We start from the raw sequence: 59792 nt of genomic DNA, 5'->3' as shown, positions 1-59792 counted from the left end.
AAGTGGTTTATCGCAGATAAAACCAAAACTAAAAGTAATTACACAAAATGCTCTGACAAATATCTTGCAAATGTTTTAATATAATTGTTTATGAAAAAAAAATCATAATAAGTATTACCATGTCAAGTAGAAAACGTAAAAGTGTGAAAATTAGAGCTAACTTGGTGATTTTTTTTTATCGAGTAAATTTTAATATTTTATGTTTTTGATTAAACAGAATCGTTGAACATATCATCTAGTTTGATAAATATTTTAATTTTTAGATTTGGTCTTGCATATTACACGTATCATCTAATAGAAGATTGGTTATTTTGCTTTATGCGCCCCCTTAAATAGTTTACATTCTTTGTTATGTCTTATCGTTACTAAGCTAACAAATTATTTCTATTGTCACTGGGATAAAGTTTGACGACTCAAGATATTGCTAAAAATGTCTTTATTATGTTTGTTTAAGCGAGAATATAACATTTTGTGTACCTAGTATACTAATTTTAATGAAATGCAGCAATATCAGAAGTTTTATTATTTATGAACATTCTCATATAAATAACATAAAATACAGCATAAACGCTAATGGCAATAAGTTGCATTGCTGTTTAAAGACAATTTAGCAAAGAATTTCAGAACGAAAACTTTTTAAATTCCATAGCATGGGAAGCGGAACAAACCGCGGAACCATCAATTCTAGTAAGTTGTTTAAGGTCGGCTACGTCATGCCGTGTTAGTGCTGGCAATGTCCCAAAACATGGTGTCTTCTAGTACAACGTCAGCATGTAATGAATGGGCCTTACAATACACCATTATCGTGGCCTTCACCTTTGAATTATGATTATAGGAATCTAGCATCTGTGCTGGATATCATTTGTGGTGTCATTCGGGTGTAGAATATGGCAGAGCATGTGCTATCGTGGCTTGTAGAGCTTTAATAAAATTGTCGATTAGATAATCGTTGTTACAACTTCGATTGTCTTGATTTGATCGCTAAACTACCCACATGTTATAGTTAATGGAATCGTTCATGGAATTAGAATAATTATGGTTTTGATTGATACTTTTTTTTCTAAATTACCTCTCACCGGATTTCTTCTTTGTTAATTTAACATATGGGGGATATGAACAATAATTTAAAATTTATTATCTGTGATCACTGAATAGTTTACCTACTTTTTTTCAATCATCGCAAATAATTGACCTCTTCTATACGTTACCGTAGTAATAAAATAAACACAAACTATAATAATCACGTAACATTCACACAGTAACACACTTTCCTATCTCTACTGTGTTCCACTCATTAACTTAGCCTGAATACCCGTGTAAATACAACAGCAGCCGCATAATATTCATATGCATGTATTATGTACGTCTATAGCATTCATATGAATTTCACCTTTTAACCTGTATGAAAAAACAACAAGATTTCATGCATGCACTTTAATATAAAACTCTGCGCACTCAGTCCATTTTAATTTTAACTTTTCGTTAAATTTTTACGATTTCAAAATTCAGAATTAACTCCGAGGTCTGCGACGATTTGCATGTGTTGAATAAAGTAAATATTTTTCTTCCTGCGTCAATGTTTGGTTTTGGGAAATAATTACACAATTTTATGTGATTCAATACTGATGTTTTATTATTGATAATGTGAGAACTGAGATGTATAGAAGTATTGCTTAATAAAATGGTTGTAATATTGATTTATTACAGACTAGCGGTCCGCCCCGGCTTCGCCCGTGGTACATATTTCGTAATAAAAGGTAGCCTATGTTCTTTCTCAGGGTCTAAAAATTGTCTGTGCCAATTTTCATCAAAATCGGTTAAGAGGTTTATGCGTGAAAACAATACATACATACATACATAATTACAAACTTTTCCTCTTTATAATATTAGTATAGATATCCCCATTCCCCACCTAATTTACCTTTTTCATATTAATTGCAAACCTTTATTTTATTATTTTAATTATGGACATAATAGAAAATTATTAACTGTGTATATGTTACTTTACTTTCTTCTTTTTTATACGTAAAAGGAAAATCACTCACAGCCTTTTACGTAGGCACAGTATAAGCGGAAGATCGCCTACGACGTAGCATGAATAGCTAAAATTTATATTTTTTCGAGTAATTTATTATTGAAGATACAACTTTTTCAATAATAAAAAGTAATAAATGACGTTTAAACTGTGAATTTGATACCGAGGAAACATTGGAAAATGCAAAGTATAGTATTAATTTCCATGTAATATATGAAATGTATGAAAGTTTTCCGACACCTCACCTAGAGACAGCTATAAATATTCTAAAATATCCGAAAGCGGTGCACTCGCGGTATTCGCCAGGATCTTACATCATCATTCTGTAAACAAAACACATTTACATAATTTTCGAGCCATTGGCACGCCGGAAACATAAAATAAGATCGCATTAGGGAACTAACTAGCAAGTCTCCGTACACTTGATCAGTTGACTCTGTAGTGTTTGCAAGAACGTATTTGAACGTATTTAACGAACGTATTTCAACCATAATGTGTCAAATAAAATGCATTTTTATAAAGATTAGTAAAATAACAGAAAATCTTAACGTTATAATTCTTTAATATACGTATACACTGTGAAGTGTGACCGCTATAATATTTAGGACTAACAGAAAAGACCAAAACCGTCCTACCTATAGGGTGAAGGTCGATCTTAATTCAGATGTCGTACTACTACATAATAATATGTAGTAGTAGCTATCATAAACTTGTGCTTACATATTAGTTCTATTTAAGCCGTTTCTTAAGAAATTTTTCTTATCATTTCCTTATGAAAATTTGCATAAAATTGCATGCCAACAAAACGCCGGTAACAAATAGGTAGCGATTTGGCCCAACTTATAGCTGTAAGCTATTGTGATTCAAACAACTTCTTGTTGGTAACATTCCAAGGTTTTTTAAATACAATAATTTTCAAGTTAATACTAAAATTAACGATATTAATAATTTTTCTATAAAATGTAGACCGTATAAGACAAGATGTGAACATTTTATTTATGTTTCAGCGTTAAAAGACACCTTCGAGAGTCGTAGCTTTTTAATGCTAAATATTATGTATTGGTGTAAAGTTTTTTATAGCAGTACAAGCTGTTATCAGCGACGTCGTTGCTATCAAGTTTAAATTTTTACATCCAACCCATATAACGAAGCTAATATACTTCACTTCACTTTTCATACAAAGTAGGCGACCTTGCTGAAATAATCAAAATAAATATTAGGTATATTAATAACTATATCAAGTAGTTAAACATGCAGCTCATATTATTAAACAAAAACAGGCCATAACCACACAATAACTAATGTATTAATAGGAACCAGAAATAGGCACAATATATTTAATTCAAAAAGACAAAGATACTTGCCATGATAAAAAGAGTAAAACGACAAGGCCCTGATGAATTATCAATCTCGTAAAATGTTTTCCATGTCCTATAACAAGGAAGCGAGAACTTAGAAAAATACGCAAAATATGAAAAAAACGGGTCTCTTCAACAATTTTTCTGCTCCATTAAAACATCTTAACATTTTAAACAGCCAACATTTGTCAAGAGTTCTGGCGTCGCATTTTAAATGCAGAAATATTTTCTACTCAGCTATACTTGTTTCGCTAAGTGCATTTCGTAACTAAAATATAATAATGGATATAGCCAGGAAATTATAAATTTACAACTCTTTATTACAATTTGCTTGAGAGATATTATGTATTCTATTATACGTTAAAATATTGAACACTTTCGTCTTGTAAGGAAAGTGTGTTTAGGTTTTAGGTGTTTAGAACTTTTAAACTACATATATTATATGACGGGAACTAAATATACAAAACGAGATTAAGGTCAAGAAATTGGGAACAAGTACCAAGTACATGTAACAAAAGTATATGGAGACAGAATTACATTTATTATCTTTACCTACATATCGATAAGTCTAATCCCCATCCAAACATAACTTACCTGGGTAAAGTGTCCGTGTATCCTCACGGATACACTTGACTTCACAGTCACTGAGTATTGTTTAGTATTCGAAATATCGGGTTAATTTATTTAATTGTACATTTGAACAAATTCCACAGCACACACAATATCCGCAACGTAAGGGAATATTAGATGATGTTTAAGAACAAAGGATTATAATCAAAATTCCAAAAAAATATACATTATTAAAATATTAAAATATGTGGTAGGTGTAATATCATCTTTCTATTTCACTGTATAATGAATGCACACATTAAATCCAATAAGAAAATTCGGTTGCCTTTTCTTTGGGCTATAATAAACAAATCGTATACAGAATCCAGTAGACATGTAGATAATGACGAAATTTAAAAATGTTGGCAAGCAAACTCGAATTTCCTCTTCCACACATAAATGTTTATATGCAAAATTGTTTTTGGAAAGGTCGTTAGCACAATTTTATTTACCCCTTTTTACTCTAATGACCTGTTAAATGAGTCTCAACGCCCTTATATACCTTTAATAGCACATGACCACGTGTCAGAAATAACTGCCCTCATTTTAAATATAAGGACTTTTACAGTGTATGTACACCATTTAATCTAGTAAGAAAGATGATCCAAGGACCTTTGTCATGTTCTTGTGTTTTATTCTTATTTAATTATTTGTATGTTATTTTTATCGCAAAAACAGTATACGTGACTAAAATTATGTTGTTTTCATTAACCAAAGGAATAAAATGTAATTACTATTTAAGTATAGAGTATTTAATACTCTAACTTAAAAACTACGACGGCATACATTTTTAGCTACCTATATTTGCGGCAATTTTATTTAGAAAAAAAACGTAATAATATTTTCGGTTTTATTTAAAGAAAATTGCATCATTAAAAGGTATCCAAAAAAATTCAGAACAGCTGGATATATTATATTAAAATGTTCAATACTAGTTGAGCATAATGTATGAAGCAAAATATGTAATGTAATACCAAAACAGACGTAAACTTCCTTAAAATTAACGAGCAAGTGGAAAGTTTCGGATCCGCCAGTCAATGTTTTATGATTCTCATACGATCTCATTTAAACTTTATTATAGTATCTAGTATCTACTTCACATGCTTCTTATAAATTACATTTTATTTCAATCAGAAAATTGACTCTTAATATCATAACCTAATTTGTTCTGGCAAAAGGTAAACTCTTCGTAGTCTATGGTTTTCCATTGGGGCCGGTAATGCGGTAGTCTTTTAACAATTTGTAAACATTCGAGCCATTAACTTGGAAGCAGTTTGTGACACATTTAAGATCGGTCGGTTTCTGGAAAGAAACTCCCGGAGGTAAACATTCTCCATATTTAACGACAGTTTTATGAGCGGTCGGAGCCAAGCCGAGTCAATGTCGGTGTCAGATGTCTGAGGGAACGTCGATCAGTTTGATCTCGGCAAACTAGATTGAGGAAAATTAATAAATATTTTATATATTATCAGTGACATCAATCATATAGTTTGGTTTTGAATATACCGTTGGTAAATATATATTTTGTTATTCTAGTTCCCAAACAAAGAAATAAGACGTGAAATAACCCTCGAATATAACACAATCACACACTTTGACCTATAATAGCAAACTTTCGTCAACCAACATCGTGTATATTTTCCCCAGCAAGGGACATAAATCCATAAAACATTTTTATTATTGTACGCCAAAAAAAGCCAACCGTCATTTCCTTCTGCTTACGTTACTGTGGGATTATTAAGTTTGCAATTCAGAAGCTGGCTGGCAAACGCTTTGATATCTGAAGCTCGTTATCTGGACAAACATCCGTTTTCAAGTCCTATAATTTTTTACATGCAGCCACAGAATAAAATAATATACTATAAGGCAGGTTAATGGATTCACGATTTAAGAGATATCATTTATAAAATTGTACAGTCAATAAAATGTATTAGCAATTGGTTGATTCATTTTAAAACTGTATAAACTATAAACTGAAAATTAATAAAAGATCATGTGATTTACGTAATTGATACTATTTAATGTAATTTGTGATTAATACATACTTTTCACGCCGTTTCACGCACATTTAGAGATGCACTCGAGTTTGGAATTTTTCATTTTATAATTTTTGTTATTTATAAGCAAATAATTATTATACATGAAAAACGTTCAAGTTGTTTAAAGCAGCATATTGTTTAAATACTATGTTGCCAAAATGTAAAATTTAAAAATAGAAGCAGAAAAATCCGTACAAAATCCGTAGGTATTTTATTCCAAAGAATTTTAACACAAATTTAATGGACAACTCTAGTTTATTAACCCGTTGGTTCCAATGAAATTGGTACGCAAACGATTCTTCAGTAAAGAACATCAAGCATACTTTACATTTAATTAAGAAGTTAAGCTTATCTATAGTTACTCTGTTAAGATGATCGGATTAAAAGAATAAATAAATGCTCAAAAATAAAAGCACCTCTTTTTTCATTTACGCAATTTGAATATCTAATAGGTATTTTTTATATGTAAACGTTTTTTTTCCACGCTAACCATTCTACATTTTTAAAGAAATGTCATTTTTGATTCGTAGCACATTTATTCATTTTACGTAAGATAAAATATGTGTAGGTAGTCAATAAGATAATAGTTTCAACCTACTTAAGTAAGGAAAAATTATATCAATAATTCCTTAACTTCGCTGTACGTGGTTCGAAAGAATATCGATGCTGGTAATCCTGCTGAACTGTGTGACTCTCGGCATGTATCAGCCCTGCGTGGATGATCAGTGTGTTACAAATAGGTGTAAAATATTACAGGTAAATAATAATAAATAACTATTTTGAAAGCAAAAAGTTTTTATTGTGTTCCAATACTGAGCAGTGAGCACTGGCCGAATATATAATTTTTTCGTCGACTCGACGATTAAAAATATTTTGAAAATGGAATGCGTGTTTTGGCGCAGTGCATCAATGGCGCCATTCTTTTTCTTTTAAATTTGCTTAATTTCAGTGACGTAAGATTCAATTAATTATTATTTTATTTTGTGTGTCTTTATTAGGTGTTCGATGACATTATATTTGCATTTTTCACATTGGAAATGACGATAAAAATGGTTGCAATGGGTGTTTATGGACACGGCACATACCTCGCTGACTCATGGAACAGACTAGACTTTTTCATTGTTTTTGCTGGGTAAGTAATAATGACATAATTTAAACCTGTTTTATCAGCTTAATATATTAATAAAGAACAAAATTTTAATAAAATTCATGCAAACAAGGATGATTCAATTCATTAATAATTATTTGTAAAATTAATATTAACACCGTTTATAGTTGTCATTACCAGTAATCCGTATGGTTAATTACTTTTGTATACGTGACATTGCGTGTATATTAATTTTATGTTATGATTAATATGTATTTATTCCTTTGTAATCCAGAGCGCTCGAGTATGCATTGAACGTGGAAAACATAAATTTATCAGCGATAAGGACAATCCGAGTACTTCGTCCACTAAGAGCCATCAACAGGATACCAAGTTAGTATATTATATTATACTAGCGGTCCGCCCCGGCTTCGCCCGTGGTACATATGAAAAATAGATGTTGGCCGATTCTCAGACTTACCCGATATGCACAGAAAATTTCATGAGAATCGGTCCACCCGTTTCGGAGGAGTATGCAGACTAACATTGTGACACGAGAATTTTATATATAAGATTATACGCTATTTCCAATTAAAACATAATATAATGTAAAAAGAACCTTTTGATAATATTCAAGTGAATTATGATAAGCCATAATTTCGTTATAGCTATTAAAAAGAAGGTTGTAGTTACGACTACATTTTTTATTACTATGATGTTCGAACTATATAGGTTAACTTTAATCCTTAAAAGGAAACTGCCAAACTTTTTTCTATCACAAACTTTTTGGAAGAAACCTTCCCCCTTTCTCAAAAGAACCATAAAACTAACAAACAATTATTTTATATAATAAATGTTGGTTCTATCATATTAGGTATAAAATAAACTACAACACCCACATTTATGTAGAAACAAGGTATTTAAAGGTGGGTACAGCGCGCAACAAGTGAATATCAAACACTTCAGAGCACAGGCGTAGCGGGTACTTATTGAGAATATATTAGATCATGCAAACTCGTTGGCGAAGTCAATTTTCATTTTACCCTACTCCATAGTCGTTTGCAGCCATTATACGAAATTTTACCTTTAAGAGATCCATTTTTAGAGCTTCTCATCATACACGGCCTTTATTTTATAAATTAAATAAATTATCTAGCTAAAAATTTTAGCTAGATAATTTATTTATTTTTTAGCTAGATTATTTCATATATTCACATTTTAGCCTAAAATGTGAATATATGAAATACGTACAATTTAAGTCTTCAACGGAATTTTCGTATGTTATTTCAGCGTTCAGCGATCGGATGTTTTGGGATGGTAAACATTACTAAACCAGCTAATTAGAAACACTACATGAATATTTTATGTATGATTTGTCAATGTTGAATAATTTAAATTAAGCCTACGCAATGAAAACGGTTACCACATTAATCTGTCCGCGGTAATTGGTCCACGGGGTATTGGAGTGCAAAATTTAAAACAGTGCTTAATTCCGCTCGCCCGCGTTAGTTATAAATCCTTTTATTCACAACAACAAAGGTGTACGGAGGTGAATTTTCATAAATCACGGCTGCTCGGTCACCGCTTGCAAATAGCTAGTTGCGGGTTCAAACAAAGACGCGTGGTAAAGTTTAAATCTCATCTGGGAGTTGCAAACAAGTAGGACAATAGTCCATTGAATAAAAAGTTCTAGAGTGCGTGAGTTAGTAACGTAAGATGTTTCTTCGGAAACATGTCAAGAGTCCCTAGGTAATAAACATACTAAAACCCCGGGCCACTAGGAGGAGCCCCGGAGTGGGGGGAGGGGGGAAATGGGTCCATTTTTTCATTTTTCGCTTAAATCTCAAAAACGGTACATGTTAGAGAAAAACTTTCAAGCAAAAGTTGAAAGGCCATAACATTATCTACAAGTTGTACCTGAATCATTTTTTCCTATATCCTACCGTTTCTGAGTTATACGCAGTAAAACATGATTTTGGCTCAAACAATTTCCACATCAATCGATCAAAAAATATTTCTTTCTTCCAAAAAACTAAAATGTGCAACTTGTGACCGGTACTGATAGATTGCTCTTAATTAGGTCTATAATTGGTAAAATAAACACATTCCTCCATGGAAGCCTTTAGGAGGAATCGATTGTCAAAATACTATATTAGGGTAGTTTGAGTTACTGAACTTTATCTTTTTATTTTTTTCTTCCAAAAAGCTCAAAAGTGCAACTTGTGACCGGTACAGATAGATTGCTCATAATTGGGTCTATCATTGATAAAAATACCAGATTCCACCACGGAGGCGTTTACGGGGAATTGAATTTTATTAGGGTAGTTACGATACTTGAACTTTTTATTTTTTTTCTCCAAAAAAACTCAAAAGTGCAACTTTTGACCGATACTGATAGATTGCTCTTAATTAGGTCTATAATTGGTAAAATAAACACATTCCTCCATGGAAGCCTTTAGGAGGAATCGATTGTCAAAATACTATATTAGGGTAGTTTGAGTTACTGAACTTTATCTTTTTATTTTTTTCTTCCAAAAAACTCAAAAGTGCAACTTGTGACCGGTACTGATAGATTGCTCTTAATTAGGTCTATAATTGGTAAAATAAACACATTCCTCCATGGAAGCCTTTAGGAGGAATCGATTGTCAAAATATTATATTAGAGTAGTTTGAGTTACTGAACTTGATCTTTTTATTTTTTTCTTCCAAAAAACTCAAAAGTGCAACTTGTGACCGGTACAGATAGATTGCACATAATAAGGTCTATCATTGATAAAAATATTAGATTCCACCACGGAGGCGTTTATGGGGAATTGAATTTTATTAGGGTAGATACGATACTTGAACTTTTTATTTTTTTTCTTCCAAAAAAACTCAAAAGTGCAACTTGTGACCGGTACCGATAGATTGCTCATAATTAGGTCTATTATTGATAAAAAAACCAGATTCCATCATGGAGGCGTTTAGGAGGTATTGAATTTTATTAGGGTAGTTACGATACATGAACTTTTTAACTAACTACCCTAATAAAATTCAATTCCCCGTAAACGCCTCTATGGTGGAATCTGGTATTTTTATCAATGATAGACCTAATTATGAGCAATCTATTTGTACCGGTCACAAGTTGCACTTTTGAGCTTTTTGGAAGAAAAAAAATAAAAAGTTCATGTATCGTAACTACCCTGATAAAATTCAATCCCCCGTAAACGCCTCCGTGGTGGAATCTGGTATTTTTAGCAATGATAGACCTAATTATGAGCAATCTATCTGTACCGGTCACAAGTTGCACTTTTGAGTTTTTTGGAAGAAAAAAATAAAAAGATCAAGTTCAGTAACTCACACTGCCCTAATATAATATTTTGACAATCGATTCCTCCTAAAGGCTTCCATGGAGGAATGTGTTTATTTTACCAATTATAGATCTAATTAAGAGCAATCTATTAGTACCGGTCACAAGTTGCACATTTAAGTTTTTTGGAAGAAAGAAATATTTTTTGATCGATTGATGTGGATATTGTTTGAGCCAAAATCATGTTTTACTGCGTATAACTCAGAAACGGTAGGATATAGGAAAAAATGATTCAGGTACAACTTGTAGATAATTTTATGGCCTTTCAACTTTTCCTTGAAAGTTTTTCTCTAACATGTACCGTTTTTGAGATTTAAGCGAAAAATGAAAAAATGGACCCATTTCCCCCCTCCCCCCACTCCGGGGCTCCTCCTAGTGGCCCGGGGTTTTAGTATGTTTATTACCTAGGGACTCTTGACATGTTTGCGAAGAAACATCTTACGTTACTAACTCACGCACTCTAGACCCCCCTTGGAGGGACTCATTCAATGGACTACAATGCAACGCCGCAAATTAAATCGAGGTTCCCCGCGCGTGGTTAGACGTAACATAGGCACTAATTTGTCCAGCCACAATTTATTGCTTTCGCTGAGGTTTTATGTGTACGGAAATTAAATGGAGATTTACGACGAGATTGAAAACCTAATACTCGGAATCGATTAAATGCTATACTGTTAATAGTGATATTAAGTTCGTCGTGCGAGCTTTGTTACGTGCCTATTGATAGGTTATTAAATTTAATGAATTGCACCCGTATAAGCGGTCTAACGAAAGTAATTAATTTCGATTGTTATTCATTGATTCATTCGTGAGAATAAAAGAATAAGCGAAGTGAGTTCGAACAATAAATCTTAAGTAATTGCTTTTTGATCACTTTAATCGAAAAGGGTTATTTCTATTGTAATTGTTTTTGTTATATTTAAAAGGCATTTCATTTGAGTTTCTCTTTACAGGTATGCGAATTCTAGTGATGCTATTGCTGGATACATTGCCAATGTTAGGAAATGTTCTTCTGCTTTGTTTCTTCGTATTCTTCATATTTGGAATAGTCGGTGTGCAATTGTGGGAAGGTATTCTGAGGCAGCGATGCGAACTCGTCCTCCCGACGAACGTGCTCCGACCCAAGTATGTCAGTTTTATTTATTGCACGACCCCATTACTAATATATTGCCTTATACTTGATGCATTGATATCATAAAACATATTTTTTGTCAGAAGAAATAAAATTTGTTAAAAATTTCCATCTGAAAAACCTCAACATTGCGAGACCGTCGTCAATGGATCCAGTATTTTATACCGCTATATTTTTAGCTCAAAAGAGACTTTGCAGAACGTCCAACAATTGAATAACGGAAACAGAATATAAATTTCAACAGCTCTTTGAATATTTATCTAAGAGTAAAAATGAGTTTTTTATTTCATACCATTTGCTCGAGATCGCTAGTCTTAGCGGCACGTCCCATCGCTAAAGTTGACTGCATGCAATATTTAACGCTTATGTCGAGCACATCCAGGGCTGCTCCACTTCATTCAACATTTTACATTACTTATATAGTACATTATTAACACAAATGCGCATGCGGTCAATGCTTACATTTAACACTTAAATATTGCATTCCGTCAATACTCACATGAAATACAGTTTTTGATACTCGCATGGTGATTCATGAGGTGCGAAACTTGAATCCAATTAGATACATAGCGTTAACTCCTGCATATGACGATTAAAACTCTACATGAAGTTGATGAGACAGAGTTTTTTGTGGTAGAAATATTACGTAGTTATTACATGCCCTATTGTTTGAATTTATATTTTGAGTGAAATTGAACGAGTTAAAAATGCAGTTCTATGCATTGAAAAGTACATATCAGCTGCAACAGACGAGCATTCCAAACTTTATATTGGTTGTATTTTTGACTCGTACATCATACTAATATTGACGTAGAACAGATCGTAGGAACATGACACCCGTCACCACCTCATCAATTTGTGTTCCAGAGACCTGTCCGAATGGTACAGAGTGCGCGTCAGAATCAACTCGTAAGAATTTGCGATAAAATAAGTGTTTCTCTTAAAACATTGGAATTGTTGTTACGTGTACCTTTACACATCTGCCGTCCAGATGTGCTTTTGTTTCTGCTTCCCTTACGAGCTGGCAGTTTTATTATGACATTAGCTCTCACAACACTTAACCCATTTTTCATTTTAATTACTCGTTCAGGTTAACACATAAAACTGCCAGTTTGTTCAAATTCAACTACACGACAGATAGTCCTACAACACTTATTTATCTACTCTTGATATCTATTACTACAGTATATACACAATTTTTCAAAGTTATGAATTTATTTAAATGCACAAAATGTAAATAATTATACTCACACCATTCTAAAAAATATAATCACACTACAGATATCACATCAATTTATATAATAACATCATCAACAAATAACATCAATGACTTGGTTAATGGCCGTGTATTAATTTGCAATTTACACCACATAATATTATGAACATGATGTTTAAAAACAAGAAAAAATATACTAAGTACTAATGTTCGCACCATTTGAAGATAAATTCGCTTATGTACTTAATTGCTCTCGGTGTTTAGTGGTCTTTTCTTGAATTACAAGAAAGGGCAACTTAGTAAGATCGCTATTACGCTCGAACTGCTATTAACGTGAATCGAGTGGCCCACCGGCATAAATCATTTCAGATTCAATGTTTACCTGACTTTCTGAATACCCTTAATCGGCAATTATATTGAAATCCGTAACTAATTATTCTTACCCTTTATCCTTCCCCTTCGCTTTCATTGTCCGCATGCCCTTTCAATGTGCCATTCAACGTTTCAGTAATCGCATGATTATTAATAATGCTTGAATTAGTTCATTTGAATCGCTCCGTGCTTACGGCTTTTATAATACAATCACGTTACGCTATTTAGTTACGCACACGTCAATTTAGTTTATGTATATCAATGTTTGTGTTATAGTATCTATGTATTTATACATTATCATGTATAGTATAAGCTATATAATATTAATATTTTATCCTGATTCCGTATCATTACTTAGTTGCTATCTAAAAATAATCAACAAATCAAATAAAAATTAAATTGAAAAAAAACTTTGTATCACAAGAGTCCTTATAAAATTGTAAATAATAAATGACTAAAGACTAATCTATGGCAGTATTTTTAACATGTTATATTTGAATGCAGCATATCGTTTTACTACGAGTTCTCGAAAGAACTAGACTACATCTGTACGACGCCCGAAGACAGCGGGATGCATCTGTGCGGAAACTTTCCTCCGTACCGATACGGGCCTCTTGTATGCAACGAGACCGCTAAACCGTTTTCATACAACACTCCAACGAACACGTCTTGTGTAAACTGGAATCAATATTACACAAACTGTACCCAGCGAGGCTCCAATCCATTCCAAGGAACGATCTCTTTCGATAATATCGGTCTCGCATGGGTCGCTATATTTCTAGTAAGTTTCTTGTTTGCTCGTGGAACTTGTAAAAAGTAAAATTTATACGTGATCCCTTTTTATCGACTTCTAGGTAATATCTCTCGAAGGATGGACGGATATAATGTATTACGTACAGGACGCGCACAGTTTTTGGGACTGGATTTATTTCGTGCTGCTCATAGTCGTAAGTGTTTATTACTTTTCATTCTAGTAATGAATTTGGTGAAGAAAATACAAGTCTCATTTTCTTTCGGCATGTTTTTTAGATTGGATCATTTTTCATGATCAACCTTTGCTTGGTCGTAATCGCAACTCAATTCAGTGAAACCAAAAAACGTGAAATGGAACGAATGCGTGCGGAACGTGCCCGCTTTACTTCATCTTCAACTTTGGCATCGTCTACGAATAACAGCGAACCTGCTACGTGCTACGCGGAAATCGTAAAATACGTAGCGCATCTGTGGAGGAGATTTAAAAGGAGAATGGCGAAAAAAATCAGGTTAGCTAAGAAACATTTTAGTGAAACTACTATAATTTGAAGTTTATTTATCATTTATATGAAGTGTTTTATTTTTACATCTTGGAAATAGTTTATAATTTACTTTTATAAAATATCGTAATTTTATAAAAGTAAATTATAGCTATTTTCTCTTACAATAAATAAAATACCTAAAAAAGATTTAAATTTTCAAAACATAATAGTTAGGAACCTAAATTAATTGTATTAAATTACCGAAGTGATAAATTGAAAATAAATAAAACTAAAGACAAAGTTTAAGCCGTTAAATTATTACAGGGTTTACCGATATCAAAGAGCTCAACTCCAATGGCGAACAAGTCGGGAAACTTTGCAATTGCCAGCAAATCGACCGAAACAACATCATCCCCGCTGCCCGAAACTACATCCTCAGGTAATATACCTTTATTGATTTTCGCATTTTTCAGTTCTGTTATAAAGTAGTTATTTTAATTCGATATAGCTGCTATACAATCCTTACAAAACTTGTAATTTACCATTATAGTTGTGTTTGTCCTCCCTTTTCCGATAATCATAATACATTTTATTAGGAATCATCATGCTATTGTAAACATAAATATCCTATTTTTGTGCTTTTATTGTTTAAGGATTTAGTTAGGTATCTTTTGATTTTTTTTGAAGGGAAACTTCTTTATTGGGGTTAGAAAAAATTTAGTGTAACATTTTTTCGTTACGCGTTACATTTTTCCGTTAGGCGCCATCTTAATCCCTACCACGCGTGATTGACGTATTTCTGTAAAGTTGCATATATGTAGTTAATTATTCTTTGAAAAATAAGGTCATAAGGAAGTTTGACTTCTTACGTGTGTACACTAGTACTCGGACACGTTTTTTTATTTGATAAAAACCCACAACTGCCACAACTACCTTTCTTTGCAAACATATAAATATACAAACAATATTCTAAGGTTACCTCGATCCTTTCTACATAATAATACTTGAGTAAATTTAAAGGGTAACGGCAAGAGCTCAGAAGATATAGAGGAGCCGCTCAGCCGACCGAGCCTGTTGCGTGTGCCCTCGCTCTCGGCTGCGGACCTCGAGGTAATGTCATTTATATGCGATACATGAGATTGGATTTAACCTGTTGTTAGCTAGATTTTATTTCTGAGTGATTTTTGAAAAAAAAAACTTTTTTATTTTGATATTTTCAATTTTTTGTCATTGAGTATGAAATAAATATATTTTTTAATTTCATATTTTTTTGAAGTGAAACTTCTGTAGGCGCGTGAAGGGTAAAATTTCAAGGTTGCGTCATGACAATACCGTCACGTCATGGAGAAAGGCGACGATTTTGGTATCATTGTATCTTGCCAAAGAATTTTCACTTCAGTCACGTGTGCTCGGCACACACGCTCTTGTTTGTAATTTCACTTTATAATAATGGTGTAAAAGAATGTTAGTTGATAAAAAATACATTAATAGATATAGAGAATAGATATAAATACATATAGAGACTGCAAATATATATTTTTTGTTTATGGGATTCACTGCTAAAACACTGCACTTGTAATCGAATTTGTGGGCAAAGTTCGTCAAAATTAAAAATACGAGTATTCAGTAATATCCCAGACTTTAATACAACTAAATGTTCTATTCACATAGAACGCATCGAACCTGTCTCTTCTCTCTCCGCCGTCGCTCGCGCGTCGCCGCTCGTCAGTAATGTTCAGTGACACAGTGCTCTTACATGCACCAAACGCTCCACACTTAGCACATCCTAACAACGTCTGCTCTTCTGAGAAAATGACGCAAACCGGTATGTATCACATCACCTAAAAACCCCCAATTTATTATAATCATCACATTTCAATCACTTTACTTTCTGTCTATTTTGGCAACTGAACTAATGCTTTCCCCAGTTAATAATCAGTTCAATTTTATAGATTCATTGTCTCAACGTGACTGGCTTAAGAGCCAAAGTGGTGAGTCTAGTGATCGTAGATCTAGACGGGCATGCTGTCTAAATTTTCTGTTTCCCTCCTCTTGATACTTATCTGTACTCTAAATTGTAGATCTATTAATGTTTACTATTAGCATATTATATACTCCTTTGTTCCTTATGATCAAAATTCATTAACCACTTATATTTTTACAATGAATATTGTTGATATTATGAAATGAATAATAGGAATATCTGATATATTGTTTGTAAATTCAAATCATACAATAATTATACCTAACATTCACAAAACAATATTTTAATTCAGATTATAATATGTAATGGTTTAATGAATTAAAGCGTTACATTGTCGTAACTCGTAAAAATTATAACAAGTCTCATAATAATAACTAATCAGTAGTAGGCATGAAAGAAGAAATATTGAAAGACTTATAAGATAACACACTAACTATATTAGGAAAAATGTATGATCAATGTTGAAATATAACAATACAATATAGATGTAGAATTAGGCCAACTAGTTTTGAATAGCTGTACAAATTTTTAATACTCGCAGGTACTAGTTTAGATGTAAATTGAAAAAAGAGGTCAAAGCTTAGGAAAACAATAGATGTTAGAAACACTTTAATATTAGATTTAGAGTAAGCACTAAATAAATGAGATATGCTTGGGACTAAAGGAATCATTAATGATGAATGGAAAGCATTAAAGATAAAGAAAAAGTAAAATGTATGAATAGCGCTGTAATCAGGGAGATGGAAAAATGTAACAGACAACTTCATGTAAATGAAATGAAATAGCTCAGCAGCGGGCAGCAGGGCAGTAGTTGAATACACCTATGATTAATTTACATATTGTATAGACCATTGTTCTAGGTCCTTAGCTGGAATTTGCTAGTGGCTATTACTTTGCACATAAAAAAATATCCTCTAGGTGCGCTCATGATAATAAATAAACACATAGGCAATTATTGCATAAAACCAGAAATTAGGTCCACCAATCCAATGATGCCTATTAATGTATAAACGCCCTCTGGGCTAGAACTTCCATTCGCCCGTGACAATTCAATTCGCGTAGAATTCGACCTCCCGGCGGAGACCGCAGAGGAGCGAGCTGCGGCCGGTGGAGCGATGTCGTGCCAGGAACTGCTGGCGCTCTCCGGGGCTTTATCCGCGGCTTTGCCTACTGGACAAGTGGCTTTGGACACATTCTTTGAAGAACTCACTAAGGGAATCAGTAAGAGGGCCGGCGATGAGAAAACTGATACTAAGGTAGGTAACAATATGATGGTAAGATTACAGAACTGCTAGCGCTCTCCGGGGCTTTATCCGCTGCTTTGCCTACTGGACAAGTGGCTTTGGACTCATTCTTTGAAGAACTCACTAAGGGCATCAGTAAGAGGGCCGGCGATGAGAAGACTGATACGAAGGTAGGTAACAATACGATGGTAAGATTACAGAACTGCTAGTGTTCTCTGGGGCACTATCCGCGGCTTTGCCAACGGGACAAGTGGCACTAGACTCCTTCTTCGAAGAACTAACCAAGGGCATCAGCAAACGGGCCGGCGACGAGATGACTGATACGAAGGTAGATAACTGGTATGGTAAAAATATGTAACTTATGTGTCAAGAACTGCTTGTTCTCTCCGGGGAACTATCCGTCGCACTGCCTACGGGGCAAGCATTGGCATAAGTTACTGGGATTGTAATGGTAAGATTTCGAAGCAAATTACTTATTTAATTTGCGTAAGCGAGATGGTAAGATTACAATGAAATTCTTTCGATGCGAAAATATTTGATATTTCATTGATTGGTTAAAGTGGCAAACTTAAATATTTGATTATACTTATCAATTGAGGTCAGATTGGAAAATAAGTACTCATTGATATTATTTGAAATTAAGAAAAAATAAATACAATTTTTGCAAACATAACCATGACGAAAAGTAGTTCTACGAGTTTCCATAATATATTGCAAAACATTAAACTTTGTTCTAAATGTAATACAGCTTTATTTTACTCGAAATAAATAGTGGAAAAAACCTTGCGAATTTTCTGTGTGCTTATCGTTGCTAGAATCGCAAGCATCTTGTTTATCAATCCATCAATCTAAAGGTTTTTTATTACTAGTATAAACTGTTGCGCTAGGCATCCAATCCCGTTTGATTTCAGGTCGTAGAGATAGAAGACTTTTCATGTTGCGCTGATTTGATAGCGGCAGAGGCCGCTGCGAAGGAGACAAAAAAGAACAGATTTACAAATGCCTGTTCGCTGTTATGGAATCGAATAAATAGACTCATGTCGTTACTGAGAAAACATATAAAAAATATCGTTAATCACAAATACTTTCAGCAAGGTATTTGTATTATTTAAATATTCAATTTTTAGCTTTCTGATAATCTTCTTATCTTATTTATTGATGGCTTATTTTAGGTATATTGTTGGCGATTTTAATAAACACTTTGTCAATGGGCATCGAATATCACAACCAACCAGAAGAGCTCACTGTAATCGTGGAAATTAGTAATATCGTATTCTCAGCGATATTTGCGGTTGAAATGATACTTAAAATCATTTCCGAAGGCCCATTTAAATATATTTCCAATGGATTTAATGTATTTGATGGTGTCATAGTTATTTTGAGGTACTACTTGAGCATTTTAATTGCAACTAAGTTCCTAATATGTTATTGCATTATGTGATTTATTCAACTCTTTTTTAATTTGTGCAGCGCATTTGAGCTTGCTCAAAGTTATGGTCACGAACATGATTTAGCAGGAAGTTCTGGGTTATCAGTATTACGTACATTTCGCCTACTGAGAATACTGAAACTTGTTCGATTTATGCCTAACTTAAGAAGACAACTCTTCGTAATGCTACGGACAATGGACAACGTTGCAGTGTTTTTTTCGTTACTCGTTCTTTTTATATTTATATTCAGGTAAATATACACACCATTTTATTTAAACATCGAATCTTTATTCAGATAAATTAAATTTGTGGGGTATTTAAAAATAAAAATTAAAAATATTTTTATTAAAATGCATGCAATAAATACAATTTATAAATCAATCAAGATTTATTGGAAAATAATCAAAGTTATTAAATTTATCATTAAAAAATAAAACTGCTATCTATCTTTCCAATTCTTCTGGGAATCTGTCTTTTATAATTTTTACTTTGGTTCAATAACTTCAATAAAATAAAGAGCAAAATCGAATATCTTTAAATTTATAACTTCCAATCACCATCGCTTCGTGTCCTTAAAATTGTATTTCATACCCTGTAGTTTCTATTGCTTCAGTAGAAAACAATATCTAGGCCATTTCAATGAACCGATTGCTTATGCAATCTTTTCATTTTTTCATAGCGAAAGAAGATTTATACGGGTCTTAACATTATCTGAATATTTTCTACTTACTTGTAACACCTGCATTCTTTAACCCGTGCACTATTTAACTGTGAGTGATTTCGCCTATTTCTTTGAACTATCCTGTGTTAGTTACTTCTATAACATTATAATCACAACACACCACCACTGTCTACACTGTTCACATTTTTCTCTCCTATTAATCTTAAATATTATCTTATCTACAGTAGTGACTCACGCTTATGTGCTTTTTCTCTATTTATTTTATTTCCACTTGTTCTTTTCACTTATCATTTTAGATTTAATGATTTCATTTTCCTTCTTTATATCAAAGGACTGTAGTAACTTTTCTTATCTAATCGTATATTGCGTGGTAACGTTCAGCATCCTCGGTATGAACCTCTTCGGGTGCAAATTCTGCAAGAAAGATGAAGATGGCGATCTTGATTGTGACAGAAAAAACTTTGATACTCTCTTGTGGGCCTTTGTCACAGTTTTTCAGGTATTAAACATTTTGAATTAAAGAACCTAATAAACAATTCAAAAACAGACTGAACTTGCAACATACTAAACGCTTACCTTCGGGTCCGTCAGCAGTAAACACTCACGACAGAATGACCATCCGTTAACAGAGAATTGTCATTGTGACGGCTAATCTACTAACCACGCGAGTACACAAACCTCTCACTATGCTGCAAGAATAATATTCTATTACCTGTCTAAATTTATTGAAATTGAGTTCGATTGCAACCTTGCATCATGGTGTTTTATTAAACAGGCGTTCAGTCGCGTAACCGCTAGCCTAGTGTTGCATAGAGAACAAATAGAACCATCCGTAACAAATTGCTCAGATGTCATTTAGTATCACGATCATTAACAGAATATCGTTCAATAATCTCATACACGTTGTTGACGTGCACATAAATTTAGGTAGCTTGTTCAGTAGGCTAGATTGAGGTCGATCGAACCGATACGCGGACTACCTTCGTCAGTTTCTCTATTCCCACTAACAACTGTAACCACTCAGTTTAAACAGTATCTCTATCACTTTGCATGCTGCTTCTATTATTTTCAAACTATTTTTAAATTTTGAATAAATTGATGCAGTTTAAATTAGCGTCACTAAGCATGGTTTATTTATTTTGATGCAATTACTCTCCTACTTTCACTAAAATTCCTGCATTCTTCTTTCTCAAAATCCTCTTATTCTCCAAATTTCTTCTAAACTGTTAAATTACAAGCCGTAATGTGTTAAATGAAGGAAAGTTTAAAATTTTCTTTATCTGCATAACGCTCGGTTGACTTACATGAATGCATTACATGAATGATAAATTTATGCAGTTAAAAATTTTAAGAATGGACATCTTACATGCACTTTATTTTTCTCCTAATTTTCTCATACAACTTTTTATAGCATCTATTTTTATGATTTTCATATAAAGAGGCAGTATTTAAAGATGAATGTTAATATTATTAATCTTTTATTGGGGAACATGCACTGAATAACAATAAAAATCGTTCATAAAATTAAATACATTAACAAGAACAAGACCGTTGGTAGTGGCGTTTAACGACGATAACACTGCTTGTCGATGCTAATGATGTGATATCATTCCATTCATTAGTAATAGCATCATTTACCCATACAATATCATGCATTTTAATTCCACACCATGGTATGAAGACATTGTGAAACAGTTTTATCGTCGTGAACGCAACGAAATGCTAAGGATGGTTCGGTCGCGGCGTATGCGCCTAGCATTTTGTTTTTCTTTCATTTTCTCATCGGGCTCACCACGCAGTATTCTGGGCATGTACCTATTCGGTGGTAAGTTTTGCAAGTTCGTCGAAGACAATGGCACCGAGAGAGACTGTACTTGCCCTGAGATCATATCGCATCATCCCAAGTGTGAATGTGACAGAAAACATTTTAATAACATCTTATGGGCTACGGTCACTGTCTTTCAGGTAAGCTTTGAAAGACGAGTAGACAAATACACTGTTAATTTATTTGCGACCCCTTTCGAATGAAGTAGAGGTATATGCGTGTTTCTCGTATTAATATTAAACCAACTGTAGTGCAAAAACATTGATATCTGCTCAGAAATAATACGTAATATTTATGATAAACATGGCACGAGAAGCTCGGATTTGTTATTGATGTATTTAGTTTGTAGTTAGGTTTCAGTTTAATGTAACATTAAATTTAAAAGCTTAGTAGTTAGTGCATCTTGCTTTGTTAGTGAATTAGTAGGTAATGCTGGACCCCTTTTGCTTGTGTACTCCAAACCGCCGTCTGTGTTAATTTTATAACAGTGTAATTTTTAATGTACACTAACACTGCAAAACTTGATAACACAAACACGCTCTGTACTAACAACTTTTATTTTATTTTAATTGATGTATTAAGTTCATAAACGTTTTAATACTTTACAACTTATACCAACATTACGGCACGACTTAAACACGATGTGACAGCACACCTTGCTTATTATTTATTGGAAATATTTTCAATATTTTCAGATAAATGTTGTGGTAGAGTTATTGGCAAAATGAATAAGTTGTAAAATGATCCATCAACATTTTCAGGTATTGACACAAGAAGATTGGAACGTGGTTCTATTTAATGGAATGGAAAAAACGAGTCATTGGGCTGCGTTATATTTTGTTGCGCTAATGACATTTGGCAATTATGTTTTATTTAATTTACTTGTTGCTATTTTAGTAGAAGGGTTTAGTTCCGAGGTATGTGTTATATGGAAATGCGTTAAATGTTTAAGTTTAATGAGCTTCGCTTTACAAAATATCGCATTTTTAGCGAAACGAAAGAAGAGAGCGGGAACAACGTGAATTGGCAAAGTCAAAATTATCAAGTGAATGTTTTTCTGACAACAACGAATTGCAATACGATGAGTCTAATTCAGGATCACATTCAAGTGACAGCTTTTCTCAGGTGAAACGATCAAGAAATTTATAATCTACATATTTTATTTGTCTTTTTCTGTCTTTACCCTATTGGTCTATCGAAACTTTTGTTTATTTTATCCGCTCTTTTCTATGATTATTCCCGCTTTCTATTATTCTCTTAATTTGTTTTCTTTTGTTTTCCTCTTCTTTATCAGTTTCACAATATGAAATTATTTACGTTTGCTTATTTATCTAATAATAGAATGAAATAAAAAACTATTGGAAATCGGCGGATGACGTAAGAAAAGCTAAAGATGATCCAAGCGGCAATAAAGACAAAGTGATAAAATCTAGACGAAAACCGAAATCCGTCACCCACAATCCTACGCTTTGTAAGGATTGTGCACAATCTAACAAATGCAATCTTCAAAAGGTCAGTAAACACCAATTCGTATGGCGATGTTTATCAATTTTAATTTTAGATGTCTAATTTCAAGTTTTATTTATGTTGCCTTGAATTGACGTCACTACTCATCTTGTTTGTTGTGTGTATCTAGTAATCGATGCAGTTTGTAAAACTCAAGAAACTTTCATATTTTAGGAATCAAAAATGTTAGCAAACACCGCCAACGATCACAGCAACAGTACAGTAGTACCAATGATAACTCATACAGCAGCCACGCCGCAAGATTCGCCTTCCACCACATTAGAGCCCGGGGCGTCTTTTCGAGATTTCCACGTAGCTTTAAGTTTAGAGAGATCATCCATGTTATCTAGTTTGGACTCGATTGACCGCACATCTGTATGTATAACATTTTTGTCACAGCATAATATGGTTTTCTTTACTTTATGCTTTAATTCATTCTTTAATATTTATTACCTTTACGTGACATTATCTTTGGAATTCCAAATTGGCCAGTAAATTAACATTGAAAATTATTTATTCCTTTTTTCAGTGTGCGAGCATACCAGGTTTATTGAAACCTCCAAATAGTTACACATTAACTCTCCATTCAGCTGCCGCAGCTTTAGGTTCGGAGAAAGCTAGATTGCCGATGTCTTTAGCTCCTCCACCATTAACTCTAGCTCTTCCACCAACGAGACCAACTTCACCTGGAACTCCAACTACACCTAGATCTGTACCATCACCGATGTTACCGGAGAAGAATCTACAAATAACAATCGCTAAAGACGAAAATTGTCTCAATGTTAGTGATAAATCCAGCTTGCTGGGCTCGCAAAAGTAAGTTTATTCTGATATGAGAATTAAAATAATATATTAATGACCTTATTTTCTGCTTTTTTAGTGAATTAATTACACGCCATAATATTCTTTTAGCAAAACTGTATAATATTATCTGCTGCTTTAAATCTTTCACCTGTACATTTAAAAATGAGAAGAGGTTAGATTTTCTCTATTATAAACAAAGCTCTATATTGTTATAATTGTGTCATTTCTTGTATCTTCAATTAATGAAGTTTTAATGCTCAAATTCGAATAACCTTTAACTTATTTATCAGGAGTTTAACTGTAATGACTCCAACTATCAATGGTGAAGACAAATGCAGAGTACAACGCGGCTACAGCTGGAGACTCTCTCGGCCGAGCTTGAGAAAAAAGAAACCGAGAACTGGCTCTGATTCTGACGCTGTGATCTTGAATAATGGAAGGGATCATATTGCATGTAACGGTAAGTAATATTGTGAACGTTATTTCAGGTGATAACATTTTCATTGGTTAAGCTTTAGAACAATCTTCCATCATCTGTGTTTCCGATAAACTATGACTTAGGAACTTTTAAGAAAAAAGCATATTTTTTCTGAAAGGCAAAATAAATGTGCCTCTTAATACACGGAGAGCTCGCCCATCTTCATGACTCTGTTTTTATCCCATCCCATTCTCTTCTTATATGTTATGGACGATTTATTTGCGAAAAATAACTCTTTCATTTCTTTTTTATACACTCCCTAAAAAACAATCCAACCTACCTAACCAACCTAAATTCCATTTCAATTAAATCGCTCAGGATCAAACCTCCGCAAGAACGACATACTGCTCTCATCGTCAAACGTGATAAAGAACGACACACAGGCAGAGTTGCCCAACAACCGGTCCCGCAACCAGCTGCCCGCGAGAGTGCTCACCGCGCCCGCTAGACGAGTGTCTGCTCACGCTACGCCTATCCTGCCCGATGTGAGTTATTTATTGAAGTGAGAACTTCTATAGCGGCGTTGGGTATAAAATCTTAAACTCGCGTCAGGACACGTAACCTGATCGAAAAAGCGTAAGACGGATGGATATCAAACATGCTCAACGTTTATTTTTTTTTTCTTTATGATTGCGCCTTCGCGTTTAACCAGCATCGTACATGTCCTTTATTTTTACGGTTGCCTGGAAGAGATTGCTTTAAGCAATAAGGCCGCCAATTGTGCACTTACCATATTCATGTTCTCCATGTTAAATTATATATGTTTTTTATTACTGGTATTGTACAATAAAGTGTAAAAATAAAAATAAATAAAAAAACGTTAATAATCAAGTTTTCACTTCTGCCGGCACTCCCGGAGTGCAACCCGTCTTTTTTTATTTATTTATTTGTACAAGGTACCTTACAGCTAATCATACACTAGGTAATATAACATTGACAATTTAATTTTAATTACAATTCAATTCGTATAATAAATTATTTTATTATCTAATTTCGAATATTTAACGATTTTATCTTGTGAATTTGACACAATGCGGTCTTTCGAGAGTAGAACACCAAAATAAATGCTAGTTACACAAACGTATCTTTTGTACCCGAGTTTACTAATCCTTGAAAATTTTAACTATATCTGCACAGAGCAAGCAGCCTCGCGAGCTAATTGCTGCGCAAAAGAACTTGGTTAACGTAGGAAATACTTGGCTCGGAAAATGACAGCGCATGCGTTTTCTTCGTCGTTTTTCGTGTCCACACTAAACTGAGCTGCTTCGCGCAGTAATTGCAGCGTGAGGTGGCTCTCTCTCCCCACCTTATCACTTCACTATCTAAATATGAATTAATTATTTAGGACTTGTCCGCACAGCAGTATTTAACGCGCGGGATTTTTTTGCAATTCTGTAACAAATGAATAGATTGATTTTTGCATGAGCCATTTAAGACCGGAAATATTTACGTATTATTCAATTTTCAGGTGTCCTGGAAAGCTCCAGAAGCAGGTTTTTCATCAGATTCAACAGTTCGATTAGACACCGTTAAATCACCTCCTCATAGACTCTCCTTGACCAACGATTACCTAACAGGTAACTTTCATCAAATTGGTATTGACTCACCCATGCAAACTGAAATTAAAAAGATAAATTTTTAAATTCAACGGAAAATACAGTTTTTCCAAGTATTCCAAGTATTACCAATAAATATCCATTTTGATATAGGTTCTATAAACTGAAAACTTTTATATGTAAACCTGTATAAATCTAAGTCACATAAATTAATTATATTTAGTGACATCAGTATCAGAGGTAAAAGCGAGTAACCTAACATCGAGCGGGCAGATCGCACAACTCCCGCGCGCTCGCGAGTCTCTGCCCAGGAACAACCAACCGCTGCCGTTGATCAAACAGATCAATGAGGAGGTTTGTCTGTTTGTTTGTTTGTGTGTTTTGTGGAATGTGTATTTTAATGCATTTATGTATATACTAAGTAATATAATGTTCTTGAAAGTATAAAAAAAACAATTTCACTTATTAATCATTCAAGATTTGTGAATATCCTCCTCCTAGATAGAAATTGTCGGGTAATTAACATAATGTTCAAATAATTATTTTGCTAGAGATATTATGTAATTCTGATAAACATAGCTAAGCTAAGACATACTATTCGCTTAGTATAAGCACGTATAAGTCAGTACAGTACAATTACAGACTAATTACCAACTTGCTACAAGATTATTTGAAATAACTAACTTTGCTCCTTCCATTTTACGAAAATGTTATTAATTTATCCTATGAATACTTAGTTCTCGTCATAAATCTCTACTAAGTTACAAAAGAAATAAGCAATATAAATGGCATCAAGATAATACAGTAGGCATCAGAATAAAAATGGAGAATAAAATGAAAACCCACTTACGAACAATGTCCAACACTGGTCAGTTCTCATAATTACCGCCTCGACAAATGACCGCTCTACGCTACACTAATGTTCGACTAGTTCTCGTTCTTGATTAATGAACTACAAAGTATAAAATGGAAAAAAATAAACTATTGAAAGAAGTTCTTTCAGATTTTTTACCGATCGCTAATGATTTTCCTTCGTAGATTTTACAAAATTCTAGTGTTTTTATACGTACAAAAAACAAATGTAATTTAAGGTATATTTCTTAACTGAAACGTATCTTAAATAAAAAAAGCTTTTATTTGCATTATTATAAAACTAAAGTTTCTCTGACAAACAACATAGTATAACAAGCACAACTCAAGTTTTAATTCTATATTAAATTCAAGTGCGTCAAGTCGCTAAGCAAATGTTAGAACATAGAGCTAGCGGCAACACTTAATGTGGGCTAATTCTACAACGTAGTTTATTTACAGAAAATGTTTTCTTCGTGTTGTTTTCATTATTTTTATATTTAAATTCCCATATTTAAATTTAAATTTAATAATATTAGTCTACTAATTAATATTAAAAAATGTAATTTGAAATTGAAATGATAAGTCCCTTGAGAATATAGAGTACTAGTGGTCTTTTAACGTGACTCATTCAATGGAATCGTTATTATTTTTAGACTCCCCAGGGAACTTTTTAGAATATTAATACGAAAAATTTTAATTTTATCAAATGTGATTGATATACATTTTGTGTTACATTTTTACAACGATTCCATTTCATCTTTTTTTACAAGACTAATTGGATGCCGGAATTTGTTATTTGTACTCGTTGTTTGGTTAATAAAATCAGTCATTTGTTTACCTTTGTTAAAAATTCATTAAACAATTACGGTATTCAATATTTGTATCGCATGAAATTTGTAAAATGTCGCGGAAGATGAAACAAAAAGTAAATAATTGTACGCTGTCTCTCAATCTTTATTAGGGTTCATTAAAAATGCGAACTACAAAGGTGGAAGAATTTTATCCAACGTGAATTTATTTACAGGTAACAATAAACAATGTTTGTATATTTTCTTCGAGATTCGACAGAAGAAGATTTAGAGTTAAGGACCTTTTTCGTTTTATGGAGCCGACAGGGTGTCTCAAGGAAAAAGAGGATTATTCTCTCTATATATTTGCTCCGGATAATAAGTAAGTTATTTGCTATGGCAATGTCGTTGTGTGTGCTTTTTGCATGATCCGAATTCTAGTCTATTTTCTTAAACGCGAGTATATTTTAATTTCAAATGAATGGTTTCAAGCGTAAAAAATAATAAATTGGTTTCTAAATCTGTTAAGCCTTAATTTCTACATAAATTTGTATGTGAATTCAAAGGAAATAGATTATAATCAGGCCATTAAATAAACATCGCCTAGTTGTGTAACACGAGTATTAGAAGCTATGAAACATCACACACAATACGGGAGGAATTTCAATTAACGGAGATTGCGGATTCTAAGAGCTTTGATCCTTATTAGCATCGCTTTCATAATTTGTCAATAGCATGTCGAGCTCAAGTGAAGCCTTGTCTTTGTAATGTTGCTCACAGAAAACCAATTTATCCTAACCAACGCCAATAATATTGATATGCCAATATCCACTATAATATCGATACTAATTACTTAAAGCTTCCAATTATTTGTTAATTTATTTGCGAATAAACGCGTTCATTGGAATATGTAGGAATTAAATACTTTGCGAATAAATATGAAACTTAATAATCGTTTAATTTAATTATGGTGGTCGTATTTGGAAAACGAGATCAATTATATCAGATTTAATTTTAAATTATATACGTGGACTAAAAATATGTAACATTACATTAATTTAGTATCATATTGTAAAATATTTATTGGTATTTGGCCATTTTCTTCACTATTATTCACCATATTTTCGACCCTCGTTTTTTGCTTTGCTTAGTTTTCTGTATTACCAAAATATTTACCAATGTAAAATTTATTTCTAAATCTGTAGCATAAGAAGGTTCTGCACTTGGATGGTAACACGCAGTTGGTTCGACAACATAGTGCTGCTGTTCATAGCGCTCAACTGTATCACATTAGCTATGGAACGACCGAACATACCTCCAGATTCTAAAGAAAGGGCATTTCTATCTAGTGCTAATTACGTATTCACTGTTGTCTTTGCTGTAGAAATGTTTATTAAGGTAACTACTGTTTGTTGTATATTCTGAAATATTAAGAAACTCGCTCTTAAAAAAGTTTGTGTGCTACCCATTTTCAATAATCATTTGAAATTTCCAAAGATAGTATTTAAAAATATTCCTCTTTAAAAACTTGTAAACTTCCTATGTTAAGTTTTTCCTAGTAAATTTCAGTACAATGTACGTGTATGTTTCCTGAAAATTGCTTCATAATTTCAAATGTAATATCGAACTAAACGACCCCTTTGTTTTATATAGGTGGTAGCATCTGGAATGTTCTACGGGCCAGAAGCGTATTTCACTTCGGGTTGGAATATTATGGACGGTTCATTAGTCATCATATCTATTATCGACTTGCTAATGTCTTTAGTGTCTGAATCCAGCCCGAGGATATTCGGAATATTGAGGGTAGGGTTACTTCGTAATTTAACTGTATTGGATATTAATGAAGATGGATTATTATTATACTTCTAATTTGTTTTTAGGTTTTCAGGTTGCTCAGATCGTTGAGGCCTTTAAGGGTTATCAATAGAGCGCCTGGTTTAAAACTGGTTGTACAAACTTTATTGTCTTCACTGAGACCTATCGGAAATATTGTGTTAATTTGTTGCACTTTTTTCATAATATTCGGCATTTTGGGAGTTCAGGTAAGTTTGTATATAGTATAAATCTACAACTAAAAGAATTAATAGAGTTATTTTATAAATAAGTAGTTTAAATTTTACTTATAATTATTTCGGTTACAAACTTAAACTTTTTCGTGAACTTAGGTTATAAATTATTAAGTAAAATGGTAAAACTAATCGAAATAATTTATATTTCCTTGTTAGATATTTAAATATAATCTTAAACTTAAATATTGTATCGAAGTGTTTCAAAAAGTTGTGTATTATAAATCCTTAGTATAAATCTATCTCATGTATCCATTGCACATTAGGTATTCCTTGGGTATTCCCGTCAATCAATACCAATACAGTGATTAACGTGACACAAATGTGGCACATGTTACGCATATCCTAGAGCTAGTTTGGACAAGGTTGCAAATCTACCTGTAACCAATATATTAATTGATAATTATTATGATATTTGCTTCAATAATGTCGATTTAAAACAACTCCATAGATCTTAAATAGATTTCATCATCATCGTCATAAACTGACTGCAGAGACTTATCCCAATTGGCCAAATGTTCAACAATGCTGGGTTTTTAGGTTTCACATCGTTAAACTTTTTCGGTTATGTTTAATAACTACTTATACTTTAATTTACTAATTATAGGAGTACTGTTTTAATTAACAAATGAGAAAATAAATTTCTATTTTAACATTTACGAAAAGTATCGCGTCTCCGACCGACAAAAATTATAAGATTTATCCAATAAACAGTTTATAATATACTGTGTCGCAGCTTTTCAAAGGGGCGTTCTTCTATTGCGAAGGCGCTAACATAAAGAACGTGAAGAACAAATCGGATTGTCTGGCGATAGAGGGCAACGTGTGGGTCAACAGGAAGTACAACTTCGACGATCTCGGCAAAGCTCTCATGTCGCTGTTCGTGCTCAGCTCGAGGGATGGCTGGGTCAATATCATGTATACTGGCCTTGATGCGGTCGGGGTTGATCAACAGGTATGTGGTTGTGGTTAGGTGTGGTTTATATTTGCTAACTAGCTTTCCACCCGCAGCTTCGCCCGCGCAGTCAAAGAAAAACCCGCATAGTTCCCGTTCCCGTGGGATTGCCGGGATAAAACCTATCCTATTTCCCGGGGTAAAAAGTAGCCTATGTCCTTTCTCGGGTATCAAAATATCTCTATACCAAACATGCAAATTGCTTCAGTAGTTAAGGCGTGATTGAGTAACAGACAGACAGACAGAGTTACTTTCGCATTTATAATATTAGTACGGATTATGTATGTTTTTATAATGATTCAGTTTTTTTTTAACATTGAAAAAATCCGAAAAATGGTTGATGCTCTATGATCGTAGAATCCGTGGAATAACGTAATTCCTGAAACATTTTTAGGAATTGAAACCGTAAAGTTTAATTTGAGATTTGATCTAGTTTTAGATTGAATTTAATATCAGATTTCTATTTATTTTGGTTGATGGTTTTATGATAATAAAACGAACGATGATCACATTGGAAATTACTATAAATATACATTAATTGTTTCTTATACCAACAGCCAATAGTAAACTATTCAGAATGGCGGCTCCTGTACTTCATTGCGTTCATATTATTGGTGGGGTTTTTCGTCCTGAACATGTTTGTGGGAGTCGTTGTGGAAAACTTCCACCGATGTCGGGAGGAACAAGAGAAGGAAGAGAGAGTGAGAAGAGCCGCCAAGAGAGCGCTGCAGATGGAAAAGAAGAGACGAAGTGAGTTCTTTCTTAAGTTAAAAGTATATTTTTTGACAAAATTGTTGGTTATTAAAGTGAAACTTTTATTACATCGTCTCAAACTTTTTGGTCTGTGTAGCGCATGTCGCGTGACGGTCGGTTGCCGAGTAGGTATAAAGCAGTGTTCGGAGTCATTATCGTACAAATACGATAATTTTGTACCTAAGTTTCACTTTTAGCGTGGTTTCATAAAACCACGCAACATTTTTTTTGACTGATTTAATATTTTGCTTTTTGATTAATAGCTTTTATAATATATATATATTTATTGATAACATTGACGATACATTGCTACGTATATTGCGTTAATATCGATACTAAAAAATGTTCCAATTAAACCTCTATGTTTTTCACAGAAAACATAAACCATTTTGAATGAAAAAAAAATATATACAATCTAACACATTTGTTTTCAGAAATGCATCAAAGGCCGTATTACGCGGACTATTCCCAAACACGCCTGTTCGTCCACAACGTTGTCACTTCCAAATATTTCGACCTGGCTATAGCCGGCGTTATCGGACTCAACGTAGTCACAATGGCTATAGAATATTACAGGATGCCGCCAGCACTTCAATATGCTTTGAAAATATTTAACTATTTCTTCACAGCCGTGTTCATACTCGAGGCCGCGATGAAACTTGTTGCCCTCGGGTTCAAGATTTACTTGAAAGACAAGTGGAATCAACTCGATGTGATCATTGTAATTTTATCCATCGTTGGAATAGTCTTAGAAGAGCTAGAGACTAACATTATACCAATAAACCCAACTATTATGAGAGTGATGCGAGTGTTGCGAATTGCAAGGGTTTTAAAATTGTTAAAGATGGCCAAAGGGATTCGGGCGTTGTTAGATACGGTGATGCAAGCTCTTCCGCAAGTGGGCAATTTGGGGCTGTTATTTTTTCTATTATTTTTTATATTCGCTGCTTTGGGCGTTGAACTCTTTGGCCGTTTAGAATGTTCGGATGAAATTCCTTGTCAAGGTACATATAGATTAATTTTCTTTCTAAATTGCTATTAGTTATATTTCCTTTTTGTAATTTTCAAAATTTTTATAGGTCTCGGTGAACATGCTCATTTTGCAAATTTCGGAATGGCATTCCTTACACTATTCCGTGTAGCTACTGGCGACAACTGGAATGGTATAATGAAAGACACATTAAGAGAAGACTGCGACAGCTCTGTAGATTGCGTGCGAAATTGTTGTGTGTCCACTATTATTGCACCGATATTTTTCGTTGTTTTCGTACTCATGGCACAATTTGTTCTCGTCAATGTCGTCGTCGCCGTAAGTATCTATATTTGAATTAATAAATTTTAGTTATTTTTAATAAATAATCTATTAATGTTTTATTTTATTAACAATAGGTGCTAATGAAACACCTAGAAGAATCCCACAAGCAAATGGAAGACGAGATCGATATGGACGTAGAACTGGAAAGGGAATTGGAGAGAGAAGCGGACGACGAGGAGGACCGCGCTCTGTGCCGCGCGCTCGAGCAGTGCAGCTCCCCGCGGCCCCTCAACAAGGTACCCTCATTGCCTGCTAACTTCACGTACAGCGAGCCCAAAGTTCAGCCCATACCATCTCCTCGCCGTCGCCGCACATTACATTCCCATCACGCATTGCTCCCGGCCGCTTTACCGCAGAGGAGGGCTTCTCTCTCCCCTCACGCGTTCGGTCGCCGACGACAGGACTCCGCGACCGACGCTCCGGCCGCTCTGTACGAGGAAGACGCCCGCTTCATCGACGCCGATGACGTCGACGAGCTGGAGCCCGGCAGTCCCCCGAGAAGGGATTCCTTCGCCCAGAACCGACGCCAACGCGTCGACAAAAGAAATTCCCTGCGCGGCGAAGAAGCGAGATTGCTTCGCCCCGCCCCCGTGCTTCTCACGGTCCCTTCCACGAGACAGAGCTTAAGAGATAAGAATAAACGCCGCCCGTCCACCGAGTCCGCGACGGCGAGCGAAGTGAGCCACGCATCATTCCGATCGAAAGAAGATCCGTCAATTAAAACAGATCAACCTATAACCGAGGAAGAAAAAATTAGGATAGTCATAGCCGAAAGACGAAAGATAGACACAGGAAGGGCCGAGCCGGACGATATAGTGGAGCTGTCGGAGTGCGGCTCCTAGTGCAGGCGGGGCCGGCCGCACCAGCACCACGAGGTGTACATATAAAGCAAGTCTCCCTCTGTGCTCCGATTCCTCTCCTTATTCCTCTAAAGGACACGTGGTGAAAGACTTTCGAAGCTTGAACTCGGTTGCTTCAGAGTTACGTAATAGTGTTAAAGTTTGTGAAGAGTATGTTCGAGTGGTTTTGTGACTAAGTGTTAAAACGTTTGGAATCATTTACACTCCCTTTTTACCTGTAGTTATCCTTTACCTGAGTTTTCTACTTGCGGCCGGTTCAAGAAATACAGACTTTAAAAAATTAAGTTAATTAAATCGTATTGAATTAGATAGCTATTAGAACTAGTCAATTTGTGGTGGTGGTACATTTTCTACGAACGCTGGTGTTACTTTAATCTTTATCTCGTAAATTAGTACGGTGCTTGCTGTGTAAGTTTTGTTCGTTATGTGTAAAGACATTAAACGTTTTCAATGAACCTCAACGAAATGGTGGTTTGTTAATTTATTTTTATTAATGTTTATATGTAGTCATTGTTTTAGGATCAATGTGAATGTTAAAATTGATTTTGTATTATATATTGTATAGTATTACGGGTTTCGAATCATTGAAAGTTATTTTTTAAGCCATCGATGAATAAAGCCTATTGTTTGTGTATATTTAGTCGCGAGGAACTTCTAGTAAACGACTGTTTAGTATTGTAGCATCTATTTATAATTAAATTTATGTCACTGTCACGTACCTTAAGGATTGACAACAGAACCAAACGTTCGCGAATTGAATATTTCTCTTTTTTAAAACGAAATTGTATTTTCTGAATATAAAAGAATCCTATTTTCGTACAGAATTGTGTAATTTAGTATTTACTATTAATACGTACATGAACCTAGGAATATTTTTAAAGCCATTAGTTCCGATTGTTAAACCAAACAAATAACAAAAATGATGCTAAAATTATGTTGAGTTCAGTTTTGTTGAGCAATTGTTAGACATAAAAAAGTGCACCAAAAAATTATAAAGTGCCAAAATATTATATTTAATTGATTAAAATAACTTTTTGTTTGGATACTTTGGAACCAGATTCTAAAACTATAATGAATATTAATTATGCAATGAATATTTTTATATTTGGTGTATCTAGTCGTCCTTCAACGTTCTTACAATTTTCTTTTTATAGTTCGCTAAATAGTAAAAGATGTTCTTCAAAACTATTCTACACAGATTTTCATCTTTTTCGATAGATATGTGTGTATATCCTGTAAGTTTCTAATATGTGTCTATGTAGTAATTGTAACAGATAGACAGTGGTACTAGTTAGGGACATCAGCAATAAATTTATACTTCGACTGTGCCTTTCCTATTTCTAATATATTATAAACTTGTGAAGTAAATGGTGGATGGTCATGGAACTCGATGTATGTAGTGTAGAAGTTATATAGTGCATTATCGATGTCACGTGTTTTTAATAACTTCATGATAACTATTCTTTAAAGTCATTCTTCAATATTCACTTACCAGCTAACAAGTATATCATTCCAACAATGAAACTATTCTCTTATAAATATTCGGTTCTCTTACTTTTCAGACCAACTGACTTCGTTATGAAACTCTACGATTTTTTAAAAAGAACTTATACTTTTATTACACAACGTCTTCCAACCTTTCATACTTTACCTTAAAATTTTAATATTTTCACAGAGTATATATAATTAACAATAGTTATTAAATCATTACATAATGTAGACATTCTTTTTCTTAACGAACTCTCTAAGAATTGATTAAAAGGAATTTAGTAAATTAAGAATAGTATTTTCGTGATAAAAGAAAATTTCGTGATAATGATGTTTATTTTTTCGGTACTGACTGTATAATATTTTAAGAAGTATGAACAATGTTCATTAGTTGAGTACATCTGTTAACGTAGCTGGCCATCGCCAGAGTTACGACATGTTAGGTTGAAAAATAAATTATTAAATAAATATGCATGGCTTTTATTATATCCTGCCCTCAACCTTGGCTGCTCGAGCCTTTGCCCAAAGGACTTGACCTTCCACAACAAAGACGCCACAGCTCTCTGTAGAGGACGCCTCTTGAGTCTTGACAATTTTATAGGCAAATGAAATAAAAAAATTGAGTAATTATTTAAGTTCTAACAAATTATATAACATGTTTAACAAAACACAGGAAGTGAAGCTGGCGACATGTGCACAAGATTAGCAAAACAAACAAAACTCAATAATTAGTATCCATAAAATGCAGTGTGGCATGTGTTACTGTTTCCATAAAAGATAGCTAAGAAAAAAATAACCAACGCCAAAGAAAAATAAACAATATTTTATCAGCAATACATAAAATAAAAAAATTATAAGCAATTCTGCACTAAAACAAATCAGTAGTATAAAGGTATATTCTATTGGAAAAGAGCATGGGTATCTTTATTACATAAACGAGTCACGAATAACAAAATTGACTGCCTCACCAGGGACAAAGGAGAGATCGCACGAAATTGAGTTTGACGACAATCTTTGCCAGCATCGCACCTTGTTAGCAGGCTCTTACAATCTTATTTGCATAATTCCTCGAAACGAATTGTAATGGGTTCTTTATCGTGTTAACAATATAATACTTTTGACACAAACAGCGTTGGTAATGCGTACTTAGTGAAACGTCTGTTTGAAGGAATAAAATTATAATATATTTTATTTTCCTTTTATAAATCGTTTGATATCGCACATACAAAACATAATCAATAAAAACAGTTTTGTTTGATTTAACATTAATGAGATAAACGTATCACCCGCATCGTGAATTTTAAAATTGATCTGATTGTCTTCGCATACTCTGATATTCGCGGAAATAAAGTACTATTTTCATATCTGTAATTTGTTCAATGTATTTTGTCAGACGCGCCTGTCTGGAGCCAAAGCGAGGCCTCTGACCTAAATACAACTTTGAATTTGTTTCCTCTCCAAACTTATTTTACACCACTTAAGAAACCGCGTGGGAGAATTTTTTATTATCAAGTAGATACCTATATTACGATAATCTCGATGCCTTCTATTTTTTTCCATATACAGATCCGACTCTACTATTTTCATGGCATGACTTGTTATTTGTGTGATTTATCAAACAACATTAATAAATTCAGCTCTAAAACTTTACATGAAATAAAAGGCGCTAATTGTGCTAAATTTATGGAGCAAAATATTCTCCAAATACTTAATTTAATAAACTGTCTTAAAAGTGTCAACTAATTACAAAGATTTCACGATACAATGGTTAATTAAATTAAATTCTAAGGCTTCGTATCCTGAACAGCTTTTGATTTCTCCCGAGACACTAATTTATTCAGCGTATATCTTAAATATATTTTTCTCCAACTCGTAAAATACTTTAATTAAGTTTTTAATTACGGATGAACGAAATCAATGGCCAAAATTTTTCGATGATGTTCATTAATTTAAAACATAATAAAAAATGAATAAGAAACATTAGGTAATTGTTTACTGGAAAATTTTATTGGTTTTTTTGTTTGTTTGTTTCTATTTATTATTCAACATATTATTGGTTCGATAAAACATAAAATTTTCGTATCTAACTTCTATCTAACTATGGGCATAGCCTTCATAAATAAGGTTCAACGATTTTTATAAGCCCACAAAGACACATCATAGAGCTATGATCAGGTTCCCATTCATCTAGATATAGTGATTAGATAATGATGATGCAACTAACGCTTGAATACGGCTCTATTTTGTTTAACAGTAACCATTGTAGTGTGTACAAAATGTGTGTACCCTATCTCCGAGCGATTGAAAGCAGACCGCACTTGACACAGATTGCCTTATAGCAAATTCATGTATTCAGTAAATTTATATTGATGTGCGATTTAGCACCTGGATCGTAAAAGAAATTCATAGCGTGATATATTGTAATTTTTATTAGCCCAAACATCTGGAATAATGACGTAACTGCGTTAGATATCTTCCTGGACATACATACATACATATAATTTTATGCGTATTGGTTGCCATACATTATTTTTACCACACATTGTATTAATACGGTACGGATACGGAAGCGACCATGAAAATTTCTTTTGCAAATATTATTTGTAGACCGAGAAAATCAAGCCGAAAATGGGCCAGACAATATCTAAATAAAATCAGATATAACATAAATATATCATGAAAATGCACTTTTACATACCAAACTACCTATTAATTCGGTATGTAGGTAGCCCCGCACGCGTATGAATGTCCCGTTTAAGTTTGTTAAAAAATATTAAACTTACTGTTAGATTAAAAATTACTAAATAGTGTAGGTAAAGTTTTCCTGTAGAAATACATATTTACCCATACATGAAATTCTAAATTTATTAAACATTTTTTTCCTATCACGAGGTTGACACTTTGCTAATCTAAATTTATATAGGTTTTCAATAAGTCCTTAATTTTGCAGGACTCCAATAACGGTCTTAGTGTCCTGTACATAGGCCTGTACTCGCATAATTCAAAAAGTCTAATTTGATAGCTTTGTAAAACTTCAAAGTAGGTTTAAATTCCTTTATATTAAATACTAGCATATTTCCACACAAATAACTAGCGGCATATCATCATTTATTCGCCACCAGGCAATAATAATTCAATTCGAAAATTCATTTTACCATCACGTACTGCAAAATCTATATCTGTGACGCTACGTGACTATAGCCAAAGATATTTTAGCTGCACTTTTGGAGTGCTCCACTACAATCGTCCAATTTGAAGACAACGGCTGCATTGAGGGATTTTCAAGACTGAAAATGCGAAGCTATCAAGATTTGCAGTTGAAAATCCGCACCATTCGGCGCCAAGTATGGGCTATTGAACCACAATCATTTGTCATTTTCAATTGCGAGTCAAGTCTAAATCCAAATAAAAAGAAAAACAACAAAGTCGAAAATAATGTGCCTACATATAAAGAGATTACTACTGGATTTTGTATTTATGAAGGTATTAAGATGTCGTACGTTGTGCAACATTATTTACACAAATTCGAACACATGGGAATAAATGTCTGAATGCAATAGTAAAAGTAATTGCGACTTAAGTATTTTCTCCTATTTTTATTTAACACCTAACACGTCCTAAACTCCTAAACAAACTTCTTATCGTCCATTACAGTCCCTTTACCATTAATCCCTTCATTTTCTTTTACCTTCAGTGTAGACTCTAGTACCGCAGTACAATAGCCTTTTATTAAAAGTACCGAAACATTACGACCCCGAAAAGGACACACTAAAATCTAAAAATAAGTAGGCCACCTTAAACACACTTTCTTATCGTCCATTTCCTTTCTATTCGTTTGTTAAATCATTTATTCAAAATTAATAAACTATTTCGTTTTTCACTAATGTTACATTTAACAATAATATGTTTTCATGTCTTAATATTTTAATATTTAATCAAACTTCTCTTTCTACTGCTCTATCTGGGAAAGCTTAAATATATGCAATAGTTTTCCTATAAACTAGAAGCGGCACGGAAAATCTTTACTGAAATAATATAACCTACTAACTAAACACCCAAACGTACCTTGCTGGAGAAGAAAAGATAAACACATCCTAAATTAAACATAACATAAACGTGTTTAGTTTAGTCCTTTCACAGAAGGTCACAGCTTTAAGTTGGATAAGTTAAATGTCTACCTTGTGTGATTTAGGGCTGATTTTTCAATCCTTGGTTAAAACTTATTCATCGAATAACGTATTAAACTACCATTTCAAAAATATATTATATTTGTCCGTATTTGACAGTTTACAGGTGACATTTTAAAATGTTCCTGTAATACTTTATTGGACGGATAAATTTTAACCAACGATTGAAAAATCGGCCCTTAAGGCTGCAGTCTAGCAAAATTGCGTTTTCAACAAGTTATTTGACAATTTTTTCCCGGCTAATGAAATGATAAACTGAATTTTTTTTTCTTGTTTATCAATTAGTGTTATATAAGAAATGCGCGTGAATTTTTTCATATTTATAAAGTTACTTTATGTTACCTTAATCAGGCCTTCAAGATAAGTCTCTTTCCCCCAAAGACATTTCGAGCTAAGTTTGTGCACTCACTACGTTGCAACCGATTACAATTTACACAATCTGATCAGCGCATTATTATCCTTATATAGTCGTTATTAAAAACTGCTGAATACAATTGCCGAAAAACTTATGATTTTCCTAATTAGAACGTTATAAATTCATTAAATTTCCCATTTTTTGCCTTACAAAATCTATTGATAAATACTGCTAAAAGTTATTTTTTCCATTAATTTATTCGAGTTGGTTGAAGACCAATGAGTATTAATCCTTTAAAAAAAATTTTTTTTGAATTTTGATAATTCTTTAAATATTAAAAAAATATTTAAAATAATTAGGAAAAATCCTAGCGAATTTCTTTAGTCGCGCTCCTTGGGCCGGAGCGTTCTGACGTGTGCTCTACGCTCGATTTTCCTTCATACCGAAGTGAAAGTTGCTCTACTTCATTAAATTTAATATTTTTGTTAATTGATTATTTTTATCTTAGTTTTGTCCAATATTCGTATTTTTAAACATTTGATTTCGATATGGAAAATATACGAAAAAAATACGCGTGTAACTACTAGAAAAAAAATTATCTTCGAACATAAAGTTAATGAAACCAAATAGATTGCAAAGGTGATTGGCAACAATTTCTTTATTTTACGGAGTGTCAATAAAGGGATGTATATTTCTTTAAAACTAAAGTAAGCTCATAAATTTTCTTATAATATAATTTTTAAAGTGAAACTTTTATTACATCGTCTCAAACTTTTTGGTCTGTGTAACGCATGTCGCGTGTATCGCGGCTGCCGAGTAGGTAGGTATACCTACTCGGCAGCCGACCGACACGCGACATGCGCTACACAAAGCAGTGTTTGGAACCGTTCGAACAGTTTCACTTTTACCGTAGTTTCATAAAACCACACAACATTTTTTCTTGAAGTTCCAAAAATGTTTATTTTTCGTTTGAGAAATACGAAATATAATATAAACTTGTATTGAGAACTTGAACTTCCCAAGTTCATCCGGGGAAATCCCCAAGGAAAATGATTTGTTTACTCCAAAATTATATGCCGAGGTGTTTTAATTTTTTCTTCTAGTCATTTTCAACGTAGCGGCATGTTATTTGATTATTAATTTTGTAACTTAAATACAGGATGTTGGTTTTATATTCTGATCTTACAGACGCGCTGACAAATTTAGTCCGCCATTTCTAGTTTAGTCCACCAACTTTAAGTACCAATATTAAAACGAATGGATTATCATCACATCATCATAACTCAGATGTAATGGAAGATCACAATAACATAGAAAATTCAGTGGGTGTTGAGAACTAAACAAACACAAGTAACAGAGACGCGAAGAATTAAAAAAGAGGACGAAAACGATAATTCGTTGATGCTTTCCCTTTTCGACGTATTGTTAGGGTACATCACCAATCTGCAAAAAACAAAACTGATGATTCCCAATATACAAACAATAACAAATAATCGACAACAGTGGTGAAAATTTGCTGATCACAATGAAACATCCTTCAGTGGTAGCAGATTTACTCATTTAAAATGTATCGGTGAACAGCGTAAAGGAGAGGAGGACAGGAAAACATTATGAATGTGGATGGTGGAGTGTATACAGGGTGTAATCGATAAGTATGTGCAGGCGATTATGACGTTATTATTGCAGGTATAAAAAAACTTAAAACTGATATCGAAATTACTTTACCTAATGAGCAAAATGACAATAATAACTTTTTAAAAGTATAACGAGAAATATCTAAAAAATTTACTTTATACACTCCCGTATCAAAAAGGGAAAATGGGACTAGTAGAAGTTAAATGTCTAATTCTGGCAAAAGACATGAATGCGGTAGATGCAGTTAAAAATAAAAAAATTAATATTTGAAATACAATGCAAAAAATAACACTTTTTTCATAGATAAGAATCATGACTATTTTTTCCAAATTCAGGGACAACTAAACGTTGCAGAAGCAGAAGTCTGCTTATTTGCTGTTTGGACTGGAGTGAATCATTCGTTAAAAATAGAATATATAAAAAAGTATGTAACGTTTAGGCAAAATAAAATGATGGACCATTATCAAGATTTTACATAAATTGCCTACTGTCAGAATTGATTGATTCGAGACTTCAGCATTCGATGCCCATCAAGGACCCATCCTATATCATTCAAGCGATTGAAAAAAAAGAGATAAATCCAGTGCAACCGATAAAGCATCAGAATGCTAGCAAAAGATTTATTAGGTTTATCAATATAAATCTATATATTATTATACATAATATAATAAATCTGTAGAAGACGCGAAGACCGACATCCGCGCGGACGGAGTCGCGGGCGGAAGCTAGTCAGAAATAAATATCTTTTGTTTTCATTTGCGTATTTTTCTATTTTATAATTTTTTAACACAAACATTATATTTTTTTTATTATATACAAAATTTGTTTATCCGTTTTATTAGTTAAACTGAACAACTTTCACTAAGAAACTTAGGTCGAAAAAAATGTATAGAGCTATGCATTTTGTATGGAAAGCTTATTTTTTTTTATATTTCGTCCAAATTTCTTTGTAAAAGTTGATCAGTTATATAAACATGAAGTTGAAGATATCAATAGAAAGTATTCGCAAATTTTGTGTACTGATAAAAAAAAATCACCCGGTGTAATTTTCACGAAAATTGTTTCAAATTGTCATTTTTGGTACTTATTACGAATATTAAATTATGCATTCGTATGATTTAATTTTTAAAAATTAAGTGGAGCAACTTTCCCTTAGTACATTTGTATTATTTACATATAAGATGACAGGATGCATTTGTTTGCACTACTAGACCAAGCCCTTAAACACATATTCGATAAGTACCTATTTGACAATTTACAAATTTAAAATACTGAAATATTTTATTTCGTTATGTAGTTATATGTTTACATAATGATTTCAAATTACAATATTTAAATAAAAAAAATTGTCGGATGTTTATAGAACCAACATTTACCTAATTAAATGAATCCCAAACACTGTTAGTTATGAAAAAGATACTGAATTGGCATAGAATAAATTCATATCGTACACAGGAGGATACACTGAAAGAAACCTTTGACGTATTTATATCAGGATTACTTGCGACCACGTGGGTTGATGAAAGAGGCTGTCAATATATTATACTAGCGGTCCGCCCCGGCTTCGCCCGTGGTACATGTTTACGTTTTGTCTACATAAGAACCATCCTCGTACTTCAAGGAATATAATAAAAAAAGAATTAACGAAATCGGTTCAGCTGTTCTCGAGTTATGCGCTTACCAACACATTTTGCGATTCATTTTTATATATACCTAAGATCCACCCAAATACATCGAGCAGTCAAGCTGAAAAAGTATCCACTAAGTAAGTATAAACACGGGTTTTATATTTTATAATTAGTCTGCACAGAAATCCTAGAATCTAGATTACTAAAATTCTTAATAATTATTAACTACTAGGTTTCCGCCCGCGGCTTCGCCCTCGCAGTCTAAGAAAAACCCGCATAGTTCCCGTTCCCGTGGGATTTCCGGGATTGCGTCATTTTCCCGGGATAAAAAGTAGCCTATGTCCTTTCTCGGGTATCAAAATATCTCCATACCAAATTTCATGAAAATTGGTTCAGTAGTTTAGGCGTGATTGAGTAACAGACAGACAGACAGAGTTACTTTCACATTTATAATATTAGTATGGATTAATTTCATAAAAAAATTACGGTAAGGACAAAAGATAGTATCTAGGTAATAAGTTTTTTCGAAACCTTGGCATTACGGCTAATACATACAAAGGAAATGACACTCACATATTATTGTGTGCTCTAGTTATTTTTTTTATTTTTATTTTATTCTCATATTCAAATTTAAATGACTGAAATAACACGTTAAAAAGGGACAATTTCAAGGAAAGTTTATGTAGGATCGCATTATCCCGTATAGAAACGTCCGTAAACTTTTATGTTCGTTTGGTAATATAAACTTTGTTATTTCATCATTCGTTTAGACTTTATTAAAGGTAATATGTACCTCCTATCTGTCTAGTATTCTAATAGGTAGGTATTATTCTTTTTTATTTTAATATCTTCAGGGTATTCAACCAAGTTTTCTTAGTTCTCTCTTTAATCTAAGTAAGCAGTGAATCTAACAATAATAACAAACTTGCTGATGAGACTTTTTGAAATGTCTGTTCAAATTTGTGAAATCCGTGGACTATTTAATAAATCAAGAGGAAAGCTTAGTACCACGGGCAACTGTTCAAACTAAGTTAGCAAATATTTAAGCAAACAGTTCAAGATAATGGAGAAGGTCAGTTGTAAGAACAGTTCCTTGATATATATGAATCCTTTAAGACCCCGCACTTACGGTTTAAACTAATGACGCATATTAGATGTGATTTCATTGACCTAAGATTCAAAACTTTGTACCTACATAGAAAGAAGTATTTAGGAAGTACTCAATCAACAACAAACAACAACAATCAACTCATATTGTTATTTTATATAATTATACACAATATTTCTTGCACTCACTCACAGATAGAGCAACCTATTTTATGCTTGTTTAGTTGGTTTACCAAGAACACGATAGTATGAATTTGTAAATTAATAGCACTTAATAAGAACTTTTAATGTAGTTTCCGTATTTAGGAATTTTATTGACGTATCGAGGGTCGCTTCTGGCAGCAACATGAGTTGTAATTTCCGCACGACTCACTGTAATGGTGATCGACGTTTTAAGTTACGGCATTTCGATACTGAATTACTTCACCACACATTATATTTTAGTGTGATTGGTTTTAATAGATTTTTAATTTCTATCTAGTCGTAGAGCCTTTGTATGTTTCAAAGATGTTTGATTAATAACTCACGAGTTAAGATTAATAAAAAAAAACATAAATATGGAATAGGGAAACGTGTTAATAAATTACATTTTCCTCCTTGTTTTTGTCCTTAAAAAATATTTAGGTATTTATTTTCTACACATATTCAAACTATCAGATTTAAAAATAATCATTTAGAAAGAGTACTATATTAAATAACAACCATATCGTTTTTTATTCCCAAGACACCGAATTACAAGATAATGACAAAGGAACATTTTCCAATTACGTTCACATCGCTGCTTACGAGCGTCGAGACGAATAATTCAATAATACAAGATGTCGTTAAATAGCAAGCTCTCATATTTCCTTCCTTTAAATCTCGACGTAAATCAACGTTACCTTCTGCAGGTAGAATATGTGTATCTAATGAAAAAAATCCAAAAAAAGGAAAACAATATGTTAAAGGCATTCCTTACACCAGCACAATGTGCCGTTTGCATACAGGTAAATATATTATTTTTCTTATACTATATAGGTACCTAATTCTTTCAATACATGCCTTAATTTATAATATGTATATTGTACTTTTTAATAATCATAGTAATAAATAACTAAATCATACCAAGCGCAATACAAATTTAACGCGAAGAAATATAACAAGCTCACAACTAACTTTCATCAGCAGGAAATTAAAAATCTAGAAAGCTTATAACTTATTCAATTCAGCACGCCTCAAGCATAGCCGTAACTTAAGAAAAGTATGAAAAAGTTAAATATTACAGAGAAGGTATTAAACGTTTTTAGTACATAATAATTTTTAGTAAATTTATAAACACAAAATATGCTTAATAACCATTTTTCAGTGGATGTTATTCTATAATTTCTTATTTGCCACATTGTGTGTGGCATAGGTACTAATTCATCATTATGAAATGTTTAGTCTAAATTTCAAATTCTATAGATATAATATGCATGGTTTGTTTGGTGCTTTTCAAAGCGAACATTCATTATTAAATGTATTTATGCTTTGTCTCAAATGAAATGATTATTATATCATATCCCATTTGGAGCAAAATTTATAAAAAATTGTAGGTATTAAATAGGTAGATACTATTCTAGATAAGTGTGTTAAAATATTTTCCATAAAAGAAATTGGTAGGAAATAAGGCTAATATTGGAGATCAATATTCTGACACACGAAGAGTAACGGAAGCATTATCGAAAATCTCATTAAGTCGGTTTCGATGTAAATTTGTATGATCGAGGCGAGTATCAGATGTTCGAGCGGAATCTATATCTCACGACCGCTGCTATTTCAGAACGGATATTATAAGTCATTACTTGATTTTATCAATGGAAAGTGTTATTACAATTAATGGCTTCTTGCGTTGTGTCTACCACACGATAAACTTCCCAGATCATAGAAATATGTAGGTACCTAATTAATATACAATTTTAGGTTATAATATTTTTAAAGTGAAACTTTTATTACATCGTCTCAAACTTTTTGGTCTGTGTAGCGCATGTCGCGTGACGGTCGAACCGTACGATAATTATCGTACAAATACGATAATTTTGTGCCTAAGTTTCACTTTTACCGTGGTTTCATAAAACCACACAACATTTTTTTATATATAACCTACAATTGTACATAAAAATCTGTTTAGAACAAGATTTACCCAACATACATTATACCTACATATGTTCAGAATTAATTAAACTTTTTTCGTATGGTGTACTACAGTTGGGATAGCTTCATAAGTATTTAATTGTATTAAATATGTTTAAAATGTACATTATATAGAGCAAACTCATAGAATCCTTAAAAGGTTATGTCGGAATCGGTAAACGGAAAACAAAATATATGCGACGCCCAAAAATTGTGAAAGTTTTGGGCGGCTCACGTCGCTAATTGGATGTCTTAGTTAAACAATTAATTTGCTCACAATCGCAAAGTTTGCTTTGAAATTATGCTGCATATAATCTTTACCGGGTGACGCTATTACGAGCTAGATTTTCTTTCCTTTGGAAAAACGTACAGGGTATCCATTTTGCTTTATGCAAAATTCAATGCATAGAACGCTTTCATTACATTTTCGTCAAAGGTATTAAAGTTCTATTATAAATTTCGCCGTAAGGAGAAGGAAATAATATTGTTTTATATTTTGTGAACGGATTAAGCAGAGTACTTACCTGTTTAATTCTCTTTAGGAAATGGAAAGATAAGGATTAAAAAAAATGGTAAAAAGTGACTGTCATCCTCTCCGAAGTACCTATGAGATAGATTCGCTACATATTTATAACAATATATCATTTTTCTAATTTATCCAGTATTCAGAAACATAGTCAATTCTGAAATTATTATAGCTAAATGTACAGTCGATGCTTCGAAACAAATTGCAATACAACTTTCCAGATCCTCACATAAATTACATCAATAAACAAAGATTTTCAAATAAATTGTGTGCTCAAGAAAAAAATATTGTTATTTTCTCACATAAAGTAAACAGATACGATAAAGAGCTGGAAATGAACAAATAACAAATTTTTATTATATACTAAGAACAAAGGTATGTATAGGAATCCGCGCTTATCAACAATACATTGCTTATTCATTTCATTTCGGCTCGGAAGAATGGCTTTTTAAAAATTAACGCACAAGTCGCCGTCCATTGTACATTTCATACATTGTTCTATGTTATTGTATCTGCATTTTTTATGATTTGGTAAAATCTAATTTTCCTGATTGTCCAATCAAATTACGAATTTAATATTTAATAATATTTACCTACACACATAATATATAGCACTTAGAATAAGTGCTGTATTAGATATGATATTTCATCTTGGTTTTCAGTAAGATGGATCCATAAAAGGCACACTTATCAATTGTATAATTACTATAACTATGTTTAATCTTTTTAATATATTTTATTCCGCATCGATATCCTAATTATAAAATCATCTTCATGGCATGCAAAAAGCAGAACACGTGCTACGGCTTATGTCGAGGTTCTTCCTGCAAAAATGTTCGTAGAACCCATCGACACACATCGAAACACCTACCTATTGGCATAAATCCGTGGTTTTCACAAAACTACCAAAACTCTTCTAGTTTCGAGAAAAACAACTCTGTTACATAATAATAATTATTATTATATAGGTAGTTATCCTATATTTCATTGAGAAGCAAGACTAAGAATCAAGATTCCAATTGGGGCAATGACTATTAGACAATAGACTCCGTTATACAGCTTCATTGGCTGCTTCATGGTGTGTTTTATTGGTGTACTTCAAAACACATTACCATATCTCTACGACGATATAAAACTCGATGTTTGTCGATCATGCAATCTGTTTCTAGTTTAGTCGTAGAATGTGAAGTAGCACTCTAACCTGAATTATGATCATCAATATCAGAACTGGGTATAATAAATTCCGTAGCTCATCAAGATTATATATTATATTTTTCAATGGGCAAAACTTGCATCAATAAATGAAGGATAGTATGAAATAAATACATTATACAGGGAAGAGTTTTTAAAATTATGAAGTACAAGTAGTTCCTGAGATTAGCGCGTTCAAACAAACAAACTCTTCAGCTTTATTATAATATGTAAGTATTAGTATAGATTACCTTTAAGAACATACTGAACACAAGGCATCACTAATAGTGCCGTATTATTTTGACCAATTTATCACCAGATTCCATAGCTTAGAAATAAATAAATGAAAATGGTTGTGTAAAATATTTCAGTAGGTAAGTAAGAATGTCCGGCCAGTGATTAACGAGGTGGGTAATTTGTGCGATGGAGGTCGGGAACATTACTAACCTCAGCTGGATTTCCCAATAGATTTGTTTATTTCAATTAAATGAACCTTAGCTCACTATTAGAAGAGATGTAATTACGTAACAGCCTCGGGATTTTGTTTTGGTTTAGATGCAAGTAAAGGTTGGTTAGATGGTGCAAGACACATTATTTATTCTGGTGTTCGTATTGTAAGATAATTATAATTTTGCACTAAAGGGCAGGTGACTTGAGTCTTGACTTAATATAGTTAGTTACCTAATACGAAATTTAGCATGAAAAAGTAGACCTATATTCTATCCATACATTAAAATTATGCTTTCAAAACACATTCCCAATAACATCTTTTACCTAAGTAATAAGTTATTCCCAGAAGTTCCAGTCCACGAACAAATAAGCTTCTTTAGAATGAAGTCTACAGGTAATCTTCCCAAAGACACGATTTCTATGTAAAATTTCTTAACCTTCAAGTATTTCAACGAAGAATTATGAGCAATGTGATTTGATAAATGCCCTACGAAAAGGAGAGAAATTTTCTGCCTTCATAACTTGAACAAATTGGATCAAAGTAATATGAATGGTTTCAAGATTTATAGGTTTCACCAAATGTTGACCTTCTGACCAATAAAAACATAAGGTTCTAGACAAATCGCTAAATTACAAAAATATAAGCAATGTTAACGACGAAATCTAGCTATAATTATTTATTAAAAACGAGGATATTATTATGAGCTGGCGCAAAAATATAAAAACAATTCTGCGTAAAAACAGAAGTCATTTTATTTACCAGTCTCTAGCGAGGGGGTGCAGATAAATCACCCACCCGCTGTTCCTAAGCACCTAATTTAAAGTAATAACTACATTATTATATTGAAATAAAGGCCAGAGAAAAAATAAAAAATGAGTGTACTTATCTAAACTAACTATACCGACACATTATGTACACACGCGAATCGATATTCCAATATTCAAAATATATATTTGAAAGTTTTTGTGTGAACATAGAATATGAGAAAGGCTTGCACAAAATTTAATCCCAGTCTATCCGAAAAGGCTTAAAATGCAACCACGTAGTTTTAATTTTGTTGCATTTGTATTCAAAGTGAATATTTAGACCGGGAGATACTGACACAAAATTTCGAGTCATTTGTAACAGGATGGCGGTTCTACAGGGGTCTTAGTACGCAATGATAAAAAGAAAAATGATGGTGTGATCGCTGGTATCGGTGGTTTAGTCGCGTGGGCGTTAGCCGAACTCGTCGGAAAAATAGCGAAAGTCAAACGATTTGTAACACAAAAATTTTAGTATTTACCGATAGCCCATAAAAAAGAAGTAGGCGGTAGTGTCATGCCATACTTTTCCGGTGTGACTTACAGCCCGCCATACCGACGCGAATATGTTGATTTAAATAAAACAATTATTCAACCATTTGTACCAGGCTAACTTTTGCACAGGTAACCATCGTCGTGCAGCCATTTACGAAAATCGCCATGCCATACTTTTCGGACGATTCCAAATGGTCGCCATACCGCCGAAAATCTGCAAAAAAAATTTATTTCGCCAAACTTTTTGTACCAGTATTGCATTTGGATTTTTGGAGAGTATTTGATAAAATGTGACCATTATTATATTTGCCATACTTCTAGTAGGGGGAAAAAGTGCTGTCATACTTGAAAAATTAATTTAGTATTAATTTATATAAGTGAAGATTTCCAACACCTAGATCTTTGAAATTTTGTATTTATATTCTTTGATCCTCAAACTTCCAGGAAAAATAAGTGCCATACTGTTACAAATCGTTTGACTTTCGCTATTTTCCGGCGAGTTCGACTAACGCCCACGCGACTAAGCCGCCGGTACCAGCGTTCACACCATCATTTTTCTTTTTGTCATTGCGTACTAAGAACCCTGTAGAACCGCTATCCTGTTACAAATGACTCGAAATTTTGTGTCAGTATCTCCCGGTCTAATTCTATTTGAAAGTATAATAATTCTGCTACTCTTAACTCAACACATTTTTGTCATAAGGCTTTGTCATTGGTTGTTAACAAAACAAGGCATGTAACTTGCATGTAACATTATACAATATGAATAATAACTCTCTAACTTTCCTTGTTTATATTTATACAATTCCATACATTCGCATTGTACTTCTGTACACGTAAAACCGCGCATTCAACAGGTAAACTGGAGTTTGAGCATACAAAAACTTCTGTTCTCTCAACAACAGCTACGTTTAAGTCTTATTTGAACGTCGCGTGGGGGAGTTGACGAAAAATATAAAAAGTAGTTAAGGAAATGGAAACCATTATGTTTCAGATAATAATTTTTAATTTGTTGAAAACAGCTAAGTATTTTATAAGTTCAATACAACCATGCATGAACATTGAACATATTATAATTTATCTTACCCACGAGTAGGTTCTAGATATTGCGGGAATATTGAGTACCTACTTGCAATAAGCTTTCAGCCAATATTTATTTAATTAAACGATAAAAACAACACACAATCAGGTGATTACAATAGGTCTATAGGTACTTAGTTCATAATAAATTACATTCTATTAAAAATGTAGCTGTAAAAATATAGAGGTGCCAACAATTTTAAATTCTAAAACCTTTAATTAAAGAAAAGCAAGCTTTATCATTTTATACTCATTCGGAATAACAGCTAATCCGTCTTTGACAACAACAAACAAAGTTGGCCGAGGGTCAGATTAAAAAGGTGAAGAGGACGCAAACAAATATTGATTCCCATTCGTAACTTGGCAGTCCCTTCGCAAACAGAAGGGTTTGCGGACGACACAAAGAGCTAACTTAGACGTATCCATATTAAATGAACAGACCGTGTCTAAAAAATAAATGAGATCTTTTTAATCTGCTTTGTGTTAATCATTTTCGTACGCTTAATAATTGTGACAAGGGATTAAATTTCAAGTAAGAACAACCACTTTGTACGTATTTAATATTTTTTTACAGGAATACACCTATATATATCATAACACTTTAGGTATCTCCTTTAAATTCTCTATATCTCTACCTTTTATCTTCCTGTGTTCGACGTTTCTTGAAGCCATCGATTGTCCTTGTAGCAAAATACAAAATATAAACCTTCATTTTACTGATTATTGAGGTCAATACTCAATACAACCCTTATGTAATGTGGCCATTGAAATTTGATTTAGGTAGCACAACATCGTATCCACAGAAGTCTCGTAAAATTGAATAGCTCTACTTATTACACAAAGTACAAGATTGAAGACAGAGGAGAGCTCTTCTAAAGCTAACCTTTGATAAAACCGCCGACCACATTCGTACTTCGTACACTAACTTAGTTTCAAGGGTTAAATCAACATGAAATACGATAACATTTTAATCAAATATTTCAGCAGATTTAATGTTCTCGTCATTGGGTATTTAAATATTATTATTAATGGAGTTGGAAGTTAAACGGAAATTGCAAACATGTAATTTACATGCAATTTTACCAGAATGAAAGCTTCCGCCCTGGGATGACCAAGCCGTAGAGTTCATGTGAATTAATTCGTTATTGCATTTTTTAGACTATCCTAGTTCATTTCGATTTCCATTTTGACTCAAATGAAAATCGTAATTACAGTAAAATATTGATAGAAATTTCAAATTTGGTGAAAACTAAAATATGTAAGTGTGTGTAGATAGTGTACTACATATTATACTCTACTGCCTCGGCATTTGCATATGATATAGGAATTCTTGATTAAATATTTTTCTATATCTTGTACGATGTGCCCACTCTAATGAAATAAAATTTGAAACTTCTGGACAATAACTGTTGAGTAAGTAAATTGCACCAATCACGATACAACCAACAATGCACTAGAAACAATCGTCAGCCATCATTAACTGCAAATTGAAACAGCTACACAGTACACGGAGTAAGAAAATAACGAACTAGAAAATAAATAGAAAACAATTTTTGAAATACAGTTCTTATTGTTGTACCACACAAAGGGTTGAAATTATCGACGCAATATATAATTAGTTTATATAATAATTTAAAAATATGCTCATAAATCTCGACGACACAAGAGCAATAAAAACGACATCACAGGACTACATAAAACTTTTCATCTTGTAAACACATTATTTCCGTCATTCCGCTCGTTAATTTATTTTCACAAAATAAAAATCAAATTGTAAAACAAGTGATCAATAACAGTTTTTGTATGATAAGCTGTACGAATAATCTCCATCGTGTGTATAGATACAAAGGTACTTTTAATTTTGATTTATTTACAATCCCAAATTTTGACAAATTTTGACTCAAACTGAAATTGTCTTGTCTTCATATTATTTTATTTATTATTTTTAGGTATAGACAATAATTATGTCTCTCTATGTACTATAGATATCACTATACCCTAAGGGCGTATTCAGAAAGAAAGCTTGAAACTTATAAGCGCTTATCGGCGCTTGTCATGTTCATATATTTTCCTGCGCGGGTTACCAGCACTGACAGGAAAATATATGAACATGACAAGCGCCGATAAGCGCTTATAAGTTTCAAGCTTTCTTTCTGAATACGCCCTAAGAGCAATACCTACTTAGTCTATGAATATGACCATTGACCATCTAAAAACCGTTGAAAAGTACAAGTGATTTTTTGCCTAAATACCTACTAATTGTCTCTGAATCGGTAAGGCTCTATTTACCTTCTAATTGTAGATGTTATTCATTGAACATATACACATATAGGTATTCAGTACCCTAGTAGTGTGTCATTATAATTAGGTACACAATATTATCTGTTTTATTGTTTCTTGGTAGTAAGTAATATAGAAACAAACTTTTCACTCTACGATGTATAATTTGAATTTGTTTTTATTGGATTTTTAACACCTTAAGCCAATATATTTCATATGCCATAGACCGACTTTGTTACGGAAATATATTACTGCCTACTTGTGCAGTCCAAATTCTCGAAGATTGAACGGCACGTTTCTACAATGCTTTTCATCCATCATCCTCATTAAAAATGGCATTTTATATTCATCATGTTTCGATTAAAAGTTCATACAACTCAAATTTTATTCCCGATGGCAAATAAAGCCAACATTTAACTAAACTACACTTGTTAACTCTCACTAATTTTAGTATGTCTACAGCAAGCATTAAAAGTTGGAAATTAATTAGGGCGGTGTACACGATACTCATTTAAAGTTTCCAGGTCGGGGCTCACATCGAGAACAGGCTTTATAAATCAACCACGAATATGTTTTATACTTTGTATGTTTTCGTTTGACGACATCTGCGAACTTTGCTTCCGATTTTTGTATATAAAGCTGTAGGATAATAAAGCTAGACCACGTACTAGCTAATTCATATGCCTATGCACCTATAAACCGTCGGTGAATACCTCGAAAGACCATTTCTTTTACATTATGTTTCTTCGATTTTACACATTTTATTGATTTTTTTTACTCTTGAATGTTAGATACAGAATGACTTGACCTGTAAATGTTTGTATAGAAAACGAATAGGTAGATCACAAACTTTGAGTCATTTGCCAAGGCTTGCTAATAGTAATACGTTATAGCTATCATCGACCATCTGGCTTCCTTTTATGTTAAAAAACTAACTCGCCAATGTGCAAATTTGCCAAGTTGATCCCAAATATCTAGCGCTACAATTTCGCTTCTAATGAAAGGGAAAATCCGAACGGAATCTAATATGCTGACTGGCAGATTTCGTTTGGACGTTGCAATAGAGGGGTTTATTTCAGACCGTGAGTTTGAACCTGACGCTCAGTTCTAACTCAGTTAAAGTGATTGCGCTTCAAAGAAACCAATAAATGAATTCTAGACGGATTTCCAGAGACATTCTAATATTCTACATCACATCAGCGTCTTATGAATTCAAGTTAAAAGCATTGAGTTACTATGTACCTACTACGTACCTACGTAGTACATAGTAACTCAATGGTTGAAAGAAAGATATGAATGTTCCAATGAAAGAATTTAGCAAATATTTTTACTGGTTGTAGATAGGTAATGTATCCGTTCTCTTCTCATACCTAAGTCATGGGTATCTAGTGAAAGTTACATTAGGGTAGGTGTGCATAATTTAGGCTTAAAACCCTACACAATTTCAATAACAACCCGTTTCTTTACAAACAGGTTAATAAAAATAAAACTTCCAAGAAGTAGTCTCAGTAAACAAAACAATAACAACATGCATAAATTAAAACTTCAAGAGTTCTTAACGAGCGCCCATTACGTTGATACGGTCATAGATATGGAAACGACAGCATCATAATGACCTGTTTTCTTTACGAGAAAAACTTTCCACCTACACATTTATTTGACGAGTAATCTACATAGAATCCACCCCATGTCTGTCTCTTGAGAATAACAAACACTCCAAGAAAACTCCAATTACGGTAAATACTAAATTGGTACTCGGTTGGTATAACTAACTTGGGAAACTTTTTGATTACATTCAAAAATACATTCTAAGAGCTCAGACATCTTCAACATGTTCTTCGAAACAAATTATTATAAGACAATTTTGACATAATAAATATCAATTAAAAGGATCATCTGCGTCATCTTCTTATTTTGTAATATCGTAGGGAACGTATTCGCGATAGGTGTTGAAAAAATCCCCATCAACAGGAAATTGATGGCCTAAAATTTATAGAAAACTGCTGATTTATAGAAAAAGCAACTGAAAATAATATACACAAAAGCAAAGTAAAATAATATTACTTACTTATCTACTGCAGTAAGTACCTACTTGCAAAAATTAGACACACATAGGTAATCAGATTTTCATTTGCTAGTGAATTGTCAATCTTACATAGAACTAGATGCAGACATAGTTTCCGTAAGTACATACTGCAGTGCTTGCTCCTAATGAGCCACTCAAAGCTATTTAGCACACTCCTTATTAAAAGTTTCTCGTTGCGTAGCTATTACTGCGTCTAATTGTAGTAAGTGGAATTTGCAATAAGTATCTGTCTGATAATAAGACTTTAATTGAAAAAAGTGAAAGGGCATTTCACATATTTAAAAGTTCACGAGTGATTTTAGTCTAGTCCCTATTTTTTATGTAGAAACTGCTCTATGCCAAGAAAGAAACCAAGCAGTATTATTTAAGAAACATCGTAACTCGTAAGTACTTTAGCTAGCATCCCTCGATCTGAAGTAACTTATAATTCAAGAGATAAATTAATCAATTTTGAGAAAACTTTCAGAGGCATAAAATTAAATGACGAAATCTTATTAGTTCCCTCCAAATAACAGCTTCTTTTCCAGAAGACTTCACGCAACTCGTAACTTATTTTCGTGAAGATCTCAAAAGTTGTTAATCTGCTTAAGAAGTTAAGTAATTAGTCGTGTCTTCGAAGGGGATGTATTCATCTCTTATGAGACGTGTCTTCATAATTCGTACCATTTCATGAAACCTGATAAGAAATTAAAACGTGACTGGGTTGTCGTAGGCATGTCTTAAGCCTTTTATTATTCAAATTCACTCATTTCTATTTACGTACATACAAATTAAATTCATAAGACATGTGACGGGAATTTCACGTCTGATCAATAATTAATGAAGCAATTGATAGAATAATTCATGTCATGTTGGCAATATAGAGTTAATTAAGTAGTAGGTACCTGCTTTTCCCTCGGATTATGCTATTCACACTTTTTCAAAATGAGTAAAGTATATAAGCAGATAATTTGTACACAATATCTTCATCCACTATGCTTCTGAATCATCCATCGTATAATATTATTTTCTAAGCTTAGATGGCTAAGCTAATTTCTATATCGGCATAGGAATTTGGCTCTATAATCCAACATTTTCATATATGTACCTACATAATTCATAATTCCTGAATTTTGGGATAATATATACATTTAAGATTTATTGAAACTAAGTATATTTTTATAGTAACCACATCTAATCAGTCATTCTATTTATGCTCTTGGGAAAGCGAAGACTGGAGTGTGCGCCATACAAAGCCGACCGAATCGATTGAGCAACAGGTACGTTGGTCCGTGAGAAGATTCAAGTCTGCTTCGTGTGAGGAAGAATAGCTCACACCACACAATACACCTGTTCTCAGCATTCGTGTCGCTATGAATAGCTTTCTTAGCTTTTCTATTTTGAATGTTGTAGGTATTTCAAGTGTTTCTATTTCAAAGAAATGACTGTTTTGGGAAATGGAAGGAATTAAAAAATTGGAGTATTCGTTGGGCGATGAGTTTGGAAATTAAAGTTCGAGCATTACCTATTCCATGCAGATTGCGAATTGTAAGTGAAACGTATTTTCTTCCTTTCTTGCCCACCAAAGACATATTTAAATGTTAATACGCCTTTCAATTTCATTAATTTATGTACGCTAACCCACAATTTAATATTGGCGCCTGGCAAATTCAAGTAAATTCCCCACAGATTCCATTAAAGTGTAGCAATTTTATGTATCGTACCTATCATGTTGAGAAAAATTCTTTCGGTGTTAGATAGCCCATTTATCGAGGAAGGCTGTAGGCTATACCTATATATCATCACGCTAAGAGTTAAGACCAACAGGATCAAGCACGAGCAATGCGGATGAAACCGCGCGGCACAGCTAGTCATAAATAAATTTAAAAAATATATTACATTTGTAGTTTTCCTTATCATACTAATATTATAAATGCGAAAGTTTGTGAGTATGTATGGATATCTGTTACTCTTGCACGCAAATACTACTGTACCGATTACAATGAAATTTGGCAAACACATAGAGGGTATCTTGAGATTAAGACACATAGGATAGGTTTTATCCCGGAAATCCCACAGGAAAGAGAACTTTGCAGGTTTTCTCATTGAAAACGTAGGCGAAGCCCGGTCGGAATACCGCTTTTTTAATAGAGCGCCGACTGTGGTATCAGAATCAAAAAATTTCGTAGTGATTATACCTAATAAAAGATAAATTATAGGTAAAGCCTGCGACTTCATCTTAAAAGATATGATCTTTTCATGTTTCTTTCGATTGTCCACATTAATCATGACTACAATGGATAAAAGAAAACGTCGTGATTAAGCTAGCTCGTTCAAGGATTAAAAAGTTCGACAGGTTACATCGGCCAATCTGCAATAATTGACGAGCGTGATGGATTATAGCACAGAGCACTTATATACCTATTAAGGATTGTATTGTAGTATCATTATAGTTTAGACATTAAGCATAGATATTAGGCAACTTATAGATTAAAATTCTGATAATGATTCTTTTATGGGGTTCTCAAGATTAACAGTCGACAATATCATTGACTAGGTAGGTAACTATATGACTTTTAAAAAATGTGAACCTAAAAAATATTATGGATAGAGACAATGGTAGAATGATCAATCAATTATGTATATCCTAGCTTATTTAAATTATGATAGTTTTAATTTAAATTTATTTTTAATGAAATATCATGTGCCTAAAGGGAAACCTTTAGGCACATGGTATTGTTTGTGTATTGTATTGTTTGGTTAAATGTGGAATTGTAGAAATAACAATTCCACATTTAACCAAACAATACATTCCAGTTACTAACAATAAATAGACACACAAATGTATCTCTTAAAAGGAATATATTTTCCAGTTTCCTATTTTCCATTGTTTTTCATTGACGCTGCACTCCTATTGGTCATGAACAGCCAAACATAATAATTGTTCAATTCAAACTAGTTCCTGAGATTAGCTAGCTCAGATAAAAATAAATCAAACTCTACAACCCTATAATATTGATTATTGATAGTCTGACATCTTTAAAGATTATGAATTGTAAAGGGATGTAAATTCCATTACTATAGTAAATGTTTATTGTTTATACCAATAGACAAATATTTGAATAAAAACCATTTATTAATAAAACTTAAATGTAATTCATACAATTCCCTAATACTGCTACTGAGTTGCCGGTACATCAAATGTAAATGCTAAAATATCTGGTGTCCTCAGTATGGCAGACTGCATTTTTAAATTGGCCGGTGTTTTAAGATCATTCACAAGTACTTCTGTTCCATCAGGCTTCCAGACTGAGAATGTTGCCTCCAAAGTCGATTTCTCATATGTTAATATATTACATGGCTGACCTAGAACAATTCATATCAATTTATATAAAATGAAACATTAAAGTATAACTTCTTCACAAACAGTATCTCTTAAACACTAATATAAGTTTGGTACATTTTTTTCCTTAATTAAATATTTACTATAAATAAATAATTTTCCTATAAAGCTATGATACATAATCATGGCTTTAAGGCTATTACCTTGTAATTCACAAACAGATCTTAGAAAACCTTCTCTTAATTCAGCTCTTGCCTGTTGTTTCTTAGATTTATCATTATCGGGAACCATCGCACTCAAAATTAATGTAAATTATATTTTGTATCTACTACCTATGTTCTATATTATGATCTACTATGTTCTATATTATGATAAATATATATTATTGATAAGTATATTTCTATTTTCTCATAAATAATAATTTAATTAGGTGATTTGGATTTAAACGATACTTTGTTTACAAAAAATTGAATTAATAGTATTTACATTTTCCAAAGATGAAAGATGTCAAAGTCAGATGGTCAGAACCACAGAGTAAGAAATATACACAGAGTACCAGACCATAGTGTTCAGAAGAGCAATCTTTCGTGGCTTTTTCGTGGAGACAATTTAGGAAACTTAAATAATTATTGTTCATCTTATCTAAAAAATAGAGAAAAAATAGTAACTGGCCGACAAACATTGTTTTACCTAACCCTTATCATTTATAGTATAGTACGCACAAAAAAATTTCATTAATATTAGTCAAGCCGTCTCGAAGGTTAGATAACAAACAACACGACTCGACAATTTTATCTATAGACAATTGACCCAACAAACCTATCTTATAGAATATCTTATCTATCTTTAATCATATAATAATAGATTTAGGCCGATAAGACATACCGATAAGCACATATAAGTCATAAAAATAGATTTGTGTGTTTGTATACTTAAGATCTTAACTTAGGTATCATATCAACGGAAATGACTTTCTTAAGAATAATTAATGATTTATGATACCTATTTCGTATATTATCAGGCATCAGCATTATCTGAAAAAGTTCAAAGAAAAGGTAGCCTCTTCTTATCAAGAGGTAGTCCTAAAATTCAAACATTCAAGTTAAAAATATCAGTTCTGTTCAAAGATAAGAGTCGTTTCAAAATAATTGTACATTACTACAAAATGTTTGTCCCCCTAAAAAATCTTCGAAAAAAATATGGTTACGACTGAAATAAATCATTGTTAACGTTTTACAGACTAAACTTAAGCATACTGCATATCATTTCTGATAAAAAGCAATGAATTGCGATTCAAATTCTTACATAAATTTAATGTGAAAATAAAGTAACAAAAAAAGCTCCATACATTTTTTTATTGTCCCCTATGTGGACGACAATGAAAACCAATATTTTTATCAGAATTTTTGTATGAAACTTCCTATTTTTTTGTATCTTAATTAAAAAGCAATGTTTGAAGTGTTATATCTGATAGATT

At 32.9% G+C, this 59792-nt stretch overlaps 2 protein-coding genes across 5 annotated transcripts; one reads left to right on the top strand and one right to left on the bottom strand.

Annotated features, from left to right (window-relative positions):
- Nucleotides 1–6694: 6694 nt before the first annotated feature.
- On the top strand, nt 6695–34569 carry Ca-alpha1T (Ca[2+]-channel protein alpha[[1]] subunit T). 4 transcript variants are annotated; one of them, XM_090104819.1, is made up of 34 exons: nt 6695–6797; nt 7040–7173; nt 7424–7521; nt 11431–11602; nt 13702–13978; nt 14052–14144; nt 14227–14459; nt 14757–14871; nt 15453–15542; nt 16104–16257; nt 17479–17672; nt 18572–18755; nt 18833–19043; nt 19131–19340; nt 20154–20271; nt 21603–21737; nt 22359–22514; nt 22588–22722; nt 22939–23109; nt 23278–23478; nt 23633–23919; nt 24198–24367; nt 24704–24870; nt 25854–25962; nt 26165–26295; nt 27818–27963; nt 28787–28979; nt 29235–29384; nt 29462–29623; nt 30384–30602; nt 31160–31352; nt 31790–32359; nt 32435–32664; nt 32745–34569. In XM_090104819.1, exons 1-34 carry the CDS (start codon nt 6705–6707, stop codon nt 33510–33512), a joined length of 6669 nt encoding a protein of 2222 aa, XP_089960945.1. In that variant the 5' UTR covers nt 6695–6704; the 3' UTR covers nt 33513–34569. The 4 variants fall into 4 exon arrangements, with proteins under 4 accessions (XP_089960945.1, XP_089960948.1, XP_089960947.1 ...); XM_090104822.1 differs by lacking the exon at nt 20154–20271 and adding an exon at nt 16385–16423 and having other exon boundaries at nt 21572–21737; XM_090104821.1 differs by lacking the exon at nt 21603–21737 and adding an exon at nt 16385–16423 and having other exon boundaries at nt 24698–24870.
- Nucleotides 34570–58089: 23520 nt separating this feature from the next.
- On the bottom strand, nt 58090–58650 carry LOC149906654 (gem-associated protein 7-like). The gene is made up of 2 exons (XM_090104196.1): nt 58519–58650; nt 58090–58338 (listed from the first exon to the last, which is right to left on the bottom strand). The coding sequence occupies exons 1-2, from the start codon at nt 58604–58606 to the stop codon at nt 58151–58153; spliced, it is 276 nt and encodes a 91-aa protein (XP_089960322.1). The 5' UTR covers nt 58607–58650; the 3' UTR covers nt 58090–58150.
- Between the last annotated feature and the right edge of the window lie 1142 nt (nt 58651–59792).

The sequence above is a fragment of the Colias eurytheme genome, chromosome 8, assembly GCF_061535395.1.
Source record: "Colias eurytheme isolate Ceu_HAF_F1 chromosome 8, ilColEury1 Martin Lab GWU primary, whole genome shotgun sequence".
NCBI classification, from domain to species: domain Eukaryota; kingdom Metazoa; phylum Arthropoda; class Insecta; order Lepidoptera; family Pieridae; genus Colias; species Colias eurytheme.
Note: the sequence above shows the minus strand (reverse complement) of the source record. Positions and strands in the feature narration are given on the sequence as shown.

Bases quoted from the DNA above. Each gene is read 5' to 3' on its own strand.
- Ca-alpha1T (XM_090104819.1), top strand. From the start codon at position 6,705: ATGCTGGTAATCCTGCTGAACTGTGTGACTCTCGGCATGTATCAGCCC. The intron at 11,603-13,701 runs GTATGTCAGTTT...ATTTGAATGCAG, and splicing joins ACGAACGTGCTCCGACCCAA to CATATCGTTTTACTACGAGT. The intron at 22,723-22,938 runs GTGAAACGATCA...ATCTAATAATAG, and splicing joins CAAGTGACAGCTTTTCTCAG to AATGAAATAAAAAACTATTG.
- LOC149906654 (XM_090104196.1), bottom strand. From the start codon at position 58,606: ATGGTTCCCGATAATGATAAATCTAAGAAACAACAGGCAAGAGCTGAA. The intron at 58,339-58,518 runs GTAATAGCCTTA...GAATTGTTCTAG, and splicing joins ATCTGTTTGTGAATTACAAG to GTCAGCCATGTAATATATTA.